The sequence below is a fragment of the Pomacea canaliculata genome, linkage group LG14, assembly GCF_003073045.1.
Source record: "Pomacea canaliculata isolate SZHN2017 linkage group LG14, ASM307304v1, whole genome shotgun sequence".
Taxonomy (NCBI): domain Eukaryota; kingdom Metazoa; phylum Mollusca; class Gastropoda; order Architaenioglossa; family Ampullariidae; genus Pomacea; species Pomacea canaliculata.
In genome coordinates this window covers 11540728-11596687 of record NC_037603.1, presented here as the reverse complement: position 1 = coordinate 11596687, position 55960 = coordinate 11540728, and the positions used below count along the sequence as shown (strand labels likewise).

At 41.2% G+C, this 55960-nt stretch overlaps 2 protein-coding genes across 2 annotated transcripts; both read left to right on the top strand.

Annotated features, from left to right (window-relative positions):
- Window positions 1-12482: 12482 nt before the first annotated feature.
- On the top strand, window positions 12483-15043 carry LOC112555426. The gene is made up of 3 exons (XM_025223822.1): window positions 12483-12924; window positions 13900-14105; window positions 14426-15043. Exons 1-3 carry the CDS (start codon window positions 12818-12820, stop codon window positions 14698-14700), a joined length of 588 nt encoding a protein of 195 aa, XP_025079607.1. The 5' UTR covers window positions 12483-12817; the 3' UTR covers window positions 14701-15043.
- Window positions 15044-17586: 2543 nt separating this feature from the next.
- LOC112555662 lies at window positions 17587-24763 on the top strand. The gene is made up of 6 exons (XM_025224108.1): window positions 17587-17861; window positions 20476-20624; window positions 21048-21236; window positions 21758-22013; window positions 22127-22290; window positions 22653-24763. Exons 3-6 carry the CDS (start codon window positions 21148-21150, stop codon window positions 22729-22731), a joined length of 588 nt encoding a protein of 195 aa, XP_025079893.1. The 5' UTR covers window positions 17587-17861; window positions 20476-20624; window positions 21048-21147; the 3' UTR covers window positions 22732-24763.
- Window positions 24764-55960: the final 31197 nt, after the last annotated feature.

Here is a 55960-nt window from a genome sequence, read left to right as displayed (position 1 = left end):
AAGTCGTGCTAATTGGCTGCTCTCTTCTTCAGCTCTTCCTTGTGTTGTTCTTCCTAGTAGACAACAAGGGTCCTGTAACACCAACCCTGATGCTGCCAAAACGCACTTCAGCTTATGCGCAGGTCACAATATCTCTGACCCACCATTACTCATCTGTGATGGAAACCAGAAGTTAAATCAGACCGTGATGTGTATGTCTGGGTCTCGAGTCCAGTAAGGTGTAGCAAGCCAAGAGCATCTTCAGGCCAATAGTCCACGCACTACCTGCTGACTCATCAGAACCAAGCTGCTGTCGAATGACTCAGTTATGACTGCGACCATCTCGAAGTTTCCACAAATACAATGTCAGTTATGCTCAAGGGTGAGCACCAGTGTTTAGAAATGCAAGTTAGCCGGTTTTCTAGTTTCCAGGTAGCCAGATGCCCGTGATATCGTCCCCTGAGAACCCTGGCTGCCGACCGATCGAAGCGAATCACGTGTTCAAACTGGTTTAGAGTGTATAATTAAAGGCGAACCTGAGTGCAGAGTTCTGTCAAATGAATGAGTTTATGAACTGTTGGCTACCAGCCCTGAATTACTCAAAACTAAGTAAATAAATTATTTCACATAACGTAGTTATGGAAACTTCATGTAGTGGACATTGTCGCATTCGCTTTCACTGGCCTTTGTTAACCTCTTGAATTTGTTTAACTAAAGGCAGGTATTCTTTCAGTAGTGTCAGGACCTCAGAAGCTAGAATGGACTTTTGTAGGTCTTTTTCTAACCAAAAAAAAAAAAACTTTTAATTTTAGCCAAGCTAATGAGAGAGGTAAGTACTGTTCGGGTGCATTAAAGTTATTTTTATGTCTGACTCGAGTGAGCCTTTAACACTGCGGCCATTGAACCCTCTAAGTATGTACACGTGGGTGCGCCCTTGGAATGTTGTGCTGAGCGCGCGCTCGGACACACACATACAAACAACACATACTAAACCCTCATATACTCACCTTCTGACCTAACCGTAACGGTTTCCAATCCTATGATGCATCTTTTTAACACGAGTTAACTTAAGACTAACTCCACAAATGCATAAAACGCTTGCAAACACGCACGCGCGCACGCAGGTCAGGTCTCGGTACCCTGCTTAGCCGCCACCCATCAATCCGGGCAAATCTCAAAGCACCCACATACCCGTTATCTTTGCAGACCGACAAAAACTGACATGCGAAGTCTGGCACCAGCTGATAAATGAGTCGGTGAAGGGCAGCAGAAACCAGGTTTTGTGGAGGTGTCTGTGATTCCTAGAATTCCTTGTTACCGGCTAAGTATAGGAGGATCTTGTTCCTACCTGGTGCTGTTAGCATCTAAAAATAGATTACATCTTCCCTTGTATTATCCTGTGTCTAATGACAACACATCAACCGCTGTGCACCGGGCAGGTGTCAGGTCAGGTCAGGTCAGTCCCATGCCCGGTCCGGGCGTAGGGGGGACCGTCCGGCAGCAGCAACAGACAGAATTTTCCACCCGGTCCTGTCTTGAGCAGATGAGAGCAGGTCTGGCATCTCGCGTTCGGTCCATTCTTTAATGTTGGTGACCCAGCTTTTCCTCGGACGACCACGACGACGGCTCCCTTCGAGGGTTCCTTGTAGGATCGTCTTGGACAGGGTGTTGTGGCGGGTGACGTGACCGAACCAGGCGAGCTTGCGCCGCTTCACTGTTGCCAGAAGGGGCTCATGTGGGCCCACGAGGGAGGTTACGGTGCTCCGTACGTATGCGTTGGTCTTGTGTTCGCGGTACGAGATGCGGAGCAGCTTTCTCAGGCACTTGTTCTCAAAGGCCTGGAGCTTCTTTTCCGTTGCGGCAAGCAGCGTCCAAGTCTCGCAGCCGTAGAGTAGGATTGACACTACGAGGGACTTGTACAGCCTGTGCTTGGTACTGAAGCTGATTGAGTTGCTTCGCCAGATCCTATCCAGCCTGGACATTGCGGATGTTGCCATACCAATCCTGATACGGATCTCTGCTGTACAGCAACCATCGCTAGTCAGGGTGGCACCCAAATACTTGAAGCTGTTGACCTCCTCCAGTTTCTGGCCGTTCATGACGATGTTGCTGCTGCTGTCGGTGGTGGAAATAATCATTACTTTGCTTTTTTCTGAGCTTATTTCCATGCCATTGGCCCCCGCTCGCCTGGAGAGTCTGTCCGTCAAATCCTGAAGTTCGTTGTTACTGCCTGCCATGAGGTCAATGTCATCTGCAAAGCGGAGGTTGCACAGGGTCTGCCACCAATGGAGATTGAGGTAAGGTGGTTGTGGAGGGTGTCTTGCATGATTTTTTCAAGGAAGATGTTAAAAAGGATGGGAGAGAGTAGGCACCCTTGACGGACCCCGATCGTCATCGCGAAGAACTCGCCTAGTTGGTTGTTGAGTAGTACCGCGCTGGAGGCGTTCTTGTAGAGTGCTGCTACCATCTGGATCAGTCCCTCCTCTATGTTGAATGATCTCATGACCTGCCAGAGTACACCCGGGCAGGTGTAGTAACATATTTTTACGAGGATAATTTATTTCGCTTTAAAAATATTTGATTGCATTTTTCAAATAGTCAAACAACTTTATTTTCACTTAAAAGTAGGCGGGCATATTTGCTAGAACTGTCGGTCTGTAGAAAGAGAAGCAATGGCAGTTTATCAAAGACAGTTATAGATGTCCTATGATCTTCGTGAGCAGAGAACAGCTCAAAAATAAACTAGAAATATGTTAGTTAATTAAAAGGTCAAGCTTTGTGGCTGAGGTGCTTATTGAACAACGATAATAATAATATAATAATAGAAATGGCGTTTAACAAACTTACAACGAAGACGATGTGATTGCTTTATATTACAGACCGGAAGCTATCCAATGGAGCCGCATGTGAAGTTTGATATTACAATCCAACCTTGGGTATTCAATGGCGGTAGGTACTGGCGGTCATTGACCTTTCCACTCAAATGTCTGAACTCTGGCCTCATCGCCTTTATAGTTCCCTCGAAGGGATCATTGGATCACCACATGGAAACACTTTCTTACCAAAATCAAACCAGCCAGCCTTGACTAATTAATACTCTAAAGATTTCTGCGAAAAGTATTGGTCGGTTACTTTGTCTTACGAGAACTAACGAGAGATGTGAGGAAGCTACATCTCCAGTGGAGCTACAGAGACTTTTGCTATTACAGCAACTTTTTTTAGGAGTTCGAAACTTTCGTCTAGCTGCTGTCAAGTCTATACATGTATACCATTGATTTCTATCAATTAAAACTAAAGCCATTGGTATGATCCATTTACCTGTCTGCCACATTCTTCTTAATTTGACTCTTGGTGACCTTTAACCCTTTCCCCTTCAGTCATTTACTCGGTAAAAATGCTGTTTTCTCGACTTTTACCATTTCAAAACATTGAATTCAATAACAAATAAGTAATTTGATGAATTATTGACTATCATTTGACATTAACACGCCGAGGAAGGTAAATTTCTTACATTCATGGACACCTGCAGAGCGGCTGGCCTGCCTTGTAAGGACAAGACCTTTGGCTCTCAAACCTGTCTTTGGCCGAAAGGGAATGCCTTCTTACAGCTGTTCGGGTCAGACTGGGGTCAAGACTTTCTGGTTAACCTACATTTTCAGCGAAGGGAGAGAGGGGCCGGCGGAGTGTGTCAAAGCCGCCTATCCTTTAAAAGTAATGAAGCATAATGAAGTGGACAACACATTTAGCGCACGAGCTAGTCACAGGTCAGGGGGTCATTTTGTTGAATCGTGATTAATAAACCGTTAATGTCAGATGCAACTGTCCACGGTGCAGCATGAAGTCTTTGAACTATGATGTATTTCTGTACCTACGACAGCATCAACTACACGACACATCGTTGTCATCAGGCCTAACCCCACCTGCGCATGCACCGCACAAACCGAGAGCACTGCGCAACAAGTTGTGAGGACAAGTGTGGAGGGTCAGTGGATGCTGGCAGCAGTTGAAGGTCACGTGGTGTATTTACCAGCCTCCATCGTGTTCTGTAATGAGAACCGACAAGATCTGCTAATACAGCCGACAAGACTGGTTACATAGGATGCTGGAGTAAATACGGAAGAAGCCAGTAAAGTGAAAGAGGAAATCCTAATTGGATTCATTTTCATAATCTATTATAGAATTTATTGGCGTGTGTGTATGTTTTTTATATATATAGTCTGTCTGTTTGCTTGCTTTATCATCCTCTCAACGAGGAAACGGGGAGAAAATCGTGTTCTTGAATTGCTTAGTGTTTCCTTGTTGTTTTAAAACATTGAGCCACCTTCATTTGTACAGACCTTAATATCACATGGACACGACTTCGACCAAGATGGTGGTCAGCCCCTCACCCCATCCCCACCCCCCATTTCAAGACTGTAAGCTAGTCATGGTCTTGAGTCCACCAGCTTGCCTCATTACACAGGTTAAAGTCCACTTTCATTTCGTTCTCAAAATACCGATTGTATGCGACATTCAAGTCATATTCTTCTTTCGCTCACGTGGTTTGTTTGCTCATTGACGTAAACAAGGGACACGCAGCGAGCGCGCGTGCTCACGACAGTGCTGCCGCGGCCAAGGGTGAACTCGATGACTTGCCCCTCGATCCCCTCCCTCCGACACCCGTCACTTCCGCACCCCTTCCCCCACTCTCAAGGCCACGACGGGTGTGAGAGTGGATGGGTGGCTTGTTTTCTCTCCCCCTCCCCACGATGGAACAAAGAGACAAGCGTTCGTGAGTCGAAGTCGCTCAACTGTCTCCATGACACCATTATGACGTCAAGTTTCAAACTGTTTGAACGGCAGCTGAGCAGACAAGTATTGTTGGTGTCTTTTGTGAGTCACAGACTTGACATGCCGGCCCCTGTGTTGACAGGACCAGGCTCTGTGATTGCTAGAAATAAACCTGGGAGTTAATATTTGCCCCAAAGCTGTATGTAGCGAGAATACTGTCGTTTGTGTGATGTATGGTGCGCGCGCTGTATGGAAACAGGTCAGCATGACCGCCACTCTGACCCACTTACAGTTACAAATATTCTTTGTCCGGAGTCTTGAGCTCGTCTGTCTCCTACTCTTGAGCATGTCTGCCATTTACTCTCGTGTGTACTGTTATTCTTGGTTCGTACTGATGTTTTGTTTTATTTTTAGAAATTATACATGCCCATGGTTGTCTATCTCAATCCGGTGGCATGTTAGACTAATGTTAGACCAATGGTTGTCTATCTCAATCCGGTGGCATATCTATGTTAGACCATTACAGTTTGTAGTCTTAAAAAATAAATTGACCAGTATTGATATCGTTTTGGTTGTTTTTTTTTTTTTTTTATTCCTCAAGTTCATACTTGCCGCTATCTGCTGGCTGGTTTGTGTTTCTTGATTCCACTGCCCGGACACAAAGAAGGGGAACCTGCGAACTCTAGAGTTCATGACCCTCTGATTGGCCAATGAAACATTATGACGATGGTCACATGGCTTAAGATCTTTCTCTTCCCTGCTGTGTATGGAGGAGACGGGCGGAGAGGTACAGGGGTGTGTGTGTGGGGGGGTGAGCTGGGTGATAATAGCAGATGAATAGAGTCTGCGTTGGCTGATAGCGATTTTGACCCTGGTTGTGAACGAATCTTGAAATAAGGGGCGAACAGCTGGTGTTTGATAAGATAGTGGTTACTGTCGGTTATACGACCAACTGTACACGTGCTGCTGGGCGTCGAGGGAGTTGGGGGGAGAGCTGTTCCTCGTACCCCCCAACGAGTAGTTATTACTGTTCTATTTTGACCACAGCAGCCAATCTCTTAGTTAACATTTTCTCTCCTGGAAAAGCTCTTACGTACCTTTGCTACGTCACCAACGTAATAGCCACGTGTATATATATATGTCTCTCACACACACCAACCCGCGGTCACACACACACAAACGGACTCACCACCAAAACAAGCCGCAGGGGCTCCGCCTGTACAAACATGGTCTCCATTAGTGGCATCAGGAGACACGCATGCACGCACATGTACACGTGCCAGACGTTAATTCACTCATCGGGCTCGGCAGTCACCGACACACCAATGCCCACGTGACCACCTCAGAGCACGTCTGCTCTCATATAGGTCTCCACTACTCAATGTTATTTAAGAGAAAGCACAGTAGCCGAGAAGTAAACTCAGAAGTACCGGCTGGCCGGCTGTCTGGCTTACTAGCAACCTCGGAGGCTGTCTCCGATGACAGATAAGGAACGATAACCGCGCTTCTGTTTGCACACGACCCCCTGCTGCCGGGGAGTTGTCTGCTCCTCGCACCTGTTCTGCGTTAGAGGCTGAAGATGTGTTGACATGATGAATGGCGTGTTAGCCATCTGGCAAACGTCCAGCTTCCAGAAACAAGTGAGTTTGCCAGAGCAGGGTGTCGGGGTGAAGCCACGATACAGGGTGAAATGCCCAGAAGGTTCCTTACCCTCCTGGTTGTCACTTGTCAGATGTCAAACCTCAAAGCAAATACTTGGAGAAGTGAGCGCACCTCGTGGTGTAGAGCCCGAGCAAGGTCCACTGTTGTATACACAACAAGATTGATTGACTGATTGATCGATTTGTTTATTGCAAAACAAGAGTAGAAAGACAAACATATCCCACAGTGAACGCTTTTGCTGAACATGAAACTATGTCACGTGATAATTTTCTGATGAATAGACACTGATAATTTTTTTATCGTTTAAAATATTAATCTGGTGTTTACGTAGGACGGTTAAGTTTGTAGAGTTATTTTTATAATGTGATTACTAAAGAATATCAAAGGATAGAAAAAAAATTGATGTTGCTCTGCTAAATGGATGGGTGGGGGTTGGGTGAGGACTGTTTGTTCTACCTCCTGAATATAGAGTTCTAAAAAACGGTTTAGAATAACTCTTAAGACAAAAAAAAAAAAAAAAAAAAAAAAAAAAAAAAAAAAATTAAATCATGCTGGAAGATATACAACACTTTTTTCATTGCATGCATTTGTACAGTTCCATTAACTACTACTAAAACTAAATAAACACAAACCTTAAAAGCCCTCAGTTATACGAGGCCAGCACCCACTGAACTACTACTCATCATTCACACACTTCATTCAAGCGTGATTTGTTGCAAAAACTCACCATTTTATTCAATAGATCTTCTCCATTCACATGTGCTTGTCTAAATAAATCCTTTAAGCCTCGCAAACCAGAAACTTCGATTTATGAAAACCTCGCAAACGCGCACCACCTGACACACAGCAAGTAGTTAAAAAAATTTAATTAAGTTTATGGTTTGTAAACTGCCATTCTATCTCCGCAATATTAAGGATAGCATAAAAAATTACGAAGCAATGTGTCCTAAACTTTAAATATATGGCACCCACCAGCAGTGAGAAAGTTTAATTTTTTTAAAATTTTTGATCCGGTTTGAACCTTTGCGCAGTCTTTTTGACATATTTTAAACACACTGACAGCGAGCCAACATCACAATAGCAAAGAAAAACTTAGAGGTGAAGTCAGAGGTGAAGAAAACACTAAGACTACAAATAATTCAATGCCAGGTGTGTAAGCACTTGTAGACAGGTGAGTAAACAAAAGCAAACCGCGCAAACAAGTGACGTTTGTGTTGATGTTATTCTCATTAGGGTGAAGTATGGGGAGGCAGAAGGAGTTCAAGTACAGTAATACTAAAATTCGGTATTTCTAAAAATGTCGGATAAGTAGTGCATATTAAATCAGAAGGAAATGGAATGTTAACATTTAAGTTGTTTCTTGCCGTGTGGATCGGGGCGGGGCGAGAGAAGCAAACTAGATGAAGATGGGGTACTACAACAAGATTTTTGTGAACTGCGCCTTGAGCACAGATGTCAGAAAGTTTATTAATTAATTTCACCCTGTCACTAGTCATGCATTATATCATGGACAGGTTCGTGATCACATGTAGCGTCTCGTTCAGTTGTGCGCACGTGACTTGATCAGGGAGTGACTGTCACAAGATGCTTCTTCACCTACTTTCTCCTCTTCCTGTCTGCGTCTGCTGACCCTAGCTACGTCAGTAAGTTGCACGAACTGATGGTAACTACACCGATGATGAGCTCCACGCACAGATGCTATCTTTGTTCCATGTGAGGACCGGGAAGCTGAAGTAACCCTCGGTGGCAATCCCATGACATGCCCCCCAGTGACCACTCCTCACGTGACAGGCCGTACATCTACCGTGTTTGCCTGAACTGGATTGCTTCTTTAAGAGTTCTATTCATGAACAAATGTATCTTTGTTGACATAATGGTAACAGATCCGCTTGACCTTCTAGGCCACTTTCCATAAAAAAAAAAAAAAAACCAACCTACACGAACATTGTTTAAACTTCATATTCCAAGTGTTGACTTATACTCATGAGACTCCTTGCAAAACAACCTTCCTCGTTCCCTCCAAATGAAATCGAATCTACATATGTCATCAAAGCAAAATGACTGAAGTATTCATGTCTCAAGATATTTGCTAAGGACAAATATAAACCTATAGGAGGCTAAAAGCACATTGAAACTGCATAAGGAACACATGAGTGCAGAAGTTTTTCTTGTAACTTCATGACTCTCGAACAGCAACTTCCTGTACACAGCTGGCGGGAATAATAACTACACATGTCCCGTTAAAAAATAAATTATTACATACAATATACCTTCAGTTATTGTAGAAATATTGTAACATATGTTTCCTTGTTTAGAGCGTGGGTTAGAGGTGTAAAAAATTGTTATTGTCCCTTTGCTTTTCATTGTATATGGTAAGTGCAAAAAGCTGTTTTTTTCCACAATTCCAGCTTTTTTTCTTTTTTTTTTTTTTTTGGAATGGGGAGAGGGATTTTTTTTTTTTTTTGCTAAGGGAGTTAATAGCTTAGCGAGTAAACCAAAGAGATGACAGAGTAGTCTACCTTGAACTTCACTTGCTCCCTTTCCCGCTCCATCAATTCTTTGTTGGACACACTGGAAGGATGAATATTTGCAGATAACCCACATTTAGAAAAAAACAAACCCTCTCATATCTCTTAAACATGAAACAGTACAATATTTATATACAATAAATACAATATCTATGCCCTGGTAGATTGTCGTAGCACTCAATGGTACTCAGCTATGAAAGGGGATCCTTGTGGATAAGGAGCTTTCATATTGCAACATATATCAGGCACTCAGAAATTATAGCCTCCTGCGATTATGAGGATAACAACAACAGCAAAAACAACAATATAGAAACAAGCCACCACCACCGTAAAAAAATATGACCCAGACACTTTTTTAGTGGTTGTTGCTGAGCCTTGATTGCGAAATGAAGAAGAAATAAAAAAAAGTAACAAAAGAACCATAATGACCAATTTCTGAAGCGGGTTAATTGTTAATGAGGCTCATGTGAATATCACGTGTAAACGACCAAAGAAGCAAATCAATTGTCAGGGAGACCACGGACACGATCTGTACGTGGTGCTTGGGACTTGTCACGTGCTGAGTGGACTATACGTCCTCCCTTCCGTTGGATATGACCTTTGACATCGTGGACAACAAGCCGCCGACACTGAGGAATACTGATATTCCAACAAAAATTGATAAAATTATTTGCGCATTCTCAAGTGATGATGATGAGCCATATGAGTATAAGTAAGAAAGTGCGATTAGTTTTTATCTTGAGAAACCGTTGCCTTGACTCTCCTCGTGAATGCTCGCGTCAGACGGTCACATCCTACTGGAACTCGATTAGTTGTAGTCACCGAATGGATCTTGTATTATTCAAATAGGCGACAGTTTATTCCAGCCCATAAAAAAAGGGACAGTTCGATCATTCACATCAATTGGCAGGTAGTATAGGAGACAGAATTGAATAAATGTGACTGGGCTGATATACATGTATTTCATAATCCCTTTCTTACTATCATAGACATAGGTCTGAAGTGAAAATCTCACACCGGATTCATTTTGCATTAATTTTCTAGAGTCCAATTAAGCGCAAATATACTTTTAAATTTCACTTTGTGTGTTTTGCGTCTTTTGTATTGTTATTTTAGGGAAGATGGGGAAGGTCTGTAAACAGGTGTAGAGAAAATGCAGCGGCCCTGAGATCCGTACCCATGGAATCCAATCTTTGTGTTGATGACAGACGCTAATCACTGTGCCACCGGACCGCCTATGATATATTTTAGTGACAAGAAAATTAAATAATAAAATTAAAACTAATAAATGAAACTAAATTTCTGTTCACATTTTAAAAATCTCAATTAACAAATTATACATTATAACTTTTTTTTTTCTCTGGTCCAAGTACGAGTTTGTTGTATCGAGACTTTGTGCGAGTTGTTTTATTCTCCGAATACTTGACAGCTGTGACATGTCAAGCAGCCATCTCGGGTTACGTGCAAAGCCCTCGAGTTCAAGGAGGTGACGTCACTCGTACGACGTTACAACGTTGCTGTCAGGATATGACCTGCGCTCTGCGGACGTCCGACCAGGTCAAAGAGCAAGGGAAGTGCATGTTCATTGTTTCCAGTGAAGGGGATATAAACATTGCGGTGATGTGCCTGGGTGACGTCCCCTCGCACAAAAGGCTGTCCGGTCAGTGCAGACGGAGGTAGGGAGGGACAATAGATGGAGGCGAAGGAAGGGGGAATATAATGTGATGCCGGTGACTATGTAACTCTTTCTTCCCTCGTGAAAGCCCACGTGACTACAGCTTCTCCCACTTCTTCCCTGTATGTTTCCTCATCTCCCCCCGCTCTCGTGCAGAAGGCATCCTCTCACATTACGTCACTCTCAACATTTGTTTCATTTTTATTTTTATTTTTTTTTCATTTAGAGCCCACTGTGACATCCGAAACAAACGAACGAAATTTTTTATTGTTTGGGCAGGAAGCCAGCACAGCTCACACAATTTTACGGATCCTTTTATGATATCCGATAGCTGATGATAAACATTAAAATAAACATTTCTTTCTAAAATTTAACCATACTAACCCTATCAGACTTCAGCATCTTCATACAGCATTACTTGAATAGTCGATGAAAATTTCGTACAGATTGCAACCGGTTATTGTCTTAATGGGGTGTAGAATGAGATGAATTCACCTCTTGCTGTCCTCCCATACACACACTGCATCACGTGCGCATCTGTGAAGTCCATGCAGGTATGTCCACATTATCTGTAAAGGTCAGACTGGGGTCACACGTAGGCAGTTGTCAGGTCAAGCTTGTGCGCGTCCTTCACCCCTCCTCACAATAGACTGACCAGCGTGCTTTACCATGCTCGACCTTTGGACTTGACACAGCACGTGAGCACGTGAGCTTACGTAAGTAAATACGATTACTTGTCGTCACAAGACTGTTGTCTGCTCTCTCGTCGCCACAGCGCGCCTCCAATGATGACGGATATGCGAATATTTTTAGTAACACTAAATGGGACCTTTTGAACCGGGGGTCGTGTTATTAAATATGTCACAGTTCATCTAGTCCATCAGGAACATTGATCATCACGTGTACCGATCGTTAGGTCACCTGAGGGTTGAAGAAGCTGACATGACGATTATGTTCTAATATATGTGTCATAGTCACATGTCTGAGTTTGACGATTAAAAACGTCCTATAAAGTAAGGCAAAAAACAAAAAACAAAAAAATCAGCAGAAAACAAAACAAAACAAAAAAACTAAAGAAAAAAAACCCCACAAAAAACAGCCAAAATTAACTAACAAACAAAAACTAGGCTGATTATTTTTAGTGGAAAAATATTACCGACCTAGGAGGCCTCACGAATGGTCTGTAATCAACTGCATTCATTTCTCTCTTTTTCCTCTACCTTGTTATCTTTAGCCATATGCTGTATTATTTGGAATCATGTAAACAGATAATAAATAAATATCGATATAGTCTTATTAGATGTTTGAATGACAATAAAATAGTAATTGCATCTCACATAAAATTTCACAGTCAGACAAGTCCTCTGTGACGACTGGCAAAAAGATGATGATGATGATGATGATGATGATAATAATAATAATAATAATAATAATAATAATACGTTTATTGATATAGTGCTCTTCCTCCCCCTTTCCCTTTAAAGGTACGTTAAAAGCACTTTACTAAAAAAAAAATAACCACACAAACATAATAATGATGGATGCTGGTCTCAAAAACAATCACTGAAAAATAGCCGAATTCTAGCAGTAGGATCATCAGGTTAGTTTTACAATCACTGAGAAATGGCCAGAGTTCAAGAATTTCCGGACTGAAAAATTGAAGACAACCATCATAGTGTTGGCCTGTTGGATAGTCATAGAGACATAGACTGTTCGCGGAGAACAGAAAGATTAATGTGTGCACCCATTGGTACGTGCATAGAACGTTCAAACTTTCCCGATTGTTGTTGTTGTTGTTGTTGTTGTTGTTATTGTTGTTGTTGTTGTTAACGAGAATCTATGCACACAACACGTGGCCCATGTCCACTTGTCGTTTGTGTGACATCAAACTCCTCGTCAGAAGCTTCTTCAGCCTCTAGGCCATCATCATTAGAGTGGTTTGTCAGCTCCAATTCCATGTCTGATGCGCAGCACACAGACCACCTCACACCCTGCGTGACACCTGGGTGGAACAAGGAATGTTGGAGGATAGGGATGACACTAGGATTTCGTTTGCATTATTTGTTAGTCGCTAATAGGCTTTGCTTTGGCCGGAGCATACTCTTCCAGTCTCCAATGAAAATAGTCTGTATTTCACACATTTTCTGTTGCGACCAATCAGAATGGACTCTCAAGCAATCAAGAAGATAATTATTATATATGTATGGCTTGGACCTCAGTTGTTTTGGATTCAACACTCATCATGGTTCGTCTGATGCCACCTGCTCTGCTTACTCTCCAAGCGTTCTTCTGTGTCCTCAGGTGTATCAGGTAAACCTGTGTTTTACTTGTATTTTGTGTATGATGTACAGCTACAATTGTAGATCTTTTCATTAGTTTTTTTCCTTTTTGCGCCTGTTATGAACCGATGTTTCTTGCATTAGCTGACGGGGGAAAAAACAGCTAGGAGTTATAAACACTAACATTCATATATAAGTAGACATCGACATATCTGAGGAGACCAGTTGTAATACTCTCTTGGAGTTTAGAAAAAAAGGAAACATTAAAGGGCGAAAAAAAAAATGAAAGAAAAAAGAAGAAGAAGAAAAAAAAGGAAACAAAATAGAAAGAAAGAGAATAATGACAGAAGTTAAGAAAAAAATAGTAAGACAAACTTTCCCAAAAAAGTTCAAATTTTTTCACAATCTTGCTATTTTCTTATGCGGAAAATCATGGGAAGATGAGCGAGGGCTCGAGCGTGCGTGTGGGCATCTCATGGCGGCCGCTTTTTCTTTCATGTTTTGGTATTTGATTTCTTACCAGACTGATAAAAGTGTACAACTTTCGTGAATATATTTTTTTAAATTTTTGTAAGTTTTGGATTTTAAAAGTAATATAATGTCTTTAAATGATTGTAAAATTTTTAAGTAGTGCATTTTTTGCCTTTTTTTTGTTTTGTTTTTCTTTTATCTTCCTGTGTTCAACTGGTACACTGAGTCACTTCAAGAGGAGCGACAACAGCGACAGACCGTATATCGTAGTTTTTGACATCAGAAGCTTCAGAAACCATCTTGTCATGTGAACATTTAATCAAAAACTTTTACTGTTGAGAAGGGAGGATTACTGTTATGTTTTCATATAAAGTTAAGCCTTGTGGTTGTTGATTGCTTTTCCTAATATTATCTTCATTTAAATTCATCTTTTTGGCTGGTGTTTTAATGTAAGTGTCATTGCTTATAGAACCATAAGTGATTTTTTTTTTTTAGCATGTGGTCACCAACCCATGGTGTGTTGAATAATTTCTAGCAGCCAGCCTCCTAGAGATCAGAGGCTCCCGCCGCCACCACCGCCTCCTGGAGATCCCAACCTCCAGCAAAACTCCATCACTGGCCACACCACCACATCAACATCTTCATTGACCACTACTTCGACTTCCGAGGCTGTGTCCTCGACTACCCACTCGATAGTTGCTACTACAGAGTCGACAGAAGGGACTCCTACAGCAGAAACCTGTGTGTAGGGGCTGTCCACTCTCTGTCCATTCTTTTGTCTTATCTAACCCTTTCTACCCAAACATGTGATTTACATGCTCTCAAAAAAAAAAAAAAAAAAAAAAAAAAAACCCAAACATTTTCTACTAATTTTCCAACTTAAAGAAAAAAACACTCATGAACATTATTAAGTAGTTTTAATATGAACCATTCTATCCAAGCCCCTACTCAGGATTTTTCTGTGTTTTTACTTATTCCTGAACGTGTGGTTGTGCACTTGCTCTCATGTCGTTCTGTGATCATCGACAGTTTATCAACCAAATACTGTTCTTCGATTTCAGATCCACTGATGGGACATTTCTTTCGCTGTCACATTGATGAGTGCTTTCGATGCCAAGAGACTCAACAGTTTACCGGAAGTCACCTTCGATGCAGTGAGCGTTGTTGCAGGACGCCGACATGCGCAGCTTACAATTTCCGGCCTGGCCTGGTGACCTCATCTGTGTCTGAGTGCACTCTGTGTACCATCAGACAGAACATTACAACAGAAGCTGTCGAGAAGTTAGGACCAGGCTGCTATTTCTGTGAGAAAGTTGTGTCCATTCCAATACAGTAACCACAGCCACAACTGAGACAACATTTGTTGACATCAGCAGAGCGACATCTTTGTGGAGGACATCTGTTTCCACGGCTGACAGGGACACTTGGACCAAACCTATGTACTTCTTGCTTTGACTGAACCGAGAATATCTGTGTCAGGGGAAAAAATCACGAAAATAATGGCACTCGTGTCAGAAAGGTCCTTTGTATGGTAGCAGTCAGGGTTAACGGTCTGATCAATGGGAGTATTATTGATTGTTTGTATTGAATTACACTTTTATATTAATGTCTGGTGGTGAAGCAATTTCACGCTTTCTGTCAATTCTGTCTCTCTGTCTGCCTCTCTGTCTGTCTGTCTGTCTGTCTGTCTTCCGACTCGGTTATTTCATTGACTGCCCAAGTGTTCCATTCGTTATTAGTCCTTCCTGCTGTACCTTTCTCAGAAATCCATCAACAGTGGACATTCTCTCTCCTTGTTGTCTGTCTGGGTCCATCGTCTTCTTCCTCTCGTTCATTGTCAAGCATCTAGGTCTCCTCTGCGGACAATCAGAATTCTTGTGACATTTTCCTGTGTTCGTAGACTCCATCTGGTTTCGTATTTTGCACACGTCACACACGTTTGTCACTCTGGTCTGGGATTCCAACAGAATACCCCGATGTACTGTCACCCCGAGATCAGAGACAGCTGTCAGGGTAGAAAGGCCGCTTAGAACATTCAATAAACTTCTGGAAGCTGTGACCAGAGGACGGTGAGAAGCAGATCGATGTGACTACCCGGGTTGGTGCTTAGCGACAGCAAAGGTAATCGATGGTCGATCATAGGTAATAAAGGTATCAGTTGTCTGCCGCCAGATTTGTCATTTGCCGGTCTGTGCTCTTTTCTGGTTCATAATTCTCCAGACACCTTGTATACCTTGCCCATGGATTGGTCACTTGAGATACAGTTTCATTGATTATAATAGAGAGAGGGATAAAATAATATATTATGCTTTGTTCTCTTTTCAGGAAAATATTCTTTCTCTGGTTCACCTATTTATTCATTGATATTTTCCATTAGTTTATTACCACTAACACATCTACCACTGTTACCTCCATTTCGACCAACCTCAGCATCAACAATAACAGAATCATCTACACTCTGCAGCAATGGTATTAATGACAATTCTAGGGAAAAGAAGATTTAGGACAAAGACTGAAAATAAATAAATAAAAAGAACAAAGGAAAGTATGATCCACAGTGAGACATGTGATATGGCACCTGGAAACTCAGCATAGAATGTTCCAGAAGTAGACAGGATTTAGAGGACAGTGCTGAAATCGAACCTGAAAACAGAAGAGGAGTTAATAAATAATAACCAGCGGTGTTGAAGGTCGAAGGTCATCAGTGTCATTAATCTTTAAAACTGGAAAACAGAATCAATGTAGCATTACAAGGTAATGTAGAAGATCTGTTGGCAGGTTTCACATTCTGTCACTAAACTCTCCAACATCAGAAAACATTATTATCAACGATGACAGACGATATTTAAAATCTTTGTTAGCAAAAGCTCGGTTTGTAAAGACCGGGTTTAGTTAGTACAAGATGTTAAGTGCCAGAAGCTGCACAAGCGACTCACTTCTATCCCCGAGATAAAACCTGCAAACACAGACACGTGACACGGGATTGCACAGCCGTGACGTAGGAGCTTAGGTCTGCGTTGTCATGGTGACAACCAATGAACAAGCAGCAAACGTGTCCATGCTCCATGGTTTGCCACAGCATCACGAACTGAGAGATGATGATAGTCATCGCTACAGTCATCTACAGAAGCATACACTATATTAAAGCAAGGGATGGAGATAGTTCTTCAGCAGCTCTTCGTCTTTTTAAGATTAAATTATAATCGAAATTACATTTCCATACATAATAAGAAAATATGTATAAAAACTGTTAAATCAAACACTTCAACATCTCCAGCACAAGAAATAATAAACAGGTTACTGGCTTAACCACCCTTCGGTTACTTGATAAGAATGGTCGATTCGACACAGAACATATTGCAATAGAAGCAATGAAGCGGAAAGGACATCACTACCTGTCATCGTAATCATCGGGTCATCTTGTCTGGTTACTTGCACCACTGGTTTCTCAGACCTAAACAAAAATAAAATAATAATGCCGAGGCACAAAGAGAAAGCTCGCTGTTTATCACGCTTTGGTGCTTTTGTGCGCGAGGAACCTGCTTCACGCATGATAGACTCTGTTTCCTCAAGCTTCACATACATTCAAGGCAGTCTGTGAACTAAAGGTTCCGTGTCACCTATTTATCCCCTTCATAACAGTTTGTGATGTAGAACACAGCTTCCGTTTTTTTTTTTTTTTTTTTTTTGTTGTTGTTTCTTAAAAAAATTTAAGCGAACTGACAGGTACACAGAGAAAGGCACAAACATGCTCTGCAGAGACTGAGTATGGCAAAAGTCAACAGAGAGGACAAACAGTCATCAGTCACTGATGCCAACCAGCTCTCTCTCTCACACACACACACACATAAGCAAGTACGCACCCACACACGCACACACATACACGCGCGCTATTGATTTCTTTCGCGCATTGTTTGTCCACATCCGCCTTTTAGTTATCATGGAAAGTAAGTGTGTTTGTTTGTGTGTGTGAGTCAGAGAGTGCATCTCTCTCAATCCTTCTTAGACAAATATTTGCTCATGCAGACACATAAACACTAGGTCCTGTTCAGCTACAATGTTGGACAGTGTGGACCACAGAGCGACAGGACAGGACAGGACAGGACAGGACAGGACAGGACAGGACATCGATCAGCAATATCTCACCGCTCGGCCATTGTTTGCGAAGCTAAACCTTAGCCCGGCACTGTTCTTTTTTGTCAGTGGTAACGCGATCAGAGCCTGCGCGCTCGAAAGCGACACTTGTATTCCTGCGCGCGACACGACTGACGCTGTAGTTCCCTAGCAGCCCGGGCGACCTCTAGCGGTCGGCGCCGGAACAACTCATTTTCACCTGCATTGCGTCGCAGAAGCGGGATCGTTGACTTCAAATGCACACCAGACCTGTGGGTACTCGGGTACAATGTGAGTTGAGGATACGACGAGGGACGTCAGACATGGTTCGCTTTCTTCAGACACTGACTCTCACTTTGCTGCTGTACAGCTTCCCTCCGTCAGGTAAATATCTCATTGCTTTTATTTATTCTTCCATTCATACACTTAACGTTTGGTTCTTTATTTTCTCGTATATATAGATATATAAATTTTAACTTGTATATTATTTTTTTGATTGATGGTTGTCTTATTTTCTTCTCCCCCATGTTCTCTTCTTGGTGTATGTGAGAGAGAAATTGTGGGTGGGGCTGTGAAGCGGGTGGCCATGGGCAAGTGTGTCCTGATTCTCATACAGTGTCCATCGTTTGTCCTTTATGAACCATCCATTCGTCCACGTCCCTAGTCCAGAACAAACAAACAAACAAACAAACAAACAAACAAACAAACAAACAAACAAACAACAACAAAACAAAAACCAGTCAACATGACGTCAGCCCCAATACAAGCTTCCCACATTGTATTTGCCACAGTCCACATATTCACAGTGTTACTGTGTGTTTGACTGGCCGACTGTGGACTGACTGATCGATAAGGAGACAGGGTGCATATCAATAGTCAAATCTCGGGTACACACGCATCAAGCCAAAAGAAATAAATGTTTCTGGTACGCAGACACCTTCTGTCAAACGTATATCATATAATTATCATATATCTACTTCATTTATATCTCTTTGTATAAACGCTTGAGTCGTTGGAATGGGAACTAGTCATTATTGTTGTCAATATTCTTCGACAGACCGGAGAAAGATTCTGCTGGTGTCACCAAACGGAGAAATAGAAGTCGGCCATAGCGACCTCTGTCCGTTATTTCATCATGTCTGTCGATCATGCCACTGATGTAGTTACTTGTGATGTCCTAATTTAATGTCTGTAAACAAGTCCCTGCAACGAAATTAAATGAACATGAACAAGGCAGCAGGCAAAGTGAGGCAAACACAGCAATATGATTATTATTGTATGATAATTAGAGCATACAGATGACTGGTTCTGGGAAAGTCAAGGGCCGCATTTACAGAGGTAATAAAGTCGGTGGTTCACCATGTCTAGTCATGTGGAAAGAGGATTATAACCTTCTCCCTCCGACCTCCATCAGTCATCATTTGCATTCATTGACAGGTCGCCAGCTGCTAGAATTTTCAGTCGAAGACTCAATGACCCTTGAACTGGGTACCTTCTGCTTTGAAGTCAAACACATCATGGACATATATAGGTGGACACGGTGGCGGTGTCTGCCGAGACCAACGCTTAGCTGTTAGTCTCGGTGAGCCCAAACAATGAATATGACTTAACCGGAAGCTTTGTACACACCTGCCTCGTTTTAGTAGTTATCTGGAAAAAAAAAAAAAAATGGTCTGTCATTATAGCAATAAATTACATACACATGCGCCCCTCACACACATACACACAGATACACACACACACCAACAAGACTTCTTTCCTCTTTCAAAATGCATTTCATCGTTACACGATTTTTGTTATAACCAAAAGGTGTGCTCATTCCTACTGCGTAGAACATTCCGGATTTTGTACAGAAGCTTTTATTAATCAATTGTTATTTGATGTGAGATGTTTGTTCCACAACGAGTTTAGTCCCGAGACAATCAATAATTCCTTTGTCGCGTGCCAGTACATCTAACAGAGGAGGGAGGGAAACAAATCAATGACTGAATTATTCGAAAATGCTTCGGGGACACAATAAGAGTATAAACATGTTGAAGGCGAGGGACATTATGAAAACAAGTCCTAAAGCCATCAAAAGAGGCATGAACAGATAGACAACAGACCAGAGGCATGGACAGTTAGACAATATGAAAGACTCTCTTCCAGGGCCTGAAATCTTCCAAGAAAGAGAAGAAAGAAAAAAACTGTCTGAAAAGATTAGTTTGTATCCTGACGAGGCAGACAAGACATAAATTAGAAGTTTATCACAGAAACTGCCCTCTGACATGATGATGAACATCATCAGATGATGAACATCAGACTCCAGGCCTGTTTGCTGTCGGACAACATTTCGTGGCACCAAGTAATGTTTCATTCCTACCAGTCTCCATGCCAGGCCATTCCTCTCGCAGACAAACGAAAAGGAATCAGAGCAGAAATCAAAAGCCAATGTCATCGCAACGTCGCCAGGCAACCAGAGGCTGAAGGAAGGGTTTGAACACAACACAATTAATAAAGAGCAACTGCTTCTACCGAGCTTTCATAGACAACAGATTCCGTTTTCATGATGGTGGGCAAAGATGGAAATCAATTATTTAACCTCAGTAATAATATTGCCGTGTGCTACTAGTACAAACCTCAAAACTATCTCCAGGTGTAAACTTCAGTGATTTTGATGAATGAAGAGGAAAAGCAAGAAGAAGGAAAGGAGATAGTGATAATATGAAGCATAATTTTAACATGGCAATGCAAAGGCGATATTAAAAGCATTGTTGTATATGAAAAAAATTTGATTCTTTCTGTCAGACAATCCCTATCACTTTCTTTTACACACATACAGAGAAAAAAAAACATGACACGAAAAGTACGAGAAAGGAAAAATAAAACCTGATGTGGTAGTGAGGGAAGGGAGGATGACAATACTCTTTGAAAACAAGTCTGGCTTTAAACAACAACTGTTTCCAGGTGTGCAAAATTAATGAAGCAATAATCAATGTATGGGTTTTGTGTGACAAAGGAGCAGACAGGTCGAAGCAAAGTGCTCAGAGGAGACAGTCTGTCCTCTTGCTGTCTCGTCGACGACTTCTGGAGAACTCGACATCTACTCCGACGATGGACTGCTCATCGATGACAGCATTTCACTTGTTCGCCACGAGAGGTCTGCAGGTGTGTAAAAGTGTGTTGTCAGACATTGTTGGGACAAACAATTTGTCAGATAATGTTGTGACAAGGGGCAATCAGAGGATAGTGATCTGAGTGTTATGTCTAAAGTGTTTGACAAAAGATTTGTCAGGTCGACAATCAGGACAAGGGTTCCCACATTCCCTCAAATAAACTGATTTTTTTTTAAAAATTACAATAAACACATTCTTCCCCACCCCATCTGACAGGCTTCTTGAAGGACAACAGAAAAGAAGCCTTCATCTTACAATGGACACAAAGCATCATACTCTGTTAATAAACACGGGTACTCCAGTTTCATCTACCCGTGTACATGTCAGTACCTTGAGTCCACCTTTGTTAGTGGGATAGAAACTCTATAAACAAGCAATTGTTTTTATTTATTTTATCTCATTGCCCACCCGTCAGATGGTGAAACTACAGAGAGCCCCACCACAGCTGAGTATGAGGGCAGCAAGACTTTGTGGGAGAAGATCGAGGAGTTCTACGCCACAACAACAACCTGGCCATGTACTGTGTCCTGCCCCTCATGGTCCTTGTTTACGGCGGGTGCAGTGTCATCTACTGCGTCTACAAGCTTCGGAAATACATTCGAAGGTGAGTTCCGAGTGCATTATGGATTGGCATCAAACTGGACTGACGAGGTTTTGACTTCACAAGCTGCAAGACTTCTTGTAATACCGGTCTGTGTGAAATCAGCGATGTGTGTCTGTGTGTGTGTCGTGTGTGTGTGTGTGTGTGTGTGTGTGTGTGTGTGTGTGTGTGTGTGTGTGTGTGTGTGTGTGTGTGTGTGTGTGTGTGTGTGTGTGTGTGTGTGTGTTTTCATGCGTGTGTGCATATTTTCTTCCTGCTGGCCTTAAGTTCGTAATCATGTTTTTGCTAAAAGCCCCCGTTTCATTAATCGATAAACTTGATCGATGCAGCAATAAAAATCCTTTTGACAAAATTTAAATAAAAAAAGCTGGTGACTTCCCTGTACGTCTGTTAATAAAATGAAAAAAAAAATACTCACACACACATACACGTATTCACATATAAAGAGATAATTAAAATTCATATTAAAGGAATTTACCATCAATCGTATGTGCATTCTGAATTTTATTTTCCTGTTTTTCCAGACGAAAACACAAACGATTTCAAAATGAAGACGACAGCGGGTCGTTTACAGGAAACAGCAGCACTAACCTTCTTCAAAATGGTGATCACTACAATGCCAGAGAGAAAGAAGGTGTGAAGACTGTAAGTGGCGGAACATGGCTGGATGACTCGTCCTTCTCTGATGTCAGATACGAGGAAACTAAGAAGAGCCCGTTGCCATGGGATACTCCCCACAAAATAGCCCCGACTGCAGGGAAACGACCCGAGTCCAGACAGGTGAGCTAACACCTGGAAAGTCTCTAAGTCACTAATTGCCGCCAGGTGTACTGACTAAACACACAGACATTGAATAAAATAGAATTGAAGGTTCGGGAAATGTTTTGTTTCAGGACCAGAAAATTGAGAGTTTTATCCTGAGCGACAGAAATGACAGAAACTCGGGGACCTTAGAGAGAGAGCGAGAAAAGCTTGACGAGAAAGTCAACAACCAGGAGAAGAAGCAAGAGGACAGGGTGGAAGCTTTCATGCGAGAAAAGAAGCTGGAGGAAATAAGGTAACATTTCTTCTAGTAGTTTCTTTCCCCCAGTTACACAACGCTGTATTGTGTTTAGAACACACCGACAATGACAATGACGATGACAATGACAATGGCAATGGCAATGGCAATGGCAATGGCAATGGCAATGACCAACTTCAATAATCCCAATGGACAATTTGAGCATGGAAAAGTTCTAGTTACAAAGGATAAAGGAAAAAACAGACAATATTACATCTAGACCATTTGTAGGCATCTCTACATCTCTCACACTCTATCCCTCTCTCTCTCTCACACACACTCACACCACTGACAATTCATATGTCAGTTTGAGTATGTCAATGCCATCCTTCTTTCATGATAGTCTTGTGTGTTTACAGAAGCGACCAGAGGCGGGAGGGCATGGAGCCTGTCAAACCTGTTCACAAAGGCTCAGGACTTCAACCGTCTGGCGGGTAGCCGCCCCATCGAGATCGTCCCCATCACCCAGTCGCAGTACCAGCGGCACATGGAGTCGCAGGATTCGAACCTGTGGGACCCTCTCCACAACAAACCTTTCGATGTACGGGCAGGTTCCGGCGCCGAGCGGCGGGCGGGGCGTGAGTCGGCTTGGTCCATCCGCGACGAGATCATGGCCAAGTACGATGCTCTGACCGTCCCTGGCCATGGCCAAGAAGACGGCCGACATCTTGCGGCTGAACTCGGATGAACCGGATGCTGGTCACCGCCCCGACACCTTGCGCCGGAAGCCGCGCAGCAAGTCCAAGCTGTTATTTATAGCAGAATAGGTCGTTGGGTGATTGTTGTGGGGACGAGGTGGTGGAAAGGTCGATATGCGAAATGCGATTTTTATGCTAAACGAGAGAAATTATCCAGCAGGAAGCCAAGGAGACAAGTGTGGAACGCAGCGTTTTCATTAACTTTATTTATTTACTGTTTTAGTTGCACGAGTGGACCGAGTTTAATGCAAAATATTTTGCAACATACCAGTGAGCGATCCTGTAGCTGACCTTTCGGCAGGTAGGGTGAGGGTAAAGGTCGTCTTCTGACCTTTTTCAGATTGTTGGGGAGTGAGGTGTTAGAGACTCAGTTTTCTCGGGGTTAGCTTTACGTGAAGGCAGGGCCCATCTCTCGCTCTCCGCCTTTTCTCCAACCCTCTATGGAGTCAGGTACCCATTCCACCCACCCGGTATGACTAGGGTTATTTGTTTTTTGTTTTTTTTTTTTTTTTTTTTTTTTTGCTCTACACGGGTATCGAACCGCCTCTCACTTCGGATACCAAGCTCTGTCCACTCGGCTATCCGATTTCCCAGGAACCAGCGTTTTCTGGGGACTTTGGAAGATTCTTTTTACAAATAACTCAAAGAATGAAGCTTTTGGAGTAGATAAACGGGATATTTTTGGACTTTCGCCAAGGAAGACGGCAGAAATCGTTTCGCACATGTTTGAAGTGCCTGTAGATGATGACAACTGCCTTGAAAAGCAAGGACAAACTGCTGAATTTTTATCTGTCTTGACATTCCTCCTTATTGTATGCCAGGTACTTTTCATGATGGCATCATTCTTGTTGTCTGTGCTTTTTTGGTACTCGTGCTGTTAATCTTGATTGACGTTGGTGTTGTTGATGTTTTTGTTGTTGCAATTATCTATATGGCTGCATAAATTGAATTCATTGTTGACCTTTGGCCTTGAACCGTTTGAGCACTATTTTCTCACACCATAAAATCACGTTTTTCAAAAAAATTTTTGTGCAGCCTGAGACAATTTTATCTGAAGAAAATGTTTATCAAGATTGTTTCCAGGCTTCAGACTGTGTTACTTAATAGAGAGCTATGTACTTTTTATATTAGACATGGCTACATAGTTGATTGATTGGATTCGTAGAAATTAGGTGTTGATCTTTATGAAAACACCTTCACTTCTAGACATTGTTGGTGGATTTTGAAGATCACGAGGTCTGACTGGACATATGATGCACCTTTTTAATGACAGCAGTTTGGTTTCATTTTTCTTTTCAGATAACTTTCACAAGAAAGAAATTGTCATTTTCGACTGAACAATACATACAATGGTGTTTGTGAACATTGTAAATGTTAAGCATATTTTAATAGACTGAGCTGTTTATATAAGGTATGCATTATCTTGAAGACATACAATAGACACAGATTTTACGCATTTACACCCGGAAGCATGCCAAAATTGGTATTTAATAATACTTAACAGCTTTTTACATACAGTTTGAAATTCTTTGCAAAGGACAGTGCAAACAAAGCAAGTCAACTAGTGATGACTTCATCCGCACCTGCTTCATATTGTTCAATATGTTCATTGTCCGTCCAACCAGCCACCCGTCCACACAAAGTATTACTCCCTTCGTCTTCCCTTCACCTCTTTCCCTTATTCGAGCGATATGTATAAACAAGCAAGTCCTTGTACTATTTGATAGAAAGACATATAAACAAGCAAGTTGTTTTAAGAGCATTTTACATTGCATTTTAAGTACAGGATAAACAAGTCCTTGTACTATTTTGTGGCAAATAATATCAGACGACAGGTCGTCCCTTTGACTTACCAAGAAGGTTCTGGATGAGGAGTCTTCTATGCCAGATCGAGTCCTTCAATGCAGCTTAGGCTTTTCTCTTTAAAATTTTCTTTAGAATGACATGATGGCCATCTTAAAGCAATCCATATGCATCATACTTCTTATGGATAACAAATCTTGTCTTTTTAGATAATTGCAAGGATGTAATCTTCTTCAAACTGTTGCAACAAACGGCAAATATGATAGAATGCTTTTTTTGTCCTTATATCGTATGCACTTTTCTTTTTAGATAAACAATGGGGAAATCTTCATTTTTTCTGTGCTGGAAAGGAAGCAGTTATAAAAAGAATCCATGACTTCTGCTGAAGTTTACTTGAGGATTTTTTTCTATTGCCTTGTATCTTTGTGCACTGTCTGTACTCACTATATACCAAATATCTGTACACTTTCGTCAATGTTGATTATTAGCCCCAGCAGTGCCTTTCCAGTGCTACCTGCTCGTGATGAGAAATTGTTAAGTTAGGGGATAGACTAAAAAAGCACAGATAACTTGGAAACAAAGGTCTTGGTTACAAAAATAGACAATCAAACAGCAATTTAATCAAACTTACAGATAAAACAAAAATTGTTGTAAACCAAAGCTTTGTCTAGAGATATGGTTTAGCAACACTTCAATGTGAGCGGATGTGACATTTACATAAAAGGGATTTCAATTTGCCAAAGGTTATGCTTCTATTTGTTGTTAAAAGGAATATTTCACAGTTTCCGATATTGAAAATATAAATGTATACTTTTTTACTTCTAATAATATTTTAAAATATTATCTGATACTTTTTATTGTATATAAATGCTTGTAGTAGGTATGTGAACTTTTTTAAATCTTTATATCAGACTTCACATGTAATGCTAATGCTTTCTATTACCAATCACAATCCCTTGCTTTCAAAACCTGCTTTAGATAAAAATTCAAATTCAAATCATCCGTGTTTTGTGAAATCATTTTCGTCACAGAGAATTGTCGTGATGTTTTGCTTATTGTTCTTCAAATCCTGATGTGTCCACATTCTATTTTTCATCAGGATCTCTAAGTCCGAGCTTCGTCTGTGATAACAACATTTCTAGTGACGTGGCCTTGCTTTACAAATTCTAGTAGTTTCCAATTTTAAAAAAAAAACACCGTTTGTGTAGACTCTGTTAAAATGTTTACATTTTAATAGGTGATTGGTTTACATGGCCTTGTGTATATCTTGGATAGTTAAATGTAATGTTGTCATCCCAACCTGCACAAATCAAGTGTTGTGAGAACAATTTTCACATTTTATTTAGCATGATAAACAAAAGGGGGTGGGGGGCATTGTGCATCGTCTGCTAAGCATATTTCATATCTAGATATTGTATCTTGAAGGTAAAAATTTTACATGACTTCTAATGCCCGATGATGCTTCATTCTGATTTCAAGTAAGCAAAACACAAAGTTAGCAAAGCTTCCAAATTTCAAAAAAAAAACAAATCGAAGGAAAGAATGTCATGGTCTAACCACGAGACTTTGGTTCTGGCTTACATATTGGCCAAAAGTATTGCCTTCTCTTGAGTACAGGCTGGAAAAGTGTAACCAGAAATATGAGGAAAGATCATTAAATACACATACTTCTCAAGTGTGATAATATTTTTTTTTTAAAAACGCCAGTTAAATGAGATCAGATAAATACAAATCTTGCTATTAAGTTTAAAAATATTCATAGTATTCTGTATGAAAATAAAATTGCATATGTTTCTTCACTAAAGTATACACTCAAGCATTTTGATCTGGAACAGAACTCATTTCTAGGTGCTGGACCAGAAGTTCTGTGAACTCTGAACCCTGTCCCTTTGTACAACAAAGCTGGAGACTGACAACTCAATAAGAAATTACAATAAATTCATAGCTTTGCACTTTATGTTACTGTAAAATGCACATTACTGATTTGTAAAAAACAACCACTTTATTCCTTCTTCTTTCACGACCAATAATACCTAATTTTTTTTTTCTTGGTTTAATTGTGATTCGGAACATTTTTTTTCAGATTGAAGTGTCTGATGTGAGTTATGAATTTTTTTTTTATTTTTTGAAAATCTAAGAAATTATATCAGATTTACTTTCATCTGTTTCAATTACACTATGATTACATGTATATGTGAAGTGAAGTTTCAATCAGTCTTTTTAAAACTTAACTGTATTTTATGTAGTTGTTTAAAAAAAAAATGTAACAGAATGTATGTCTTTCTGGGACTGTAATTAAAGTCAGCTAAACATTGTCATCAAATGTTCTCTTGAATTAATGACCAAAATATAAACAAACCTGAAATTCAGTTTTTCCCCCTTCACCTAGTGTCATGTTTTAAAGCTCGCTGTAATAAAGTTACCTGGACCATGTCTGGCCTTTCTCTTTTTTCTCAATGATCATTAAGTAAAATGAAGTTCGTTATTGTGATGACAAAAAAGCACAATTAAACTATCCAAATCAAGCAACCTAAGGAGTGAGATAACCACACACATTGGCAAAGCTACAAGTGATGTTTGTTATTAGAGCAATATTGCCTCAAGAGTTCACATCGTGAAAAGATATATGAAACTCCACAATGCGTGTGTGTGGAGATGGGATGGGTAGTTGGCCAAGATTTACGATGACCATTAAAACATCAGCCTGTGGTTTATAATCAAGTGCTGAGTATTTTTGAGGACACATGACTGGCAACATGCCCATCCCAGCCAGAACCGACAAGCGACTGATTCAAAAAGACAGCGCAAAGACAAGGCGACTTGCCCGACTGGAACGGTTGTCAAAACACACGTGGACAAACAAGCCAGGTGCAGGAGCGGCCGCAATCAATGACTGCCTTTCTGAAACACACGGGTATCGACCCGCGCCATTGAGTGTTTGTTGTAGGTTCCGGGCCATGCGGACAATAGAAGATGTCGTGCTGGCTGCCTACAGGCCTGACGGCTAACTTCCTTTTGAGTGCGGGAAATACTTTTCCACCTTTAGTATCGATCTCATCTATATTTATTCACACACTTGCCTGACATACATATGATACTGCTTGGTCGTGGTTTTTTTTTTTTTTTTTTCACATTTAACGACAGATACTGGAAAACTATATCTACTCAGTAAACTGCAGTGTTTGTGGACTCAATGACATTTCACTTAGTAATAATTTTCATTCTTCACAATATATAAAAATAGTTTCAGTGAAAGCGGTTTTTCATAGTTTTCATACCATTAAACTAAATAAATAAAAGAATCCATCATCACCAGCAAGATGTAGCTTACGTCAGCTTCATCTAGTGGTGGGAGTCTAAGGGACACTACTTCAGAACTAAACGGCCAATAGAAAATATTGTTACTTCCCTTACACTGCGGTCTAACTTTATACTTCACAGCGAATACCTTCGGCAGGGCGACAAACCACTTCAGATGTTATCATTCAAGTTCATAAAATGTGACAGTCATTAGCCGCGGGTACGGATGATGATGATGATGATGATGATTAGGAGTAGACAAACATTTATTATTTACAATAACTAATTAAAAAATAACAGTACTCATAATTGTTTTATTTCCCATCCCCCGCCCCGACACACACACACACACACTAAGAACAACTAAATGATAATTACTTTCCTTGAGAATATGAAATCATGTTGAAAATACTTTCACCTCTAGCATTCATGTGCTTTATAATCGTTTCATAGTCTGCAAAACATGTGAGAAGTTTTAAATAAAACAAATAAAACACATGCAAGAATGAGATTGACTTTATCTGGAAGAATAAGAGATATAAAATTGAAAGGACCTTTATTATACAGACTGAGGGAAGGAGAGCTAAAGTTTTTTGACAAATGCACCGTTTACAAAGCACTAAAGTTGTCCGGGATAAGAAAAACTTGCAGAACACTAATTGGAAATCATTTCTAACCTCTTTCTAAGGTGTCCAAATATGATAAATTCGGGGGAGTTTTTGAGCACCTTAACATACAAAATTTTTGAAGGAAAATTCTCGTTATGCATATCATCCTTCTGCTTGCAATTAATTTCTTTTATGAGTCTATGTTATTCAACTGGATTAACTACGACCTTTCAAGAATCAAAGATTTATTAGATTAACATGACAAACTTAGTAAACTTGAAATTCAGAACAAAATATTAATATCTTTTTTTCTAGAATATTATGGGCTTTATAAGTTATAAAACGATACCAGAAATGTGCGAATACTTTTTCCTGTACATAAGAATAGTCAAATGGATACAGTCTTATCTACTTACGGCAAATTTCTTTCTTTGCCATTGTAGATGTCTAAATCGCGACTTAACAGTGACTATTTTATAGTATTACGTAGACAACATATCGTTGTCTAATTAAAAAATAATAATAATAAAACAATATTTCCATTGAAAGCCTAATGATATCTCTGATTTCACTTTCCCGTAAATAATTAAACAAAAAAGAAAGGGAAAAGGAAATAACACAAAATAGCACAAAAAATAAAACAAAAAATAACACAAGAAAATAACACGAATAATAACACATCTTTGTGACTTCGAAATGCTTATGGCTTCCTTTCTAGATTAAGCTTTCTCAACAATGCGCGTTTGCTTATTTTACAGCACTCACTGACCTCACTCACACCCGATAAACACACTTACACATACACATACCATGCACGCACATACAAAGGCTAAATGTAAACACGCTGGTGCTAAGTCCAGTCTTCCTCCGCCTTTGCAGCGCACCCCGACAGAATATACCCGTCACGCGCCACTTAACGGTCCAGCAAACATATCAACACCACCTGCCGTGACGTGCCCACCGTCAAAGAAGCACAAAGACCAGGTTGGCACGCTCGACAAGCCCGGGTGTTAATGAGGTCGTGTCGTCTGGTGGCACGGGTATCCCCCGGGATGAGGCTAACCTTATGTCACGCTCCAATCGAGGGTAAGCGGGGATAGGCGGGTGGCTTTGTAATGTCAACTAGTAGAACTCCATGTGTACTGTTGCTATAGACGCTTCTTTGAAATGTTTGGGGGAGGGTTGAAGGAGGAGGGAGGGAGAAGAGGAATTTGTGGACACGAGGGCGCCAACGGTCAGATCCTTACGTCACGAGAGCGGTGTCCGGTGACACATCAGCCACCCACCCCAGGTCTGGATTAAAGTCAGTGAGAGGCTAATGTGCTCCAGCCTGTCAAGCTGATGCCTGTGGGGACCATCACTCAGCAGAGATCGAGTTTCACGCCCTTCCTCCGACTGCCCTCCAGCAGCAATGAAAACTCCATTTAGGGTTCCCCAGAGTGTTGTCCCCCTGAAACAAGACTTTGACATCATTTCCCTCCACACACTTGTGTTCGCAGATTTACAGGTGAGGATTAAAAGAGACTCAAAAGCTGCTACAGGTGTGCTTAGCTTCAAAATGGTACTAAACTGGGGAAGCAGAACCGGGTATATCATGAAAAAGCTATCGTAGTCTTTACCGTCAAGGTTTTCCACACATGAAAAGTAAAGAAAGCTTTAGGGCCGTAATAACTGAAATACCCAGTAGCAGAGTCACATGATGATCTTTAGAAAATGATTTTTTTCAACTTTCTTAGCACTTTAAAAAGTTTGCCATTCCTCGTTTTCCTTAAAAAAAACAAAACAACCTGAACATTTTAGCTTAATGTTTCTAGCACTCGTGAACCTAAGAACACCTCTACTTTCAGCTCCCAAACCTCACATTTTATTTAGCACAACACTTTTTTGCATGCTAAAAAACACATAGAGAAGGATGAAAAATTGTTTTAAATTTTTAGCATGAGATAGTGACATATATCTATCAATGATCTGTAAAAGACAAAGCCGCCATTATAAACTGAAAACTGTAGTACGAAAATGTACCCAAGCACTTTATTTCGGGTAACTCTTTAACATCGCTCAGAAAGAAATTAATTTGAGAGAAAACTGTAACAATGTTTCATTTTCATTTAGTTAGGGTTTCTAACAACAACAACAACAACAACAACAAACAACAACAACAACAACAACAACAACAACAACAACAACAAACAACAACAACAAGTAGAAAAGTCAACAAGACCTGTGAATGACTCCAGACTTTGTGTCTCAATGAGGAAAGCATCCACCCATATTTTGTTTCTTTTAGGGGAGGAGTGAGAAGCAATCCCCCTAAAAAAAAAAAATAAAAAAACAAAAACAACTAAAAACCTAAACTAAGTTTAAAAGCTGAAATTACTTGGAACGAAAAAAAGGATAAGAAAATGGCCATACATAATGTGAACTTTAAAGTTATTAAAGGGTTGATGAGGTCAGGTGGGGGAGACCTGGCAGTCGAAATCCAGACACTGCAACCAGATGATGAATGAAGGGGAGACAGCAACAACCATCGTCTATTACCTGGCGTCAGAGGCAGAGGAAGGTGATGTTTGTGGGGGTGGTGGTTACAGGTGGGAAAGATGAAGTGCCTGCAAAACACCGAGATCAGTAGCATGTCAGGTGAGACAGCTCTGTCAGCCACCACAAGAAGCTGTTGGGTCCAGAAGCAAGCATGGCAGACACCCTCTCTCTCTCATAAAAAGTTCTTTACTAGAAGTCATGCAACCCAAAGATTGTTTTTCTACACGTATCTACGTTTGGCTATAAAAATTCGAGTTAATTCACTACAATATCTTGAAACAATCTTTATTGTCTGGCAAGGATCGTGTGTTCCCTGTTCATGTTTCAGTACACGGTACTACAATTGTAACATCGCATGGTCAGCTTTTCAACATGCATAATGTTTTAACACCACTTGTTACTGCTATTAAATTGAACAACAGCTGTGGAATTAAAGCTGTATGAAACGAAATTATCAAGATCGTTTTCTTAAAATATTTGTCAGAATAAAAGCATACCTCCTTTGTGACTTGTTTGGGGACTTTGGAATGTTCCTCCTAGAAAAAAAACCAACAGTAAACAAAATAAAAAAACCCCAGAAAAACAGAGAAAGAAAGAAGATTGGACAACAAGCTGTGAAACCGCAGACACTAAACATTCAGAGAATTTCACAGTGCAAGCCAGACGACTATGGAAAACATGTCAAGGAAAGACAACTACTAATTCTGACCATTTCAAGCCCGTTCCATTTCTCTCCCTTTGTCCGTTAAGTCCAAACAAGGATCGGGATTAAAATATGGTTGCATCTTTGAAACTGTTGCTTAAAAATGAAAATACTTTGGTAGAACAGATAACCCTCGTCAGTCGAGGAACACAGTGCAGGTGCTCAAGGTACAGCTATTCACAGACGCATATTTTCCTAAGCACAACACTCCTTTACCAGTCGCTACCTGTCAGTCAGGAGCGTAACTCTAGCCTGACACCGTCGTCTTTGCTCCGTGTTACCTGCCCTTGTTTTGCGCTTGGCAGGCGGTGCGGCGAGTGCGCGAGAGGGCGCGTGGTCAAATTGCTCCATTATCAGCACGAGGCTCTGTTTCTCCGCTTCTTCCGGGCAACTGTCACAGAGAGACGGAGCGCCAAAACACTCTAACCAGCTTCGCGCAGACATGTTGCGGCCATTCCGCGCGGCAAGTCTTGTCAGCCCGGATGGGCAGATAATTAAGCGAGCGAAAGAACAGCGGCACTATCCCTCTCCACCTCCCCCCCACTTTTTTTTTTCGGTCACTGTTCCTCCTGTGCCTATGTCCCGTACCTGGTGAGGTGACTGTGAGGTGAACCTCATTCTCTACAGACACAGAAGCGGTTACATGGTAATCTTTAAAGGATGTGAGAGAACCGTTTAAATCACATTTTTTCGGTAGCATCCTGTGAGTTTCATCCACATGCTTGGTAATGAATGTGTTTGTATGTGTGTGCATTTGCACCTGTCCACAAGTCTGTTTGCTTCCTTGCGAATGTACTTGCACGCATGAAGGTAAAGAGAACCCAAACAGGTGCAGACAAAGAGCACCATGAACGTCTCGTCCGAGACGAGATTTGAACCCAAGAGACCTTTGCAACACTCAATGAAACATTGAAGACGGATCACAGAAAGTTATCTCCTCTGATAAATCAGGGAATTATTTCTGGTAGGTCTACATGGGAGGCAGATCTTGAACCTTTTTGCATTTTGATTCATTAACTCACTAGCTCCCTTATCCAACAATCAAGGGTTCAAACCATGCATGTATACAGCTTCATCTTTCAAAACACTCAAAATTAATATAAAATGAAAATAATGTTTCATATTTAATTTATATATATATAGCCTTCGGTTCCTTGATATTATATTATAGTCATTGCTGTCTGAATCTCATTAGACTAAGAATCATCTTAGAATTTCAACAAGTCGAATGTCCATCTTTAAATATCAGCGAGCTGAGCGACATTTGTCATATGGGAGGAGGGGATGTAGTCCACGGCTCATCCAGATCGTTCTTCGCTGATCCAATAAAGGCAGACTTTGCATTCACAAAATCACAGACCCGTCAATCACCTTTAATAATTAGCCACGCCCCTTGGCGCTGTCCTGGGTAGCTTACATCAGCCCAGTCACCTTGTCATCCATACTTGTCCCCCCCCCTCTTTTTCCCTCCACCTCTCGTCCTTCTCTTTGCCGCCACAGTTACTTTTCGATCACTTTCCCCCCTCCGATCACGACACCTGCACCGTACTGTTCAATCTAATCTCTCTCTCTCTCGTTCTCCCCCACCCACCTTGGCTCCCTCAACAACCTTTCAGGTGCGTGTTTTGATGGGACAGGTAAATTAGCGTCAGAGCAGGAGAATTCTGTGAAGTCGTCTGCGTGTTGTAGCTGCTGTCACGGGAGACGCTTCAGTGCAATCATGTTGCAGACATGGCAGCCCGGCGCCTGCCCGGGATCCCGACGCCTTGTCCTCAGTCACTGGTGATTACTTTCTGATCCAATTTTGTCCAGGGCTTTGATCCTTGCGTTTTCTCTTCCTTCCAACCTCCTCTCCTCCCCTCTTTCTTCTCTGCTCCCCCTTCCACCTCCAGCCCGGTCTTCCGACTTGTACCCATCCTAGTCGCAGGATTTGTTTAGAACACGCCACTCAAGCGTGACCTACCCCGAATGAGAGGTGATGGATTAGATGGATTAGCTGACAAGGAACTAAAGCTTGCTGGTCTTATTGAACACCTTGAAAAACCGGAGGACATGGAGAGCTGCAGCAATGACTAAGCTGATGGCTAAGTAACTTTTAGCTACCTCTCTCTCCTTACTCTACGGCAACTGCAATGTTCTTGGACCCTGACTTGCAAAGGAGAAAACAGTTGACTAAAAATAAGAAGCTTCAAAAAAGTCCTTTGCATCTACATCGAAGACCACATCCCCACTTTACAAACGGGTATTGGGCTAATAACTGAGCCCTGTGACGACCTGGCCACAGCAAACAGAAGTGTATGGACACATCTTAAAATCAGCAGGACTTCAGAAAATGATAGAGAACGAGGGAGGAAGTGTTCGACAAAAGAAAACAAAAATAAGCAAAGAACATCGAAGAGTGGACTATCCCCTTGTTCGTGACTAAACCATTACTAAAAAAACCAAATACATTGAGTTTTTGGAGCAGAATATGTTGTCTGCTGACCACTACAAGAGGATGCAATTGTTTAGTTAAAGTAAACGATGCTTCGAATGAAAGTATTAAAAAATATATAATTCATATTCAAAATACGAAAACTGGTGTCACTCATTCACCTTCTCTGCAGCTTATCCTGTCATTTATTGACGAGCAACCCACGAGTGCTCCCCTATAATATACATGAGAAAAAATAGTTCAGAGACGCCGCATCACTTCAAAGTGTTTTGTGGAGATGGCTCCCGCATAGTTACACTAGTAGTTAGTGTCCTTCCCCTATTTGTCTTCCTTTCCAGCACCAGCTCGTCTTTCCTATCTCTAAATTAATTAGACTGAGCCATTTTGCATTGTCATTCATCTACTTGTACCCAAAGAGCCATTTTCTCCACACACAGACTTTGAAATGCTCAGCTATTTTCGGAGTTTCTTCTTCGTCATTTCAGTGGGTCTGAGGATGCGACGAGCAAGCTTTCAAGAACGCTGGGTGTGGGATTACAAAGAACAATCCCGACTTAAAATTGAAAGAAAGTAGACGATACATACACATACAGACAAGGGGAAAAATGCAGAAAAAAGATAAAATTGAGGAAGTGATTCAGGGGAGATAAAAAGGAAAACTTGAAAAAAAAAAGAAAGTGGACGAGAAGGAATGAAGAATGAATCAAAAGAAATAAAAAAAGGAGTCTGTTAATATGGTCTACTCCATTTTTACGATGTTCAATCTGTTTACTTAATGGTCACCAGCCAGGTCAAAACGGAAGAGTTACCTGCCCGCTATACTTAGACAGTAATGACAGCATAGGTTTCGGAAAGAAATTTGAGAATCGCAGAGGTTGACATCGTAGGAGTGCTTTGACGCCATCAGTTAGGCTCCAGCAACTTCTAAAATAAACTTTCCAGTTTTTCAAAGACACCCCTCGAAGCTGCCCATAATATTCCAACAGCTTCCGGTCAGAATGACGCACGACAGAAAGTGTTTTGCTGACAGAAGTCGTGCATCTCTGTACTCACCCGTCAGAGCTATTTACGATGCTTTTAAAATAGACACAAACACACACCCTCACCATTTCAACTCAGGCTACTCAAAAATGTTATTCGAGTCCTGAGAGGATTTTGTTTAGAGGAAACATGCAAATGTCTCAAAACAGCTGACGGGGAGAAAAAAAAATCAGCTTCTTTTGTCCGCACAGTAAACTGCCCTCATGTCTGCCACGCTGTCTTTCCATTCTGTTTCAGAATAGCATCTTCTTGATGTGGGCGTGTGTATATCTACGTATATGTATTTAATGTATGTGTGTTTTTGTATGTAGGGTAACGGTGGTAGTGGGTTGGTGTGTTTATGAGGGAGCGCAATGGGGGTTGAGTGCGGGGTTAGGGGAGAAGGGGAAGGATTAAAATTATTCTTCCGTCTAGCCCGAAAACCTTTTTTTTTTAACAAAGATATGGAGGAACCTTTGCGTGCAAAAAAGAAGAATTTTTATGCAGAGACGATTTTTTTAAAACACCAAAGAATTTTTTTTAAGTTGACCTGCTCTGAGAAATTAACTTTTGATTCTGAACTACTTCCACATACTTTGTCTTGATGTTTGATCTGTCAATAGTTAGTGACGAAACTACCATTTCTACTTTCAGTTTTAATTGATATCGGTGTCTTCTTTCATGGCTTTTATCTTTTAGATATGCCTATGTCATAAGAATACGTTTACAAGAGCCTGTGGTGAGTGTGTGCATCTGCCTACCTTTGTCGGCTTTTGTAATTTACAACGTGGAGCAATCACAGTATAAAAAAGTCAAATTATTTTTATTTCTTCTCTGTTTTTTTTTTCTTTCTTTCTTTCTTTCACAAACTCTCAAATATTCCCAGTATTTGTGCAGCATTTTGCAGTTTCGTTATAAAAGCCTTGGCACTGCATTGCCTCGATCTGTCCCCGCCCATCAGACTTAAAATCCTGTCCATTATTTTCTTATTGGTGGTTGATAGTGGATAATGAAATTGCTCAGATAAGATCCGGAAATGCCAGAATAGAGGATCGTTTTCGCGTTGGCTCGAGTCCTAATTTCCGCGAGCAAGTCTCTAGCGTAACGAGTGAGTTCGTTTCACCTCCCCTCGGCTCCTACCTGTGCGCCGAGTGCAAACAAAGGAAGCGCGGAGCGGGTGGTGTTTCCACCGAATGACCGAGGAGATGATGCGTTTATGAAAATCATAAATCAAATAAAATGCTCGCGGGTCGTCTTGTTGTCTGCGGGCTTCTTCTGCAGTGGGATAACAGCGCCCCCTGGATGTGGAGTCTGTGGCGGAGGATTAGCCTCTCTCGCACGCACCGGACTCACGCCCTGCGCATGTCCACAGGTGGTCGGCGACAGAGAGGCTGTAAAGTGACGTCACGAGGGTGGCGGGGCGGAGTGGGACTGGAAGCTTGGACTGGACCGAGGTGGCGGTCGGAAGGTGGAAACTTTCTCAGTAACTTTTTTCGTCTGTAAAAGATTGTAAGCGCACCTTGAACTCGTGGCGACTAGAGTCAGACACGTGACCAGTTTAGTCAGTCCGTTGTCTGCAGACAAGACTACAAAGCCTGGAGGTCAGCTTGACCAATCGTACAGACTGTCAGCCACATGTGTAATGCATAACACTATCATCATTCAGCCTGGAGTTAAAAATAATCCAATGATACTGCTGATGCTTGAAGAGTATGTGCACTAGGCCAATGGAGTAGGAGGAAGGACCACCATCCACAAGCTCTCCAAAGCTAAGCATCTTCCTACGCAACTGTAAATTAGACATTATTTTGGATAAATTAGCAAAGTATGCGCGTATTCAGAGTGAATCCATTAAAAGTTTTGATCGGGGTAGTAGGGCAAAAAGTTCGGCCATGCTGGAAATGTAGCAAAAAGGGAGACATTAAGGTGACAAAATCTAGACCACAAAAAGAAGGATAATATAAAAATAGGACAGAAAAAAATGAAGTGCAGTTTCTTGCCATTATTTAAAATGTCTAGAGGCCGAAAACATAAAGGAGGAAGAACAAAAGGACATAATCAAGGGGAAGATAATCGAAATACATTGCCGCCAGATGAGCAAAGAGAGTAGAGCCCCTTTGGTGATGGAGGAGACAACATGATGAACACGTTTACCAAGGGTTACAGGAAGGATCACTAACATAGTAATCATGTGACCTGTACGGCAGACAAAGTAACTGGGGTTTATCCATGCTGTTGTTTTAGTCAGACGACAATCACGTGACTTGTACAGCTGCCACTAGTACTTGAGAGAGTGACAGAAGGAGGGATATTGGTATACAGAAGACAAAAGCATGGAATGTTATATTGGCAAGAAATGAGCGGATTCTATTGCAGTCTTCATAGGATTTTGCCAGCTAGGGTAACACACACACACACGCTCGCATACACTCGAGCCACAGTCGCACACTGGTAGCAGCCAGGAACCTTCTCACAACTGTGTATCTGCGCCAGCTGGTCGACTTGTGCCACGTGACCCAACTCGACATCGAATCCTTCATACCAGGTGGACAGAGCGAGAACTGGGAGACAATCGTCAATTAGTGGGTAGGTTGGTCCACTGCTCACCACTGCTCACCACTGCTCATGATATCAACCACTGAATCCTCCAGTTGTTGTCCTCCTCCCCTATCCCCCGACGACGAGCACTAAGTGACCAGCGTAACTGCTTGTCTGTTGGCACTCATCAAGGGTTGTATTTATGTACATATGTACACATATATAAACACACGTATCTCTTTTACACATTAAACTCGTGTGTGCACTTATTCATATCTTTCTTGCTTCCTGTTCATTTGTGTGCGTGCGTGCGTGCGAGCCGGAGGAGAGTGGCATGAATATACCGAGACAGATGTTAGGAACGTACGGCGCACACAGAAATACCATAAGTCAGGAAAATTACTAAAGGTGTATTTTAAAAGTTTGTAAGTTTGTTAATTAGTGTCTGTACGATTCAAATTAAACTATTTTTATTACAGAAAACAATTAAATGTCTAAAAAATGTGTCGAAACGAAAATCATTTTTAAAGTGAATATGACTGCCATCTTGGAGTAGTCACGTGCAATCCTACATCGACAAACAAGTCAAGACAGAATCATAATTATTACTGTTATTTATTTATTCATTCATTATTCTAGAAACGCTTTTTTCTGTCAACATCATGGTGGAGCCACGAAAGACAGAATTTATTTCGATGAAACCGATGACGAAAACTAGCGTTCAGCTCATTTTCCGTGCTGTAGTTTTCCAGTTACCCCCCTCTGCGCATGGGCCTGCCTTTGCAATGGAAAATTGTCACCTGATACCTGGTTCTTAATAGTAGCTATGGATATTTATTCCTCGTGAAATTGTCGTCGCAGCTTTTTTTCCAGGTGAACGGGGACATTTCCTCTGCCGGAGCATAAAGAAATTGCGGCGAGCGGCAGCAGGTGAAAAGCAGGGGGGAGCGGGACGAAGGAGTAACATGACTTTTTGCATCTGACATAATCATGGCGATAAAGAGTTATGGCCACAGTAAATTTTACAGTGGGAGGACTGACGCGAGGCAGGGTGAAATGGCGCAGATCCCCAATTTTAAATGTGTAACACCGCCGTTACGAGCAACGGCACTGTCAGTCGTCACTTCCACCAGAATAATGAGGCTGTAGTGGAGCATGTGATAACTGTTTAAAAGTGGAGGGAAATAAAATGAAGTCCTATTTGAAAACGAAGTAGAGACAAGGACACACATGTCTAAACCAATGTATCACAGGACTGGGGTGAGAACTCCACAACTTCACCGTCTAGTTGGCTGCGAATTCGCTTTTAATTCTCATGAATACCCAGGAACAGATTTTTAACCTTACTAAACCTTTAAGTTATTCAATGATAACATGTAATATAAAAGTATGGTTATAAGAAACTAGAAATTACTATATAAAATATTAAAACAGACGATTGACATTTTTTGTGATAACGCATCTGTTTGGATGAAGTAAAAACAATGTAATCGAATAATATTGGTTTGAATTGGTTTAAAGTTGGTTTGGACTAAATGGCTAATTATGTTATTTCTCTAGAGAATTTATAAATATAATGCCCCAGACTATTTTTTGTATATGAAGAAAGAGCTCTGAAATGACATTTTTGTTGGCATCCATCTGAAATAAATCGCAGTTATTGTGTTTTTATTATAATCCCTTTCATGTAAAAAGTTTGAACAGTGTTTCACTGAAGGAGATAAACTCTCCAAAGATGACTAAAGGGTTAAAGCTATTCATGACATCTGCATCAAGTTTGCTCAACAGTTTTCTTAGGAAACAATCTTTAAAAAAGCAATTAATACTCCCCCCTCACCCACCAAACCTTCGCCTACCTTCCCATTCCAAAGTTTCTGGCTTCTCCAGGAAGAAAAATATCGCCGAGACCCAGCGAGTCCCCCTTTTTCCAATGGCAGTTGACATAATTAGCTTAAGGTCAGCCCCCAAAACATGGACAGCCTAAGAAGGACAGACATGCCAAACACATCAAGTCCCTGCTTTCCCCCAGCTCTGCACTTTGGCAATCGTGATTAAACCAAAGTCTTGGCGAAAGCAAGGGTCCCGGCGAGACTCCAGCAACTCGCTCGAGATTTTTCAGGAAGAACCTGGACTGGCTTTGCATTTATCCCCGAGTGTTGAGGACCTAACCAGCCTGAGTGTCGGCGAGTTACTTACCCTCTTGGGGACGTAACTCCTCCTACAAGCCCTTACAGCAACATTAGTTATTTATCTAATCGCAAAAGGTTAATGAGATTTTAGCAACAAGAATAATAAAATAATAAAAGGGAGATGAGAGCCACGTAGTCGCTATCTCTCAGACAGACAGACAGACAGACGGACGGACTGACGGACAGACAGAGGAAAAGAGAAGAAAGGGCATGAAGAGAAAAACTGTTATCTGTGTGTCACGACTAGCTAAGCATGAAATCCTCAGAAACCTATCCAGCCCCTCCCCAGCCCCACTTTCGCGAAAGAGCTCTTTCATGGTTCGCTTGTGGTTGATAAATAAAATCGAAGTCGAAGGTGGACAGCAGGAAAAGTCACAAGGAAAGAATGATGGAACGATTCATGTTGCAGACGACGAGAGTAAAATTATGCAGATGGGCAAGCAGCAAACAAACCCGGCACGCAAGTGAGTGTGGGGGACCTCCTACGACGAACAAAATGGTTCGAATGAGATGCCGGGAACCTTCACGAGGGTTTTCCTGCAATTTGTGCGCGCGCCGTGTAAGGAAATCGTCGCTAAATCTCGCGCTAACGACAGGCATGTGAAAGCGTGCGCAAAAGGCAATTTCCGGTGCGTACGCCATTTTCCGCCGCCATTTTGCATGATTACCTGCCACAAAGATGGCGCCTGTTGAAACTCGCACGGGGAAGGAAGCCACCGTTTGTTCGTCTGCTCATTCAAGCATAACTGTCGTCTGCTGTTTTTAGTGACGAGGGAAGCTCACAATTTGAGAGGATTTTTTTTTTAATGGACGGGTCAGAACGGCGATGCAACCTGTGTCTTTTTGTGATTTTACCTGGAGTTTGGTATAATTTTGTTCCAAACTCACAGCTAAACCAGAGAGATGAGTTACCTGTAATGGCAGAAAGTTTCATTCTTGTATCTGACTTTGAATCAGAACTAGAATTTTATCAGGTATTTATCTTAGACGTCCGTCTGCAAAATGAATGTAGGACAGCAAAAAAAAAAAAAAAAAAAAAAAAACAAAACAAAAAAAAAAAAACAACAAAACAAACAAAAAACAAAACAAACAAAACAACAACAACACAAAACAAAAGAAAAAACACAAAAAAAACCACAAAACAAAAAACTAAAAACAACAACAACAAACAAAAACAAAGTAAAGCAAACTAAACAGTTAATTTGTTTGCTGCAACACAAAATGACAAATAAATTAAAGATTAAACCATTGAATTATTCTGCCATTCCATCGGATTGATTATCTAACCATATAAAATAAACACCTACTTCATTTATTATAATTAATTATAAAGGTTTAAAACGCTGTTAAATTGTGATCATAGATAATTGAAAACTTTTTAAAAATATAATTTCAAACAAAAGTGTTGGCTCCTGTAGGTCCAGCGTGCATGTCAGGCACCTCCGATTTCTGCTTGGATGAAATCCCACCCAATCGCTCGATACTGTCTAACGAAGCCGCAGGTAATTATCGCCGCTTGCATCTCTGGCGCCGCCATTACATGGGCGGCCATTGTTTAAGCCGGTGTTAGTCGCTCTTTGTGTCAGCGATACCCGTGTTTACACGGGTGCAGTTGCGCGCCCTCCGTCAAGCCTCGCTGGCGACCAGTTGCGTCACCGCCTCCACTTGCCTTTCACTGCAACCACCATTATTATCTCTCTTTTTGTCTTTTGGCCCCAAAACTTGTTTCCTCTTGGCCGTAAATGGCGGTTTTGAGCCTGTGGTTGGCGGCGCTAGTTCCTGGCTTCCTTTTCCTTTTTCTTTCCATTTTCGCTCTTCTTGTCAGCGATTTGTAATAGAAGAAGAAAGAAAATTCCTGTTTCAGGTATTTAAAATAAATGGTTTGCACATAAAGATCCATGGAACGATGTCCGGAAAGCTGAGGCTACACCCTACTAATTGGCTCGAAGAGGGGAGAAGAAAAACACAATCAAAGTTGTTTGAATAGGAAAATATAATCCAAAAGTAATTCAGTCTGTCCTTCAGAGATAATTACTACAAACCACGTAAGGTATATAAACGCAAAGACCAAAACACTGGTAATTCTGTTTATCCATTTAAAGTTAGAAATTGTCTTGCAAGTGTGATTTTTTTGTTAAATGTGTATGCTAAGTGCACCTTGACCTTTTCATTGTAATATTGTTTTATCATTGTGTTTGCTTGAACTCCATCTGTGGTGAGTGCGGTTGTTGGAGGTAACTAAAGTCACGTGGCTCCCAGTATATCATTCATTTGCGTTTTGTGTACATGCTGATATTTGTATATATCTCTAGAATAAATTACCCAAATTTACGGAAGTACTATCTGACATTGAGTTTTACTCAGTCGTTAGAAGAAAATGTTGCACGCCCCTAGAACTTTAAAATGTCTTCTTCTGTACCTCGCCTTCCACCCAAAAAAATCCCATGATGTCACCAAGGAGCCTCTGTTCCTTCGGGTCGTCTCCGATGGGAGGCAATTTTGTCGTCCAGACTTTTATTCGATGGAGTAGCTTCCCGCCCTTTCGCCCCGCACTGATTTACCGATCTTGGCGCCGCCACAATACATCTGGCGCAACGGCAAACATGGCGACAAGGGGAAGGCACTCTAAAGCGATTACGCTGGTCGATGGTGGCGGGCCTGTCAATTTAGTGCGCGATGATAACTAGTGGCGCGCGTACCGCCGGCCTCCTGCGCCTGCGCGAGAAGCAGCGGAAGTTCCCTCGCAGACGGTAACGAGCTGAAAATGACGAAACGGATGACAGAACCGGTGACCCGTAATTACATCGGGGGGTTGGCTGGGGAGTGGTCGCCGCGTGAATTCGCTGTTTACCTCCCTTTATGGTCAGGAACAATGCGTGTATGTCGTCGCACCTTGCGATGGCGGCTTGATGGCGATGATGAGCTTGCTGACGAAAGTGCAGGCAATGACCTCTGACACCTGGACTGTAGATTGCAGAATGCATGCACGTGTGTTTGTGTGTGTGTGTGTGCATGTTACGGGTATGTGTGGGTGCATAACTGTATGGGTAGCTATCAATGGTTAGCCGCAACTTGTCCGAACGGTCAGAAAGAATCAGGACGGTGACCTTTGCCCCTTTGACCTGCTTGAATTGATTCAAAATTTTATCGCATCGCACCGACTCGCAGCCAACGCCTTTCGCATAATATTGTAGATAATGCGTATGACATCACCATTTGCTAATACTTTATCGACTGTTATATGCTAATGTACATGAGCGCATCTCCAAGGAGGCTACCATTATGTTTCCCTCTGCATACCATAATTTTATGAGGGTTAATAGAAGGCTGGAGGGGTGGGGGACCCGAGTTCTCTTTTTGCCACTGGTGGCTCGACAGCCTGATTCATAAAGAACAGATCCGCCTGGTTACTGGGCAGACAACTCGACTTCAACATGTGAAGCAAGGCGATACACGACACGTCACACGAGACTTAAAGACCTGGTGGAGTGAAATTTGCTTCTAAGGACCAGAACTTACTCAAAGATACTTCTTCCAAAATCCGGGTGACTACTTCCCCTTTCTTTTGGAGATACACGTCTTCAAACGTATTCATGAACAATGAATACAATGACGTCAGCATTGTATATACATATGTTTACATTGTCAAACCTAGAGGTGGGATGAAAGGTTAATGAGACGGATCTGTCAACAAACATGAGGTCACGTGACCTTTCTGTGCAGGATGATGTTTGTAGGTGTGTGGTTGAAGAACGTAATATAAAAGTATATAAAATATAAATATAAAAATATAAAAGAGGCTGGTTTTGGGGGAAAAAAATTTTTTTCACCGCGCATCACCCAGTCAAAGAATCGAACCCTGTTAGACCTTTAAGCTCTTTATCAGGATGAAGACCAATACTCTTTGCAAAGGTACACCTGGTCTTGTGAAGACATTTTGATATTGTGTCTTAATACATACAAGTACTGAGATATACAAACAGATGTATCGCAATATTCTTGCCTGCCAACTCACAGTGGATACAGACGACGAGTGTGTCAGATGCAGCATACTCCTGAAACACCTTGACAGCGATTTATAATTTATTAATAAAGTCAGGAGCTATTTTGTGCGGCCGCCCTTCCTTAAACATGTTATGGCCAGCGCCGGTCCGTGCTGCACCGAATTACACCGCGGTCATGAAATGAGTTGATGTTGTTTGTGGGCTGCCATAAATATCTAATTTAGTTGTGTCGTGATTTGGGCACCATAGACATTGAATGTAGTAATATTGCTATTTAGGGGCCATATACATGGACTCTTGTTATGTTACAACTAGGATGCCGTGGTCACCACACTGTTCTTGAGACGACTTTCTAATGAAGTTGTGTTGGTGTTGGTGTCCATAGACTTCAAAACCTAGTCCCGATGACACTCGAGTGCCATAAACATGAAATTCCTTGAATTATGTAATATAGACATAGAATGTAGTTAGGTTAGGGGAAAATAGACAAAATTATGTTGTAAGTTGAATAAACATCGAATGTGGTTGTCACGATCGGGGGGCTGCAGATATCAAACATAATAATTCTATAATATTGTTTATTTCGAGTGTAGAAGTAGTTATGTTGTAATCGGGATGCCATAGTCAATGAATGTATTTCTGATGTTATTGGAATGTCATAGGGGTTTAAATTTTATGTCGTTACCGGGAGAAAGAATGCAGCTGTGCTATTACTGAAATTTTCGTTTCGTAAAAATATCATGATTGCTGTAATTTTTTTCTTTTCTTATTTTTTTATTTATTTATTTATTATTTTTTTTTTTGCAAACTATTTATACCTATGCATATTTAATTATTTTTGTACGTATGTAAATAAGTATGGTAAAGGGGACATGGACACATATATTTTAAACGGGGATTCTTGACCCCTGACCTTAACGTGTAATATGCTCTACCTTTATGTTCTTATAATCCCAACCTGTCTAAAAACGTTGCGCAGTAAGTTGACGGTTCAGGTGTGGAAAGTTTGAAAGAGAAATATCGGCGAAGATTTACTTGGGTCATCAGCGCAGGTAAAGAGTAGGTGGCGTACCCGACAAAGGGCCGGCATCAGGTGTCAGTCTTGTCTCGTTAGTTGACAAATAGCTGTACTTACGCCGTGCACGCCGGCCCCAAGAATCTGCTGCAATTAATTCTCTGGAACCCGAGACCAGCGACTGAGAGTAAGATGTCACGGGATACGGCTGACGAAGACAAATGGAAGCACATTGCTAAGTCTTCGTGTCCGTGAACCGCACGAAGCCTCGGGTGGAGAAGAAGTCGATAAACAGTATCAGTAAACCACACGCTCGTCTACCCCGGGTGTCCTGTTCCGGGCGTCTTGCTATGCTCCTTACCTTTTCATAGTAGACATGGTTGAGCTTAAAAGGAATCAGGGGCATCTGGATTATCGTGGAATAGAAGGCAGCTTACCCCCAGCTTTCGGGGGAAAAATGTAAGGGTTTGTCTGGGTAAGGCTGCTTTAGGAGGTATTCTTACTCGGGTAGGAGGCGGGGGGAAACGCAAACTGCGCCATCACAATCGAGTTCCTGAGATGTTGACGAGCCTGGCCTCGGGCTAAATTATTGTTTTCTTTTTTGAAATCTTGTGAGTGAGAAATGCTGTGTCCATGCAATCTCCAGGACGACAACGACGACGATGGTGATAATGATGATGAGGAGGATGACGACGTCCCCGCTGATAAGAGAACATGAGTTTTGTGAAGTTGTCAATGCGATTCTGGAGAAAAACTTTCACTGTTTACGGTGTGTGATTTTTTGGGTGCTCGTCCATGCATATTATGTATGTTTGTATGTGTGTGTGATTATTTTATGATAATCAAAAGCCAGAGAAACATTTAACTCGCTCGGCTTCAGCTATTACCTTAGTCAAGTCCGAGTTTTCCAGACAGTACGACCCTTCGTGATCCTAGAACTACAATGGTTAATAAGAAAAGAAATTATCCACAAAAAAAAGCCATCCCCAATACCCAAAACTAATAATAATAATAATAATAATAATAATAATAATAATAATAATAATAATAATAATAATAATAATAATAATAATAATAATAATAATAATGGGTATTTGTAATGCGCAGCACGAAAAGATAGTTCGCACTCCCTGCGCAGACTAATTAATAATAAATGAACAGTTATTGGACAATGAGAAAGAGAAAAAATATTTTTTTTGTAAGTGGACCATATTAAACACTTTTTCTTAACATTTATATCCATTCGACAGCAATTATCTTGATGCTTAATTAATTAAAGAGCTGTTAGTTACTTGTTTCTTAATTTAGTAAATTGTTTACTAATTCTCCTCCCCCTCACAAAAAACAAAACAAAAAAAAAAAAATACTGAGAGAGAAATCCAGGTGATTGTGCTTGTGAACCAGCGCCACGTGTAAAGTTTATTGTCAGGTAAGATACAGGTAGGGTCACTTCAACATTTATATGTGTAAAAAAGAAGCTTTAACTGTAAGCTTACATCTGCCACTCGTGCCATAAACCTCGAGACTCCGTCTGCATAATAAAACATATAACAAGTTTTTTGCATTGGAGCGAGTGCATATTCTTCTTAAGTGTTGCTCCAGTCCTTTGAACTTGTGAAGTTTAGGTCGAATATTAACTACTGTAGCGTTGCATCACATAAACATTTGAATTGCTAGTTTTGTTTTATGAGTGGAGAATATGTAACATATTCAGCCTCTGCTTGTTTTAACGGTCAAGGTGTGTTATAACAGGTAGAACTTCATGCACATCGAGGCTCGGGTTGTTTGTAAGTGTGGACAAGTGAAGACTGAGCCAAGTGTGCAATATTTGGCATCTGCAGAAAATTTGTTTAAAAACATTTTTATTGAATTTAGCATAATATCATAAAGATTAAAAATATTACACAGATATAAAACAGGGAGATATGCTTACAACTTGTTTATTGATACTAAATTTCATAATGATATCATCCAAGTAGTTTTGAACCTTAAAGAGACTGAAACCGTTTAAAAATATTCTCGGTCATTTTTGTCTAAGTTGCTGGACTAAACATTGGTTGCATCTGCGTCTATTGTTGTGTGGTGCATCATGCAAACTAGTGGATGTCTTGCATGAGTGAAGTGAGGACGAAGTACCACAAGCCACTCCAGGGGAGATGGGGTGAGGAGAAAGTGGGATGTGAGGGCGATAGAGGATGTCAGAGTTCAATGTCCGCTTCAGCAAGCACGTTGGTGATATCTTTCCCCATAAATCTTGTGCATAAAAAGAAAATTTTGTGACAATGCAATATTATTTCAGCTGCTGAGAGCAAAACAGAAAAATCTTCGTGTAGCCAACACCTGGAATTCTCTGGTGTAGTCAGCAGCAGAATTCAGTTGTGTGCTCAAGAGACAGAATTGTTTCGTGTAGCCAACATTCAACATTCTCTCATGTAGTCAATAAACGACAGAATTTTATTAAATCAATTACTTTGGGAGAGGTCTGATGGAGCGCTCTTGTGAACTTTATGTCCAAGACAGAGCAAAGTCAACATAATGATCAAGACAGTGTTGAGAGAATAACTACAGTATAACAATGTTCAGTGTGTGGACAACGGACTTCTGCATCAGCTGAGCGAATACATTAGCAGAAACCATAAAAACAAGGGACTGAAGGACCAACAACCTTCTGGATCATGACCAACACCAGCCAAGTGGACATGGACCAAGACATGCCAAAAGGTGATATGCTTAGATTAATATTTCACAAACACTGTCGGACTATTCACTTTGAATTTCTAAATAATATATTGTATCGTGCGGATTTGGCTATGCCAAAAATAGGTAATAAAATGTTTTCTACTGTAGACATTTAAATGACTGAGAACTAATACTTTCTTTGTATTCCTTGACCTTTCTCTTGAACAGCAGGGGAGATAATGCCGATGGAAAAGAAATTCAAACTGCAGAAACAAAGTGCGATTCGGTTGATGTTGAGAATATTGAATGGAAAAGATTCAGAGACTGTGCTTTCACACTCGCAAACTCTCCTCCAGAAAAAATTACACCTGGCAAGACACAAGCCAGGTATGCGTATCTCAAAGAAAGATGGTGATTACAAATATAAGCCGGGAATCAGAAGTTTGGGCAAAAGAATATTTAAATATTCGTTGACAGTAAATTTGTTTCACACAGAACCTGCATTAAAATTTATCTCTAGATTCAATTTCGTCTGACAGAACATCAGCAGGAATAGGTAGTGTCACAGCTTCGGTACATTTCACAAAGTCCGACATATTTTCCCCTCAATTTTTTTCCAAGTCCACCCGACCACTCTTTGTGTCTGCTGCTGTTTAGGTTTTCTTTCTACCTGCATCATCTCTCTTGTTCCGTGCTTCTCTCTTTACAGTTGTCAGAAGAAGTTCGGAAAAAATACTGGCTGTGCTTTTGCACTCATCTCCCTTTACTTCCAGGTATGGAAAGGAAAGACAAAAAAAAAAAAAAAAAAAAAAAAAAAAAGGTCGGCTGCAATTTAATGGCAGGTTTCAATGGCAAAAAGAGATAAATTCAGTTAAATCTTCACAGACGTTTGGAATAACGATAATAGTCAAGTGATGGCTTTATCTTGTTGCATCTTTACGCTTGGCTGAGCATGCCTGCTTAATGGAACGCAAAAAGTGAATGGCTCTAAAGCCATAGAAGTGTTTGTTGTACTCCCCGGATGATGCCGTGCCTAATTGCTGGCTAATCGAAGAGACCAAGTGTCTATTGTGCCGGTGCCTGACAGGCCGTTCTTGAGCATTAAAAGACAAGCTTGCATTTAATTTTCGCGAATTTGTATCGACTTCGCATAAGGACTGTGGCTGATGGTTAGGAAGCGGGGAGCGGGAGAGAAAGAGAGAAAGAGTACCTTCCGTGGCCTTTGAACTCGTTTGAAAAGAGAACAGAAAAACTGTGATTAACTGATAAATTGTGCCCACTGACGTTGGCCATGTCCTTTCTGTCTTTATTTTGCTTACAGGTGCAGGCATGCACGCTCGCTTGCACACACGCATGCACACACGCATCCATCCATAGAGCCTGAGCATATTAATACTCAAATAACTTTTTTTAACCAGAAATTAAAAGTTCGAAACGAAACTCTTACAAGAGGGAGCTTGTGTGTTTGCGGATACATTTTCTAAAATATCTGAGTGGTTCAACGGACCTACTTTGAAACACTCATACTGTATCAACTCCACTTTGTCGGGTGCTCGGTCCTTTCGACTGACAGTGAGCTGTAAGTGGTTCAACGTGTAAAAAGGTATGTGGAAGGCGGAGCCCTGTCCTCTCATTAGTCAGTCTCTTACCTTTCTTGACAATATATATATATTTAGTTATCATGGTACCTGAGTTACATTAAATATCATGATGTAAATCAGCATACAGCTCTTACAAAATATTTTTGTGACTACAAGCACGTACACGACTTCATTCTCTAATTTTAAAGAATGTATTTCAATTGACATCTATGCTTGACTAACACCAAACATCCAAGTTAAAGCGATGCACTTAATGAAGTAAATAATATACACTAGTATTTAAGTCATATCGCTGAGAAATATGCTTTCATTGATAGAGCTTTACCGCATTACTGATATATAAAACCAAAGAGATATAAAAAGGAAAGAGAATGAGGAACAGGATAATGTTTAAAAGGTAACTAGTTATTTAACAACTTAAATGCGTTTTAAACTGACGTTTGTTTCTAATGTTAATTAAAATTGATTATAACAATTGCAATTATTAAAAATTTGAAAATATAATTATCAGAGTGTAAAATATAATTAATAAAAATAAAATAAAGTGATAATTATTAATGGTAAATATTAAAATTATAATCATTTAAAATATAAAATTACAATTATCAGAAATTAAAAATTAAAATGTCTCCGATGTCACATCGGTTCCACAGACTACCTCGTAGTCGCCCTTCTTCGTGAATATGGTCTGAACCGCGGGTTAGGTTCTCGTAAAAAGACACACATCCACCCATCCACCCCGTGTGTCCAGATAGGTTGTTTTCTTACGGTACATACACATTATTATCACATGTTCGTCTTCTGCATCGCACAGTCGTTTGTGTGAGCGGGCACTGTGACCTCTCACCTTTGACCAGAAGTTTGATGACTTGGCGACGAGGGTCAGTTACCTGGACTTTCTTCAGCTTTCCTTCTGTTCGATTGTTTTATTATGTCTGAGAGGCTGAAGGTTTGGTTCATGGGCATCTGAACATATTCCCGTTGGTGCTTGCAATACCTCTTGTAGTTACCTTGCTGATTCTGGTCTTTCAACAATTACTAACGAAAGGCGCGTGGATGAAAATCTTTTCTCCACACTTGTTACAAGTCTTTCTTCGTTTTCTCCGCCCCTTTCCCCTATTCACCCTTCCCTTCCCCTGCTTTTCATTCATACAGGTCACAGAATGCTCTAAAACACTTTATCCCTTTCTATCCACTAAGTAGATGTAGATACTTAAAAACGGTTTCCTGAATTACAGAAGTGAAGAGGGAATTTTAATTAACAGGGAACTAGGCTCAAAGTATATACTATTGAAATACCCCCTTCCTTAATAGTTTTCACATTTCTTTGCTATTTGACAGTGATTAAATACATTGAAACCAATCTAACATCATGTTTTATCATTTAGTTATCTCAGTAAATGCAAAAACGAAAACCGATGAAGTCTAGGAGATTAATTACTATAAAAATTACTGTCGATTAATACCATAATATTCCATTAATGTAGAGAACAAATTCAAATGAAGTATTCTAGAGTCACTAATTAAAAATAACTTTTGAATTAAAATAATTAAAATAATGTACATTTATAAAATGGCGAGACAGAAAAACAACTTTGTCAAGTATCGTCTGCGTTCCTTAATGATGTTGTTAAAAGTTGTTTTGGTTATCTGAGTTGTGTTAGCAGAAATTACAATTGTTGTATGTACAACAACAGTTTGGGTTTGGTGGGACGTGATGTACTTGCATTGCATTGCAGGTAAACAAACAAACAAACAAACAAACAAACAAACAAACAAACAAACAAACAAACAAACAAAAACATTGACGTCACTCAAGCTGAGGCTGCACATTGTCTTGAAGAGTTTTAATTTGTAACTAATGAAAGGGTGGAAGGTCTTGGCAAGCCCAGCACGCTGATCAAGCGCCAGTGACAGCGCCACCCCATAAGTTGTCGGCCATGAATATTGTATCCTCTGATCTCCGCCACGGAGCGAATTGCCCCCGTGGAGTCGGGGCTGCCAACCAGACAGGTATCCCCCCACGATGTCACCCCCCCCTGTCACGCTGCGTTGCACACCTTTCGTGCGGCATCATGACAGGTGTGTGCAGACTCGTCTGCTGCACGTGCACAGCGCGTGCTCCGCCACACGGCCTTTTTCTTCCCGACATGCAACGGCTGAAAGGAGGACGGTACCTACACCGTTGCCCCTTGGGCGCTGCCAACGCCCTCTTGAAAGAATTCCGTTAATTTGAGAGAATTAGCTCCTCTCCATGGAAGGCCCCGACAGATGGCCATGGGTCCGTAATTTGGACTTTCGCAACTGTTACATCACAAGAGTGATGCCCCTGAGCTCTGCGACCTGGGAACGAGCGTTGGTGACGTATGGTGCGAAGCCGGATCACGTGTGCGAATCGTTAGGCCTACGTCACTTTCCATGCATCATTCTTCCTCCTCCCTTTATTGATTACAAGTTTGTTCCGTTCTCAACGAGGAGGCGTTCGTTCCCCATCGTTCACACCGACATAGAAGCGCGTGCAGACGACTTTTCATGCCCAAGCGGCCTTTTGTAAGTTTGAAGTGCTTCCTCCGACTTTCAAAAGGTACGCCAGCCTCCCGTGGACGATATCATCTGTTATGAATTACAAAAACTAATCCTGATATAATTCATTCGGAAAATAATGAAGTGCTGAGACTGTTGATGAACTTGAGAAGCTTTATTATTCACATTGTCAGGGGCTGCGCCCTGAGAAGGTCCAGAACGTCCAGGCAGGCGGTTTTATGTTTAGCTCAGACCTGGCTTGTCAATTTGGCGAAGAAGAAATAGAATATGATAATATAATTACAACATGCAAATAGTACTTCTCGCATCTGTTTCAAAGCAGAAGAAACTTTTTGAAACAAATAACGAACAATATTAATTGGAAAAGTATTGAACAAGTGCGAACGTTGTGAAAATAAATAATATGAGAGGAGAGAACTTTGCCTGATGAGTTGATTTTTTTAAATTTAATTTTTATTATTTTTATTTTCTAGGACACAGTAGTAGACAGGACACTAGCTTTCACTGTAGTACCTGCCTCATTAGACAGGTATACTTACATAAAGTAAAACTCATCCTCCCGTCAGACGTCTGGTCAGACAACAAAGTCCTGAGAATATCGGTCATCCTGTCTTCTGAGCGTGCGTGTGTTTGTGTGTGTGTGTGTGCGCGCATGCGCCATCCTCATCCTCCTCCTCATCGTCCTCCTCCTCCTCCTCCTCCTCCTCATCATCATCATCTGTACAATAGAAAAACGCTAAACTCTTACAGCCTTTGGCAATTACTTTCTCATAGTATTTTCACCTCCCGATAAAAAAAAAACCGGAATAAATCATTACTAATTACATAAAATACTAATTATATAAAACTGTTAGAGAATAATCAAGGTTTCAGTAAATAGTGATTTGTATCTGAAAGCTTATTGATGAAGAGCTGACAACTGGCCTGGGTGTGGAAATTAAAGATGACAGTATGATGGTGCTTGCTTTCTCCAGTCGTTCAGTTTTTTTTCTTCATTCAGCGATGCTTAAATATATTAAGAAACAGGCAAACTAATCATTCACCCAACTTCCTATGTTGATTTCTCAATTAGTCCTAAGACCTCCAGAACCTTTTGCTACCTTTAGTCTGGCAACAGGTTAGCTCTTACCCTTACAAAACTTTGAAAAATTCAGGCATTCGTTATTTCTTGTAATGAATGTTTTGCTTCTTATAATGTAACAATTTTTTTTTCTCTAAATGTACTCTTGAAGCGAATCCGTTCTTTAGTTCTGATATTACAGAAATACAAATTCTTCCTTGAGGTATTCTTTCTTTCTTTTAATGCCGACATTCTTTCTTGTAGTGAACTTATTATTTTTGTCATGCCCTCTTTTTTGTAATATAGACATTTTTTGAAATAATGAATACATTTTTAATGCAGGCATTTCTCGTGTATTCTTCCTTTGAGCGGTCCTTACAATGTCCACCTGAGCCACCTTACTCTACGAAAGTTCGGTTCCAATTCGCATCCCTATCAGCTCCATCAGTTCGATGTGAAGCGCTGTGACCACACCACCTTCACTTGTTCCCGTTCGGGAGCGGAATCCGCGCGCATAATAAGGCTATCACACCACTTCCGGTAAAAAAAGAAGCTACTCGAGCGAAACCAGAATGTGTCCAAGTTTTGCACTGTAAACCGGCCAGCGACGCCTTGATAATGGCGCGTGCAACAACATGGCCGTCAGCCTGCTAATTATCTTTGACTAATTGACATCGCCTGGCGGCGGGCCTTTCTTCTCGCTGTTTCCTTTTCCAATGTTGTCTCCGGCGCAGGTAAAGACAGGTTGCAAGTGTTGTGCTGCGTGCACGACAAACATTTCGAGAGCTTCGAACTACGGTCTTGTAGTAATATGTTCTGCAAGTATCAGAGGGGAAAGGAAATTATTTTTAGGGGAACATATGAAAGTTCGCTGAAGCTATCATTATCTAAATCCAAAGAAGATAATTATGTGGACAGACCAAAAAGTAGACTTAAAAAGTGTAATTTTTTTGAAATCGTTTAATTTCAGGTATGACACAAAAATGAAAATATTTATGATCCAAGATTCTGTTTTCGTATTCTTTTTATTATCAACAAATACCTCAGGAAAGAACACCAAAACATTATTCTAGAAAAATTGAATTTTAAGTTTGTAATATACTATTTCCTGGCCTAATGGAGGAGGGAGGTGGGTCATCAGGGTGCACGTGCTCGGTGTTGGAGGTCGTAGGACACTGATTTTCTTGGCCGTTTAGAAGTGCATCTGTCCAATCCAGGCATGGAAATAGCTGGGGTTATCTGCCACTAGGGCAAGGGTTGTCTGCACTCAGTAATGTAGGTAACTGATGAGAAGACAATTCTGTGAAGAGAGAGAAAGGACATCAGCCCCTGGTGCTGCAGCATGTAGGCGATTTTTTCTGTGTGTGTGTGTGTTTACTTACTTAGGACTCAGACTCATTTCTCCTCCTACTTCTCCATCACCTGACATGCAACGACATTACTCTACATAGAAGCTCCTTGTGAACACCACATCTGGATACAGTATTAGCGCCAGTCACGCACTAATATTGCAGCCCACAAAATCGAAGGAAGTATTACAAGAACATTTTAAACCTGCAGAGGCGCAAACTGTGATCTCATAAATGTTTATGATGGTGTCAGAGGAAGACAACACTCATTTAGTCCTTGTTCGGTCTGCTCACTGCCAGTCAAACCTGACCTCCAAATACATGTAAGTTGTTGTTCACAACTTGTTTTATTGTGTAGATGCTGTACAAAGTGGTCATGAACTTTGTCTTTGTGAGCATGCGCAGATATGATTTTAAAAACCTGTTTGTGTCTTGTCTCGTTAACGCTCATTTAGTCCTTGTCAAGTCCTTTCACAGTCAATGAAGCCTGGTCTGTATATTCATGTAAGTTGTCGTTCACATCTTGTTTTATTGTGTAGATGCTGCACAGAGTGGTCATGAACTTTGTCTTTGTGCGCATGCGCAGATCAGTCCAAGACGTTCCATCGTCCCAGTCATTGGGGCACGTGATGCGGGCAGGGGACGAGAAACATCTGTACCTGTCTATCCCGTAATATCCTTTAAACTTGTATGTCCCTTAAAATTTATTTTATTGTGATTCACCTAATATAAAATTTAGTTTTATGAATAAAGTCTTCTATTTACTGAATTTCGAGTCCCTTCTCTTGACTTTTGTGCGAGTTCCCTCATTTGTTAAAGTCCGTGGTTTATATCAGCACAAATAATGTTGCCGCCAGAAGACAAGCAAGAAAATAGAGACTGAGACACACACTGACAGAATACTGACAGAAGAACAGCTGGACGATCTGTGACCAAAAACGTTCGATGGAAAGAAAGAAACGAAATAAAAGAAAGATTAAAAAAGTGAGAAAATGGAATTTTCAATACTTCATTTTCCATTGCCGCTTTTTTGGCAAAAAAAAATCTTACCAGAAACAATAGAGAGATGGGTGGCTTAATGGATTTCCCTGGGGAGGCTACCCCACGTCCGTACCCGCTAGTTAGCCTCGTCCTCGCAAGAGGCGTAACTGGCATGTGACGTAAGGGGTAATCACACCATTGTGACGTACTCATCATGGCGGCCCGGGCTGCTGTGTACATTATTGTTTACAAACTTTGCGGTCGACAAGGACGGGAGGGGCTCGTGGAGACTTTCATTAAGCCCTGATTGGGGTCAGCCCTCCGCTCGCGCAGCTTGAGCAGACAGAAGGAGCGAGGCAAGGGCTGAGTCTTGAGGGGACGGGAGGAAATCTTGGGCTACAAAAGAGTAGGCGGAGTAGCCATCAGGATCACAAATATTCATACGCCACTAGGGGGCGCGACGGAGGCAGGCAAGAATGCTGGAGAAGGAAGAAGGGTGGAGACTGGGCGCGCGGCAGTCTCAGCTCGCCTTCTGATGATAGCTCAGGGAGGGATATGGAAGGTTTCACAAATTCCCTTCTGTCCCTTCTGGCATGGTCACTC

Bases quoted from the DNA above. Each gene is read 5' to 3' on its own strand.
- LOC112555426 (XM_025223822.1), top strand. From the start codon at position 12,818: ATGGCTTGGACCTCAGTTGTTTTGGATTCAACACTCATCATGGTTCGT. The intron at 12,925-13,899 runs GTAAACCTGTGT...AATAATTTCTAG, and splicing joins TGTGTCCTCAGGTGTATCAG to CAGCCAGCCTCCTAGAGATC. The intron at 14,106-14,425 runs GTGTGTAGGGGC...CTTCGATTTCAG, and splicing joins GACTCCTACAGCAGAAACCT to ATCCACTGATGGGACATTTC.
- LOC112555662 (XM_025224108.1), top strand. From the start codon at position 21,148: ATGTACTGTGTCCTGCCCCTCATGGTCCTTGTTTACGGCGGGTGCAGT. The intron at 21,237-21,757 runs GTGAGTTCCGAG...CTGTTTTTCCAG, and splicing joins CTTCGGAAATACATTCGAAG to ACGAAAACACAAACGATTTC. The intron at 22,291-22,652 runs GTAACATTTCTT...GTGTGTTTACAG, and splicing joins AAGAAGCTGGAGGAAATAAG to AAGCGACCAGAGGCGGGAGG.